This window comes from Peromyscus eremicus, chromosome 9, assembly GCF_949786415.1.
Source record: "Peromyscus eremicus chromosome 9, PerEre_H2_v1, whole genome shotgun sequence".
NCBI classification, from domain to species: domain Eukaryota; kingdom Metazoa; phylum Chordata; class Mammalia; order Rodentia; family Cricetidae; genus Peromyscus; species Peromyscus eremicus.
Window position 1 is genome coordinate 69,062,488 of NC_081425.1, and position 67,307 is coordinate 69,129,794.

The 67,307-nt window shown below is 41.2% G+C and overlaps 2 pseudogenes and 2 gene segments (V, D, J or C); all 4 read right to left on the reverse strand.

The window, feature by feature from the left end:
- Nucleotides 1-4,190: 4,190 nt before the first annotated feature.
- Nucleotides 4,191-12,341, reverse strand: LOC131919002 (T cell receptor alpha variable 9-1-like; annotated as a pseudogene).
- A 6,302-nt stretch (nt 12,342-18,643) lies between these two features.
- On the reverse strand, nt 18,644-19,146 carry LOC131919004 (T cell receptor alpha variable 8-3-like). The segment is given in 2 exon segments: nt 18,644-18,981; nt 19,101-19,146. Coding segments are annotated over 2 exon segments (384 nt in total).
- A 19,861-nt stretch (nt 19,147-39,007) lies between these two features.
- Nucleotides 39,008-39,516, reverse strand: LOC131919005 (T cell receptor alpha variable 9-2-like; annotated as a pseudogene).
- A 3,693-nt stretch (nt 39,517-43,209) lies between these two features.
- Nucleotides 43,210-44,214, reverse strand: LOC131920023 (T cell receptor alpha variable 22-like). The segment is given in 2 exon segments: nt 43,210-43,993; nt 44,163-44,214. Coding segments are annotated over 2 exon segments (576 nt in total).
- Between the last annotated feature and the right edge of the window lie 23,093 nt (nt 44,215-67,307).

Below are 67,307 nucleotides of genomic sequence, written 5' to 3' on the forward strand. Positions count from 1 at the left end.
TCTGACTAAATAGGTCCAGCCACAGATATATTAAAAAGTGAATCCTATATTTTTGGTTGTGAGCCTAGCCTTTAACAGCTGAGCTATCCCTCTGCCTGGGATACAGAGTGAGTTCCAGGAAAGATCCAAAGCTACACAGAGAAACCCTGTCTCGAAAAACAAAACAAACAAACAAAAAAGTGAATCCTAGCAGACTTTCAAAAAAGATTAATAACTAATACTTTTTAAATTATTTTTAAAAATAGAAGTAGAAGGAGGACTTCCAAATTTCTATGAAGACAGTATCATTGTAATATCAAAACTATTTAAAGACACAACAGAAAAAGAAAACTGCCCAATATCTGGGAGAAACATAGATCCAAAAACCTTCACTCAAATACTTGCAAACCTCATGAAGGCTTACATAAAAATGATCATACATAATGCACAGATAGTTCAATATAGTAGTTTGTATATATTTATTATATACAATAATATATAGTTATTGTATATATTTATGCAGTCATTGTATATAGTTAATAATTGTAGCAAATGATATACATGTACTTAAAGACAAAAGTTACATGATCTCAGTACATGCAGAAAGGACCTTGGAAAAATCCAGCATGCTTTCATGACAAAAGTCCTAGAGCGAGTAGGAATAGAGGGAATGTACATTAATATTTAAATGCTATACGTGAAAACCCACAGCTAACATCATCCTAAACAGAGAAAAACCTCAAGTCAATCTCATTAAAATAAGAAATAAGAAAGGGTTGCCCACCATTCCCACTCCTTCCCAATGTAGAACTTGAAGCACTATCTAGATACAAGAGGAGGCAATTAAAGGGCTACAAGTAGAAAATGAAGAAATTAAAGCAATCCAGTTTGTAGAAGATAGGATACTATACATAGGAAATTGCAAATATTCTAGAAATAATTAACAATTCCAGTAAATGGCAATATACAATATCAGTAGTTTTTCTGTACACCAACAGCATATGTGCTAAGAAAGAGAATATGGAAACACTCCCATTCACAGTGGCTATCAAATAGGTCTAATAATAAACCTAACCATGGAGGTGAAAGGTCCCTACTCTATAAACAAAACTTACATGAAGTAAGAGATTGAGGAAGACACTAGAATATGACAATACTTATCATGTTCAGGGATTGGTAGAAACAGTATTATAAAAATGACCATTCTACCAAAAGCAATTCATAGATTCAGTGAAGTCCCAATCAAACTCCCTATAACGTTCATCACAGAAATACAAAGAAAAAAAAACAGTTCTAAAATTTATATGAAACCACAAAAGGGTCAGGATAGCTAAAGCAATCTTCAGCAGAAAGAATAATGCTGGTGATGAAGGCTTACCACTCCAGATTTTATATTGCTAGAAGTTTCTGAATTTCAGGTTTTACATTGAGGTCCTTGATCCATTTTGAGTCAATTCTTTGTGAAGGTGATAGGGTGTGGGTCCAATTTCATTCACAATTATATAAAAACAAGATGTTACCATTACAAAAACAAATACATAGACCAGTGGAACAAAATAGAAGACTGAAACATGGGCACATGTATCTATAACTCTGATAGCTTGCAAAGATGCCAAAAATACACATAGGAGAAAAGACAGCATCTTCTCCAAGTGGTGCTGAGAAAACTGGGTGTCCACATGTACAAGAAGGAAAGTAGACCCATATCTATCACCTAGGAAAAATAAACTCCAAATGGATCAAAGATGTAAATGTGAAATCTCAAACAATAAACCTGCTGGAAGAAAACACAGGCAATCCCAGAAGGTGAAGGGTTAGGAAAGGACTTTCTATGTGGGACCCATTTACCCAGGAATTAATGTCAACAATTGATAAAAGTGACCTCATAAAAACAAAAAGCTTCTGTACAAGCTAAAGAAATAATTGAGAGAAGAACAAACACCGCACAGAAGGGGAAAGAATCTTTCCAACTATACATCTAATAGAGGAATCTATCAAAATATATAAACAACTCAAAACAAATACGCAGTTCAAAACTGGCCATGCACCAAAATAGACAGTTTCCAAAGAAGAAATAAAAACGCCTAAGAACTGTCTGAAGGATTGTCCAACGTCCTTGGCAGTTAGAGAAACACAATTCACATACTGTGTAAGTTTACTCATACAGTTTCAGCATTTTAGGGTTTATATTAAGGTCTTTGATCCATTTTGAGTTAAATTTTTGTGAAAGTGATTAGTACAGGCCCAATTTTAGTCTACTACTATATTGAGATTTCATTCCTCCCCAGCCAGAATAGTCAAAATCAAGAAAACAACTGACATCAAATGTGTTTACAAGGGTATGGGAAAGGAGAACACTCATTCACATTGGTAGGATTGCAAACTGATGCAGCCATTATGGACTTGGCATCCTACTCCACAGGTACTTGTTCAGCCATGTCAATTGTCACTCTATTCACAATAGGTAGGAACTAGAAACAAACTAAATGTCCTTCAACAGATTAATGGATAATGAAAATATGGTGCTTGTACACATTGGAATTCTATTCAAATGAAAAGAAAAATAAAATTGTGAAATTTGCAGGTAAATGGATGGGTCTAAAAGATATTATACTGAGTAATGTAACCAGACTCAGAAAGACAAATGCCATATATAGTTACTTATTTCTAGATCCTTTCTCTGAATCTTCAGATGTGAATATATCATCCGGAGCAACTGCAGATACCAGGAGAGTAAAAAGAAATCATGGGGATCAGTAGAACAAGCTCTTTAGAGGAGAATAGTAGGATGCAGGAGCTATGAAGGAGAGATGGGTAAGGTGGGGTAATCCTCTACCAGATGAGGGGGGGGTAAAGGAAGCATAGTTGGGGAGAGAGGGAGGAGAGATAAACAACACTAAGAATGTTTGAAAAGCCATAGCGAATCATATTATTTTATGTTTACTTAAATTGCATATATAAGTACATGTGTATACATACACACATATGTTTTAAAGAAATTATGACATTTGGTGTGACAATGATTCCCACCAAAAGACAAAACAAACAAATAAACAAACTAGTGTCAGGCATATCTCTTTTTCAGTTGTTGAACAGGAGAGTCCATGAGCCTCATCACCCACACAACAATATAGTCTATTGCCATTGTCCAGATATTGAAGGAGAGACTTTTAGCTTGTGACAATTTTACGTAAAACTAGCCCGCACAAGACCCACTCAATGACTTGAAATTCATGCCTGATACTATAAGCCTAGCCAACTACACATGGCTGATGAAGCCATAACCCTCGATGAGAAACACTAATGTCATTTCCCTAAAACGGTATAATTTCTAATTGTATTCCAAATATGTAACCTTATACCCACAGATAAGTGTAGCTCCCACCCCTTGTGGTAGCTGGAATGAGAATGGCCCCCATAGGTTCATGTTTGAATGGTTTATCTTCAGTTGATAGAACTGTTTGGGAAGGATTAGGAGGTGTGACCTTGTTGGAAGAGGACTGTCACTAAGGGTGGACTTTCAGGTTTCAAAACCCCATGCTATTCTTGCATTCTCATTCTCTCTCTCTCTCTCTCTCTCTCTCTCTCTCTCTCTCTCTCTCTCTCTCTCTCCCTTCCTACCCCCTCCCCTGCCCCCACCTCATGGCTGTTGTCTTAACATGTAAGCACCCTTCCACTGCTCTAGCACCATGCCTACCTGCTTGCTGCCATACTCCCTGTCACTGGTGATCATGGACTCATCTTTGAAACTCTGAGCAAGCCCCCAGTTAAATTTTCTTTCTATAAGTTACCTTGGTCATGGTGGCTCTTCACAGCAGTACAAAAGTAACATATGTGCATATGTCTGTGTGTTTTCAAACACACACACACACACACACACACACACACGCACACATACATATGTATATATATATATGTATATATATATACATATATATATATATATACACAAAATTTTGTCAGGCATTTTAAATAAAGATAATATAATAAACTCTTAAGCAATAAATAACAAAGTCTCACTCTCTGTCCCTATCTCTCTTCATGTATTTGTCTCTGTCTCTATGTTTCTCATCACTTTGAGCCTTTCTCATTTATGATCTGAATATTGTATGTTACTTTCCGTTTCAAACAAACAATGTGACAAGTGCTTAACTACAAGACACAGGATGTGGATGGGGCTCCAGTCCCTCTAGCAAGTTTGAGAACGGGCTTCAGGTACCTGGGAAACAGTGTGTGCTTGCTGCACAGAAGTAAGTGCCAGAGTCTCCAGGCTGTGTGGCTGTGATGTGCAGGGAGAAGTGTTTGGCTTTCTTATCCAACAAAATGGTAAGTCTTTGGTTTTGCTTTCTGTCCATATTCTTAAGAATGTCTATCACAAGGTGAGGGCTCTTCCCAGCTTCTCGCTTGTACCAAGGGAAGTATGATGAACCACTGTCTGTGTAAGTGCAGTTGATGATGGCGTTGTCTCCCTCTCCAACACTCAGAGTGGAAGGCTGCTGCTCTACCTGCTCTCCACGGCTCTCCCCTGCACAGAAAGAAAACCAGAAAGGAGGAGGACAGTCAGGTAGTGCTCTGCTGGATTATTGTTGTCCACAATAATTAGAGGAAACTGTATAAAAGGGATTTTCCATGGATACCTAAAAATATACACCAAGTATTTTCCCTTGACCCCAAATCTTCAACTCACAGTCCATCCACAGGCACAAGAATAGGAGCAAAATGTGAATGGATGTCTTCATAGTTCTCCCTTCCTGGGTTCAGTGTAGAATTGCAAACTCTTGCCAAGCCAGCTTTTTGTATCTCGAGGTTGTCCCCTTTTCTCCAACAGTTAGAGTAGCTTCTTGTGTTATCTACCCAGCCAATAAGAAAACAAATACTTCAGTTCTCACCTTTTCCATCAGAATGCAATGAAAAGACCCTTCCACTTTTCACCAGCTGCGGTCTACTGCCATCTTGTGGCCACATCTCTAACTACTGAATGCTTTGAATGAATGTTTTCTTAGTAACATAGAAGTCCAACAAAGTGACCTTAGACCTTAGACAGAGTTAATATGTAGAGATTTGGGAGTGGTTCCTTACATACTACTGAGTCATTATTAGTAAACTAGAAAGAGGCACATGTTCTTGGTACTATTCAAATGTCACTATGATTCATGAACTATGTTCATGACCCCAAATCTTAAGGTCACAGTCCATCCACAGCCACAAGAATATGAATAAAATGTTAATAGATATCTCCAATGTTCTTTCTGCCGGAGATCAATGTAAACTTGTAATCTCTTATTTGCAGTCCCTTATGAACAAAGGGAATAAAAATTTAAATTCTCAGTCAAATCTCATAATTTTTCTGCACAATGGAGGGTTAAGTAGAAAAGGGGATGAGAGAGTATGGCAGAGGGGAAGGACGCATGGAGGAATGACTAACACTAAGGACTTTTGAAAACTCTGTGTGTGTGTGTGTGTGTGTGTGTGTGTGTGTGTGTGTGTGTGTGTGTAAATGAAGTTATTCTACACAGATAATACTTCTCCCAGAATCCATAGATTGCCAAATAAAAATCCCAGTACAGGTATGGGATACATCTCCTAGAGTTATAGGTCAGTGACAGTCATAGATACCCACAGAACAACGTAACCTATTTGCCATTGCACTTGGCCACCCACCAGAACTTGATGACAAGACCACATTGCTGAAGACACCACATACTTTGGTCACAGGATTAGAGCAATCAAGCCAGTACTATCAGGAAGCTTCCTCCTTACTGACTCCATTTTATAGTATCAGAATGTACAACTCAGGCTACTAGGGGAAAAAAGGCCACAACAGTCTTAACCAGCTGTGAACCCTGAGAGATACAATAATTATGGGCATAGCAAACAATGTGTATGGGCATGAGTGGTATAGAGGTTATGGAAGTGGTAAACTACTTTCTGATTGGATTTCAGGTCTGTTCCAGAGGAGAAAACTGCATGCCTGATGTTATAATTCTGGCCAAGAACCTATGCCTGTGGAGTTTATAAGCCCCAAGGGAAAATCTACTACTATTGTTTTTGCTAAATTGACATTGTATCAAACTTCCCCCTATTTTCACAATATACATAGATTAGAGTAACAGTCAATCCTAATTAGAGAAGTGTTTTTGTGCAGCAAAGAGTGGTTTGAATTAACCACTATTAATATAATATTAGAATCACAACTGGTCAAAGAGCTAAAATTAAGTGTCTGTGAAACACACAGCTATAACTACACTTCCCCAGAAGGCTCAGGAAACATTACTAAGGTTTGTATAGGGTGGTTGTAAGAGCCATAGGTCAGGGATGAAATAGTGTCTTCAGGATATGACAGAACTATTATACTTAGAAGGCCATAGTGGTGTGGTTGCTAGGAACAAGACCTGAATGTGATTAAACCAGTCAATATTGCAACATCAATGGGGGAGGGGTTGATGAGCCCCCAACCCTAGCTGAAGAGCTGTTAGTGGTTGATAGCTTCTATGGGAGAGTCAGTTTTTTTCAGTGGTATGATATCTGGCAAGTTGACGATGCTTTTGTGGGTGCCCCCACTCCCATTTTTGTGTGGGAAGCACAAATTGAACTTAATGAGTAATTTAAAAAACCTACGTGAAGTTGAGAGGAGGTGTGAAGAGAGGACTAGAAAAGAGCTTTTTGGTTTTGTTTGTTTGTTTATTGGTTGGTTGGTTGGTTGGTTGGTTGGTTAGTTGGCTTTTCAAGACAAGGTTTTTCTGTGTAGCCCTGGCTGTCCTGGAACTCACTCTGTAGACCAGAGTGGCCTGGAACTCAGAGAAATCTACTTGCCTCTGCCTCCTGAATGCTGGGGTTAATGGTGCTCATAGAATCCCTCTTCCCTCTCTGCAACTGGACTCCTAGAGCTCAGCCTGGTGATTGGTTGTGGATCTCTGCATCTGCTTCCATCAGTTACTAAATAAAGGCTCTAATGATGACAGTGTATTCACTAATCTGATTACTGGGGTAAGCCAGCTCAGGTGCCCTCTCCACTACTGCTAGTAGTCTAAGCTGCAGTCATCCTTGTGGATTCCTGGGAACTTCTCTAGCACCAGGTTTCTCTCTATCCCCATAATGTCTCCCTCTATCAAGATACCTCTTTCATTGCTCTCCCACATTGTCCCTGTTCCAGCTTGACCATCCCATTCCCTTATGTTTTCATACCCCTTCCTCTACCCTCTATTGTCCCTCCCCCACTCCCAGTTTACTCAGGAGATCTCATCTATTTCCTCTTCCCAAGGTGATCCATGCATCCCTCTTAGGGTCCTCCTTGTTTTTTTTTTTTGTTTTGTTTTGTTTTGTTTTTGTTTGTTTTTTGGGTTTTTTTGTTTGTTTGTTTGTTTTCAAGACAGGGTTTCTCTGTGTAGCTTTGCGCCTTTCCTGGGACTCACTTGGTAGCCCAGGCTGACCTCGAACTCACAGAGATCCACCTGGCTCTGCCTCCCGAGTGCTGGGATTAAAGGCGTGCGCCACCACCGCCCAGCTGGGTCCTCCTTGTTAACTAGCTTCTCTGGTGCTGTGGGTTGTAATCTGATTATCCTTTGCTTTACATCTAGTATCCACTTATGAGTGAATACATGATGGGGAAACCTACAGAGACAACCAAACCAAGCTAGTGGGAACTCATGAACTTTAGAACAACTGCTGTGGAGCCTCCATGGGACTGGACTAGGCCCTCTGCATAAGCAAGACAGTTGTGCAGCTTGGTCTGCTTAAGGGCCCCCCTGGCAGTAGGATCAGGATCTATCCCTGGTACACGAGCTGGCTTTTTGGAGCCCATTACCTATGGTGAGACACCTTGCACAGCCTTGATGTGGGCAGAGGGGCTTAGACCTTCCTCAACTGAATGTACCAGGTTTTGCTGACTCCCCATGGATGACCTTACTTTTTCAGAGGAGGGAATGGAAGGTGGATTGGGGGGAAAGACTGGGAGGGGGAAGTGGTAAGAGAGGAGAGAGGGAAGATCTGTGGTTGGTATGTAAAGTGAATAAAAATTTTCTTAATAAAGAAAAAAAGACATGTGCCACCACCACCTCGCTCAGGTTGGATATTTTTTAAAGAGACTAAACTTTTGAAATGTTTGAGTTTCAAAGACCGTAGAACTTTTAAAGTGTTACTGTCCATTATATTCTTATACTGGCATGAGATCTTGAGGAAAAACTAAAACAGTGTGCAGTTTAATAGTGATGCATTTGTGTCAAGATGATAAGGAGTGAACTTTACTGGTTAGTTTTTGTCAATTTGACACAGCTAGTGTCATCTGGGAAGAGGGAATCTAAGCTGAGGATTTGCCTCCATCAGATTGGCCTGTGGGTGTGGATATGGGACATTTTTAAATTAATGATTGATGTGGAAAGACCTAAGGAACTGTGAGTGGTACCACCCATGGACAGGTGGTGCTGGGCTGTATAGGAAAGCAAGATGAGCAAACCATGAAAAGCCAGCTAGTCTGTAGCACTTCTTCATGTCCTCTGTTCAGTCCCCCACCTCCAGGCTCCTGTCCTGAGTTCCTGCCCTCATATCCTTTCATGATGAAGGTTGCTAGTTGAAATAAACCCTTTCCTCCCCAAGTTGTCTTTGGTCCTGGAGTTTATCACAGCAACATGAAACAAATGAGAACAGTATTGTCCCTGCTCCCCCTGTGTGCAGGGACCATAGCACTCTCCCTCATCTACTACCCCACCACACCTACCATGGCAAAGTCTCAAAGGCTCAATAACTGCGGTGGTGAAGGAGGAATGCAAATTACTCAACTAAAATAGCTCCTGAGAAGCTGAGGTCTGAGAAAAGAGGATAAAAAGGCTAAAATAAAGTAGAATTAATGTTCAGTGTACAGGAAGAGAATTAGGAAATGGGAAAATGAACAAAAATAAAATATTGATAAAAATTGATGATTTAGCTACAGAAAGAAATAAAACTAAAATTAAGAGAATTCCATATCCTCATCTACTAATCATAGAGGAAAAATATTCACATCAAATAAATGCTTTTAAATTTTAACACAGATCTATTTAGCTCCATGGTTTGAATCATGATTTTTGATGAGTTGTTTGTGGCTGCATGTTTCTCATTCCTCTAGAAATGCATTTAGGAGAAGGTAGGGAATCCTCATCATCCAGGGTGTGTATGATTGCTCTGTCACCAGAAATCCTAAGGACAATGGGTCATGAAGGAGGCTACATTCTTCATGCATTTAGTATATATTTAATGTCATGGCTGGTAAACCATGAATTGTATCCTCTCCAAAACGTTTGTGTTGAAGCTAAAACCCTAAGGACCTCAGAATGTGACTATATTCAAAGACAGGGCCTTTAAAATATAATCAAGGCAGATAAGGCCAGCTCTAATCAAATGAGTCTGATGTTCACATAGGAAGTATAGATGAACATCCTCAGAGAAAAAGCATGTTTGGACTTAGGGATAAAAGGTAATCTGCAAGTCAAGAGGGAGGCCTCAGAAGAAACTTATCCTGTGAACTTCCTGATCTTGGACTTATAGCCTGGAGAACTGAATAGCCTGGAGAAATTAATTGCTGTGATTGAAGTCTGCCAGTCAGTGATAGTTTTATATGATAGCCATAGAAAACTTCACATTTTAATTCATGTTATATGAGACCAATTACAAAATCAATTTGGCATCATAATCATACAGAGAGAAAACTTTAACATTTTCACATTTTATTCCTTAGGCCCATTTTGATGCACTTGTTTCCTTGTCTTTGTACTGTGTCTGGAGGTCTAATTATCCTCATAATCTTATTCAGATTTTGGGAATAGAGTCTGGATGGCTCAGCAGTTAAAAACACTGACTGCTTTTCCAGTTGACCCAGGTTCAGTTCCCATCATGCACTTGGCAGCTTACAATCATTTGTAACTATAGTTCTGGGCAATTTGATGCCCTCTGCTGGCCTCCACAGACACCAGGTTGCACACACTGTGCACAGACATATATGAATGCAAAACACCCATACACATAGAATAAAAACAAAGATAGAGTACATATTACTTGTATTAGTTACTTTCCTATTGCTGTGATAAAATGTCACCACCAAGGCAACTTTTAAAAGAAAGAGTTTATTTAGGACCAACAGCTTCAGAGGGTTAGAGCCCATGAGGGTAGAGCAGAGGGGGCAGGCAGCAGGTGGATGAAGCAGCAGCTGAGAGCTTAGATGTTGCTCCACAAGCAAGAGGCAGAAAGAGGGCACACCAGGAATGACACTAGCAGTGTTAAAGCTAAGAAGTTCTGCCAGGCATTGTGGCACATGCCTTTAATACCAAGACTAGGGAGGCAGAGGCAGGGGGATCTCTATGAGTTTCAGGGCAACCTGCTCAACATAATAAGTTCCAGGACAGCCAAGACTACATAGAGGAACCCTCTCTCCAAAAAGCAAACAAACAAACAATAAAATTATATATCATGTTGTTAAAATTTACCCCTATGTTTACTTAAACGTTTTTCACATGGCCTAGGGAGATGGATCAGTGGTTCCGAGAATTACTGTTCTTGCAGAAAACCCGTTTGGTTCCCAGCTGTGAGATGCCTGCAACTTCAGCTCTAGGGTATTTGATGTCCTCTTCTGGCCTCTGCAGACACCTGCACTCACGTGCATGTACACACACACACACACACACACACACACACACACACACACACACTCCAAATTGTATACATTTTTGAAAAATGCTTCATGCTTCATAACTTGGTTGTTACATTTTGAGTCTGGGATACCTCTGGTCTTTTGTAATATACTACAGAAAGAAGGAATACTTTCTTCCATTAACAGGTAAATATCCATCCATTTGTTCCTACTTTTCTTCAAGGACTATGAATCTCTTTGGAATAGTTGTCCACTCTATCTAATTCATAGCCTATATTATATCTCAAGTCCACCACAATCCAAGTTTCTTTCTCCTAACAATGTCACATCCAACTTCCCTGGTGTTTAATTGAGTTTTCTTCATTTGACCTGTTAAAAGAATTGAGAACACTTATCTCTTCATCTTAATTCACTTTTTCCCCAGGACCAAAGCACCCAAGATTCAGCATCTTTTTCCTCCATGAATATCACAGCCACTGACCTATTGCACTGAAAGAAGAAAACACTAGAAACATAAGGAACAGGCTGCAGAATATGATATATTTTTGGCCAAAAGAGTAAAGGAAGCCAAATAAAAGTGTCAGGAACATATTTCCACTGAGAGTTTCTACTCCTAAATTCAGTCAAACGTAAGAATCTTTAGAAATAAGAGTAAACTATCAGACCTTGAGAGGAAGGATAAATAAACCATGTCTTACTGCACTTTACCAGGAAGATATGGAGCATGTGCAGCCTCATAAGCCATGATAATTCCATTAATGACATGAGTTGGATTCGGGGAGGATAAGAATTATAGGGGATGGTGAACACATAGACAGTTTCCTTCAGCAAGATATTTTGTATTTAAGAAATCACAAATTCAGAATAATATGGTGAGTCATTCCTAGAACTCCAGCACTCTGGAGGTGCAGGCAGGAAGAACAGGAGTTCAAAGCCAACCTCAGCTTTATAAGGAAGGAGTTCAAAGCCAGCCTGGGCTACTGGAAATCCCATCTCACAAAACAAAAAGAAAATCACGGTGGTGTGTGACTCCTTTCACACTTTCTGATCAAGCCTAAATTAAGGCATGCTCACTTCCTGTTCTCCTAATGTGTTCTTAGTGTTAATTTGCATGGTTTACACTGCAGCAGTGCCTGGGTGTGTGGTGAGTGTCAACAATAGCAGACCTTCCCCTGGTCTCTAATGAGTGATCTCAGACACACTTAGCATCAGGCCCTGCTTCTCAGAGTTTGTGCTCAGCTCCCCCTGCAGTTTGTGACACTGTGTCACCCAGAACACAGTAGTACACAGCCGAATCTGACTCTTAGACAGAGGCTTTCTGCAAGTGGAAGGAGGTGGATCCTTCATCATATGTAGCTTCAAACCCTCTGCTGCTTTCCTTCTCGTTGGCCTTTGAGACTCTGAAGAGGAGCTGTGGACCTTCTCCAGGATACTGGACATACCAGAACAGGGCTGGGTACTGCTTGGTTTCATAGGAACAGTTCACAGTCAGAGAAGTCCCTTCAGAGAGTGTGACTTGACCTTCTGTCTGTGTCACTGAGTCTCCATTGCTTTCTCCTAAAAAAAGAAATTAATAACAACAATTATTGTGGGCCACCTTGGTGGTTATCTGTATTCTGCCTCGTAGGAAAAATTGTCCTTAGAATTTACATCAATATCATAGAACAAGACAGAAGCTCCACATATCATTCCACTTACCAAACATTAAGAAGAGTACAATTGCTAGTCCAGGGAAAGAGTTCATTTTCTGAGCCACTGGAGTGTGTGAATCTTAATTTCTTAAGTTAGGAAAGGTTCAGGTTATAGTGAAAGGATGAATGTGAGCCAAGAGTTAAACAGGAAATGCCTGTGTGCTAGTAGATGCACCATCCTCCCTCCAACCCCCATTTTAGGCAATTTGCTAAGCTCAGAAGATTGTTGACCTACATTCTCAAAAGTCAGTGATGGAGTGCTACTCTGGGCTCTTTTATCTTACCTGACACCTGGTAGCCTTGGATGGTGCTTCTGTAATCTGAAGAATAGCTGTGATAGGTTTATTGGCACCTTGTATGTTGTCTTACCTGGGAACGCCATTCCATGCCATTTTCTAAGTTTCTTATGTAGCCAGTTTTGGCCATGTAGTAATCCACTGGAAAAAACAAAACACACAAGTAAGGAATGCCAACACATGTTTAATCACTACCAGATGACTTTGGAGAAAAGAGACAAACTTTTCCATTTTATTACCCTACACTTAGACAGATGTCATAAACCTAAAAGATAGCTAACAGATACTTCTTAAATTAATAAAAGAATGCTGTTTGTATAAAAGAATATCTCTATTTGAAACTATAACCATTTGTTTCACATTTGAAACATTTATCGTAAGAAACTCAACTTAATAAACATTTTTCAAGGAAAAATGAAAATTTTATTTTACATACACATTATTGAAAAATTTTAAATATTATAGGTGTTATTCAGTGATAGAGCACATAGTCTGGTATGCATGAGGTTTTGGGGGTCAGTCTCCAATACCTCAAAAATAATAAGAAGAAACCCTGTGGTCGTGGTCATTTGAATGAGAATGGTTCCTATAGGCTCATATGTTTGAATACTTGGTTCCCAGGTGGTAAAACCAGGAAGAGTTGGGAGGTATGGTTTTGCTTGAGGTTGCAAAAGACTCAAGCCATTCCCAGTGTCACTTTCTCTGCCTCGTGGTTGTGTCTCAAGATGTTTGCTCTCGGCAACTGCTCCAGTACCATGGACTCCCTGACATGCTCCCCACCGTTGTGGCCATGGACTCTAGACCTCTGAAACTGTAAGCTCCAAATAAACTCTTTCTTCTGTAAGTTGCCTGGGCCATGGTGTCTCTTCACAGCAATATAAAATTAACTAAAACAGACCCATATAACTCACATTACTAGAGAAATACAGAAATTGAGTAACTTGAATACCTATGGAATTGAGTATAATCCCCCTGCCCCTGCCATGTGATAGGCCTATGCTCACTGAGCAGATTCTGCATTATATGTAGCATCAAATTCATTGTTGTTGCCGGGTGGTGGTGGCGCACACCTTTAATCCCAGCACTCGGGAGGCAGAGGCAGGTGGATCTTTATGAGTTCAAGGCCAGCCTGGTCTACAGAGCGAGATCCAGGAAAAGACGCAAAGCTACACAGAGAAACCCTGTCTCAACAAAAAAGAAAAAAAATTCATTGTTGTTTTGATACTATGTATTTCACAGATTTTTTTTCAACTATGCTTTCTCTATAACTTTACCTGTCACTATTATTTGGATAACGAATAGAGTTTCATAAAGTTATAGTCACATAGGATCATATCCTCCCATAAATAATAGTCACACAGAACTATATTCTACCAGAGTGAGTATTTTTCTAAGGAGACTAAAGATTGATCTAAATCTCACTCTGGAAATAGGCACAAATGGCACGTCTGTGGAGGAGCAGTATGCTTTTAACAATGGAGCCACACTCCAGCCCCCACAGCTTTTGAAGTGTGTATTCACTATGGAATGGCAGTGATTGATAAATGCTGTAAGTCTCTGAAGAGGATCCAAGTTCAGTTCCCAACACCTATGCCAAGTGGCTCACAACCTGCTTTAATGGCAAAGCCAGAAAAATTTAATGTCCCTAGTCCCTGAAGGCACCCACAGTCATTAATACACACACACACACACACACACACACACACACACACAAACAAACACGCACACCCACATGCACTCATACTCACTCAAACGCACACACACTATTAAAAATAGTAATTTTTTTAAAGTTGTGAATTCTGTCATAAAGTTCCATTTTCACACATGACATCTGTCACTAAAGGTCTCCTTTTCCTGTGACAACAGTCCGCTTACTGCTTGGAGTAAGATCTACAACCTCTCCATGTGCTGACATAATCAGAATGCTTCTTAACTGAACATCACTGCATGAAGTAGGCAAATAAAGAGTCTGCATACATCACAGGAGGCTAAGGCTTTCTTTTGGTTCATAGTGGCTCTTGATTTTCTGAATTTCTCCACTGTCAACTAGAAAACTCTGTGTGTCTGAGTACAAAGTGAAACTAACTGTATTGGTTGTTATATTAAGGCAACTCCATGTAGTTAAAAGGGAGGTTTATTTTGTGGGGTGACTTACAAGTAAAGGGATAGGTTACAGGGTCCAGGAAAGGTGTAGCACAGTCCAGCAGTGTTCTCTGGAGAACTCTGCTCTATCTCCTCCTGCGTCCAGGATCCAGGAACCAAGAGAGCTGGCACATCTGGATCTCAGGCCTTAAGGGCTCCTGTCTCGGCCCCGCCTTGTAGGCATGACAGTTACTGGAGTCTCAGTGCGGGTGATACTTCCAGGTCAAAACTGGAACAGCTACCCAAAACAAAATTGCACAATATTTAGGAGGCAGAAAGAAGAGACCAGCCATTATCTTCTGAAGATCATCATTGCACAGGGATGGTAAAAGAGACTGGGTACTGTGTGGTTTCATCTTGCTCTTGTTTTTCTCTAGTCCCATCTAAAAACAAACAAACAACTCCACAGTGTATAAATGACCATCACTGCAATACGCCACAGAAACTAAACATACCATGTAACCGATCACAAAAACAGAAACCAGAAAATCCCGAAATTCATCACAACTCACAGTAACTATGATGCTGCAATCTTTAAGGACTTGTTATTATCACGTTTGTCTCCAATAAAGGATTCTTGCTTTTATCTAGCCATAAATAATTTAATCCTAAGACTCTTTCTATGTATTTGCCTCCTAGGTCCATCTTTATGTTAAAACTTTTCACTGAATTATTCTAGTATCCAACCTTGAAAGTGGCATTTGAGTGCAAATAGTTTAATTAGGAAATATATGCAGAAATGAGGAGGGGTGCTAGGGGACCATAAAGGGAATGAGGACAGAGTGGCTCTTTTACACTGTTGACAGGAATGAAAATTAATAAGAGCATCTTTAGGAGCAATGTGACAACCACAAGTAGTTTTTATTATATTCATTCATTTATTTATTTATATGTATGATTGTGCACACATTACCAGGGCATGTAGGGATCAGAAGTCAATTTGTGGTAGTCTTTTCCCCCCCATCCACCATGTGGATTCTAGAGATTAAAGTTGGGGTGTCAGTGTTGGTGACAAACACCTTTACCCACTCAGCCATCTTGATGGACCTCATGAGGCAAGTTTTTTTTTTTTGTTTTGTTTTTTGTTTTCGAGACAGGGTTTCTCTGTGTAGCTTTGCGCCTTTCCTGGAACTCACTTGGTAGCCCAGGCTGGTCTCGAACTCACAGAGATCCGCCTGGCTCTGCCTGAGGCAAGTTTTAAAAGTGCAAATTCTATAGGAGAGCAAACCTCCAAGGGTGTAAGTCTATGCTCTGCACATATAAACAGAGAAATAGATAGTGTTGGGGACCGACTCCAGACAGCTGTGTCCTTACTTTATCAAGCCTTACAAAAGCAGGAAGTTCCTGGCCTAACTGTGGGCTGTACAACTTCCTGGAGTATGTGCTAATTAGCCAGCTGCAGGGGCCTGGGACCAAAGCGACCTCACTCTCCCTTAGGAATTTTCCATCCTTCTCTCCATGCTTCCCCTGTTCCTCCTCCCTGCCTGAAGCCCTGTTTATAAGCCTCAACACCCAGTCAATAAACGAGACCTTGACGCAACTCAGACTGACTTTGTCTTCCTTTACGCGCCTGGTCTCCTTTCTCTCTCACCCCCATTGATCTTTCAGGAGGTGCCTCCTCGGGTCTCATCAAATAACCTGGCTCGCGGGACCGGGCAAGATAGAATTATATTACTGGTAAGGTCTTTGTAATGAAAGCATGGAAATGCTTCCTTGAACCGAGGATTAAAAAATCTTTTCTCTGTCATGAAAAAAATTATGTTAATTTTCTAAATTTCTCTTAGAAACCTGGTCAAGATAAAGGTCAGTGGCAACACTCTAAACATTGCTATGGTATTATGATTCTTATTTATAAGGTGTATCTGGACCGTAAAGGAATTGTGGACACTCAAAAATCATATCTCTGTGATTGTTGTAACTGTAACAATAAGTATTGGATCCGGTTTGGAGCATGCTCCTTCTAAGTCCAAGTGGCCTGTTGGTATTGGCCCTTCTTGGCTGAACACTTGACTTGCGACGAGATGTGGCAAAGGCTGACACAGGAAGCCTGAGCTGTGCAGAGGGCTGAAGCACCACCTTGGAAACATGACCTATTGACCTTTGTGAACTCAGCTTCTGACTGAGACTTCCATTACTTCTGCTGGCGCTCCCCTGCTCAAATACCCGTCAAAAGTGACATTTTGCATATTCCTGATTGAGATAGTACACAACAGCTAAACACAAAGAAATAGATTATTACAAATATTCCATGTCTCCAAATTGTTTTAGTAAATACAGCAAACTCCACAACCATGCATACAATGTTTTATTTTTGACATATATTAAAAAAACACAGAGATACCCTATATTAACATACACACAAATATTAGAAATGCAAATTTAGTAAACAAAGCTCATAATCTTTGTTTACAGGGAACTAAAGGGAATAACATTGAGGAGAAAGGCAAGAACAATGACAATTTTATTAGTAAATATTTTACATTTTAATTGAAATTTTACATTTGAGTGTAACAATATTAATTTAGAGAAATATACTTAAAGGCTGTTGTAATTTGTTCAAATAGCAAATACAACTGTCTAAAGCTTTGAGGTTTTCCACTTTCTCACTTGTGCATTTATGTAACATTGTTACACTTACAGAAGAAGAAATGATACTTCATTGCTCACACATGATCGTGGGCCTCAGTTGTACAAACAGCATTCCTGTGAGGTTCCAGCTCTTCTTGCTCCACCCAGTATCAGTGAGTTCCAGAAAGGAAATGCATTGCTGAGCTGAGAGCCTAGTTCCCAAGATAGTCTGTCTCAGATGAGCAGACAATGTGGGAATAAGAGACTGCAGACTTGTCTGTAGCCCCTTGTGACTGCACAAGATTCCTTACCCCAATCCACTCTATAAACTCTAAATATTCCCCTCCCCTCTGTATAGATCCCCATTTCCCTTGAGAGATTGTCTGTCCTTCAATGTCTGAAACAGTTTCATCTGTTGAGGTCAGACTCTGGTCCCTTTCCTTCCTTCTGTCTCTATTCTGTGCTCCAAAATCTAACAAAGATCCATGGGCTGGATTAAGGATGGCATCCTAGCTCTCTTTCTGGTTTCCATCACAAGACAGCCTAACAATGATCACTTAAACGGAACCTAACAATTCCAAGTCACAGTCCACCATAGCATGGAAGTCACAGCAGTAGAAGCTAGAGTCAACTTGTCACATCACATCTGCAGTCAGGAACAAAGAGCATAGAATGTATCCTTCCGTACCCTGTTCTACTCACTCTCTCCACTTGACTCAGTGTGCAAGGCTAAACTCTGGAAATGGTGCTGGCCATGTTCAGGCCGTGTCTTCCCACAGTGATTATTGTAATCTGACACAGACCTGCTCCCAAGCCAACCTAACCCAGATGAGTCCTTATTGAGATTCTCTTCATGGTCATTCTGCACTGAGTCAAGTTGACTAAGCTAAGCGTCACAAATGGAGAGTGTATCTGAGGCTCTTGAGGCATTGAGTGCAAGCTATTACACTTCCTTAACACTGCCCTTCTGTCTGAAGTAGAAAGAAGTCAACACTTCTCCCTCTAGTGCACACTATGCAGGCGTCCACTGCGGTCATTGTTTATGTGGAACTGAGCTCTATCTTCAAGTATCCTGAAGATAACTGGTCAGTAGAAAACATTCAGGAAGTCCACAAAACAACCAGTAAGGGAGCAACCATATCTCAGGCATCATTTTAAACTTTTTACCCTGATATGTCACCTTTCAGGGGATCAATGACTAGATGTCTATACACCTCAGATAGGGCACCAGTGACAGACCAAAGTAATGATTCCAGAGAAGTCTGACTTAGAGAACTGAGAAGTTTATTTGAGTTACTTACAGGAGCATGGATGACTAAAGTCAGGCAGCTACAGTCCTCCCCAGCATCTCACAGGTTTGTGTTCAGTTCCCCCTGCAGCCTCAGACACTGTGCACTCAAAGCACAGAAGTACACAGCGAAATCGCTCAGGTGCACAGAGGTCTTCTTCAGGTGGAAGGAAGATTTACTCTTCTGAAACTCAGCCTCAAAGCCATTCACTCCATGAACCACAGGATCTCCTGAAAAGTACCTGAGGAGAACCTGAAGTCCTTGGCCACGATGCTGCACGTACCAGTAGAGGTAAGGAGCTCCACCGTAGGAATAGTTGCATCTGAGCGCCACCGGGTCTCCTTCAAAGACAGTAACATGGGCATCAGGCTGGGTAACTGACTGTGCTTGGACATCTCCTGCAAAATCAATGATAAATCAGTAAATGTGATGCAGACTTCATGGGGAAAATATTCTTACTAAAATTCATGTGGAAAAAAACTGAATCGTGTGCACCTACAAACAATATTTTACTCACCTGGGAAAAAATGTATCCCCAGGAATAAGATAAGGACTAGAAGCATGGCTGAGCACTGGAAACACTTCTGGTGTCTTTCTGGAAGAGCTTGGCACATGCAGGAAAGCAGCTGCAGTTCCCAGTTCTTGAAGACAAAGGGCACAAAGTTGTCTAGACACCTTCCTTGTTTAGATAAAATTCTAAAACAAACAAACAAAACCCTGCAGGAGTGGTCCTGGTCCTGGAAACTTCCTGGCCTCTGACTGTCTTCACTCATCAGATGTTCTAACAACTCTACAAGATGCAGGGAGGGACTGAGTTGAAAGTGGGGATCAACAGCAGAAATGGAGGCAGCTAGTCTGTGCAACGTTGCCCTCTGGCGGCCAGTGCAGGATAAAGACTCTGAAGCAAATTCATGTGTTCTTTCTGTCTACAGCACACCTTGTGTTTCTAAGCTAATCTGTGCTATGTTGAGTCCTAACCTAATGGAAAATAGACCATGCAAAATTAAGGGCAATTTTATTTTGAAAAAAAAAATGGATCATATATTAAAACTATTAAATTTGGAGACCATTACCACTTGAGTACAAAAGCATAAGCTGCAAGCAGCCCTGCTGCCTGAAACAGTCAAAACCCAGAGACTGAATCTCTAACATATGTTTTGTTGACTCCTGGAAGCCCGAGAAAATTCTGCCTTCCCGGCATTTCCTCATTAGCATTTTTGTAGAGAGCCAGAACAAAGGAAATCAATTGAAGTTCAGCCTTATCCTTCTGGCCAGATACTCTTGGGTCTGAGACATCCTTCCTATCTTCCTCTCCCACTCTCTCCCTCCCTCTCCCCCATTTCTTCCTCTCCTCTCTACCTCCACCCCACCCTTTGTTTAACTCAGAACAAAGAAATCATTAGCAGTGTGTTTGCCTGCAGATTCCTTCTTACAGAAAACATCCACACAGGCTCTTACAATTCAGATGCAGTGCCCTCTCACTGTACTCCTAGGACAACCATTACCTATGCAGACACATTCAGATCAGATGCCCTTGGCTGACCTTTATTAGCCTTTGCTAGCAGTGAGCATCCAATCAAGGGAAGTTCTGGTAGGATATAAAGATAGTGACTTTGGTGAAAAGAAACAAAAAAAAAAAAAAAAAAAAAAAGACACATAAAATAGTAGTCTAAAATGTGAACACTTGCCTTTAAAAAAATGAAACAAGCTTATCTATTTTAAGAAGACTTGTGAAGATTCAGTGACTTTAGATAAGCAGTAATGATAATGTAATATGGAGAAAAGACAGCAAAACCCCAATATCATTCGATCTGGATAGTCCTGGGATGATACAGCATCAAAGAAACAATAGACTGGAGCATCTGCAGATGAAAGTAGACTGATTAATGAAGGTACTTAAAGCACACACACACACACACACACACACACACACACACACACACACACACTGAAAGGTTTAAGGTTTAAGAAGAGTAAAAGAAAATTTACATGAAACATGGACTCTTTGGGGGGAACAGCAATGAAGCACAGTCCAGAGAAACCGAAACCATGAGAACACCTTGACCTAGACACGTTAGTATCCAGCAGTTTTAAGTGGGTGGATGTTGGGTAGTCTAATGAGAGTAGAGTTGATTGTGGCCAATAGCATGCCGTTCTTCTGAAAGTTTCTTACTTGGGAAATTGCTATATTGCTGTGTTGCATTGGAACATTGGGAGGTACTGTAAATAGAATAAACACCAGAATAAAGAGAATTAAAAAACACTACTGTGTAATCATCCTTAAATGACACATTTTCTCCATCAACACTTGTCTCCACTCCTCATAATAGTTCTACAATGTGGTGAGGGACAGAGCAGTAGACACAATTTCGCTTAGCAGGAAAAAATGCCCCCCACCTGCATATCAATGCCAGGCTTTGTTTCCAAAGCACAGGACTAACTCCAGCTCTGTGTGTGCATTGTTCATTTCAAGTTCAAACAAAACAGGAAATCAACAGCTGAAAGAAGAACCTGTCTCCCTGAATCTTTTCTGGCATGATTGCTACACCAGGAATTTTACTTCAGTAGATGGATGCTTCTATAATGCTAGGCTTTGTCATAATTTAACACATGAACACTGCAGGTTAACAATGGAGCCGGTACGAAAATATGTGGGCCAGACACAAGATGGCAGTGCTCCCATGAATCACTTCTTCCCCTTCCACAGGGAGCATGCTAGAGACTGATTCTCAATCCAGAAAAACAGATTTAGACGTTTTCACAGTGTAGTGACCCTTGACTGAACAGATACTGGATGACACTATAAGTCCTATCAAGAACCTGTGGCTAGCCCAGCAGTGGTGGCGCACGCCTTTAATCCTAGCACTCTGGAGGCAGAGCCAGGCAGATCTCTGTGAGTTCAAGGCCAGCCTGGGCTACAGAGTGAGATCCAGGAAAGGCGCAAAGCTACACAGAGAAACCCTGTCTCAAAAACAACAACAACAACAAAAAAAGAACCTGTGACTGAAAGCTCATAGACCCTACAGATAAACCCATTATTTTGCTAAATGAACACAGTATCAAATGACATTTTAAACATGAATCTCATAAATATGCAAGAAAAAATAATAAGTGAGGTCACACAATCTCAGAAGCTAATATATATACATATATATATATATATATATATATATATATATATATATATATATATATATAGCTGTCCCTCATATCCTTATCTTAGCCTGTTATGTATCTGTATATATGAACAAATGTGCAGACCTCATCAGAGAAGGTTCTTTATGCAATGAAGGGCCCCTGATGAAGAAACTCAAGATTGGACAAAGTTCAGAGAAAAACTATCTGTGGAATGCTCAGTCATATATGGTACATCTATAATGCACATACACAACACACACACACACACACACACACACACACACACACACACACACACACACACACACGAGGCTAGGGGCCCATCTTGAGGAAGGACTAGAAAGACTGTAAAAACAAAAACGGTGACTTTTGGACTAGACGTGACCAATGCACTCGTGAACTCACAGCAAATGTGTTTGCCTACACAAGACCTGCACAATATCAAGCTGTCGTCATTCCAGCATGGATGGGAGAGCCCATGACTCCCACCACTAGCTAAGGAACTATTGACAGTTGATGACTGTGAGGGGAAGGAGAATCTGTTTTCTTGCTGGGAATCGCACTGGTGGATTTCTCCTGCTCCAGAGCATAGTCCCACATCCACTCATAAATGGGCAGCAGTAATTGGACTTAGCAGTTACTTAAAAGGACATGAATTTGGGAGGGTTAGGTGAATATGGGAGGAGTGGGTAGGGATACTCAAATTAGATGGTGACTGAGTAACTTATTGCCTCACACATGGTAACTTCAAAAAAAACCACCAGCTTCCTAATTAATGATACCTTTCTTTCCTCCAGTGTTGGGCATGAGATTCTTTTCTTTGTCCATCTGTCTATATGGGTTTACTGATGGAAGCTTCCAGTAAACGTAACTGTCACTTCCCTGGAGTCTGTCACATGTTTCTTCACTCTGTTGGACTGCAACACATGGGATACTGGGAAAGTGCACATGAAACAGACATTGAGGTTTCAGTCTCCTTTCCCTATCGAGTCATGATATTAGGTGCTTTATTGCAAGCTTGTGATTTCTTGAGAATAACCTTGAAAATGGCTCCAATTTTACATTTATTGTTTATCATTCTTATTGATTTTATGAAGTTTTTATAAATTCTGAATTTAAGTCTTTTTTCATAAGTATCAGTCACAGAGATGGATACACTGGTACATCTTTATAATGCCAGTTAGTTAAGTAGAATGAAGCAGAAAGACCATGGATACTAAAGTTTCAGCCTTGCATAAGCAACATAGAAAAACCTTTTTTCCCTAGAAAGAAAGGAAGAAAGAACGAACAAGGGAAAGAAGAGATGAAGGAAGTAGAGGATGGTGCCTTAGGACTACAATTCCAGAGTTCAGGAGGCTGAGGAAGATGATCATGAGTTCCAAGCTCTAGCACAGACTACACAGCATGACACTGTCCCAAAACAAGCAAAAACAATAATTAACAAAGGAAAAGAGGGAGCAGAGAAAGATGGTGGAGAAGGGGAAATACCCAATGGAAATACAACTTCTCAGTCTGCGATGGGCTATCCACCTTTAAATTGATTTTTTTCCCTCTCAACTAAGGTATAGTTAAGTTACCCAGCTGACCATGAATCACAGTCCTTACACCCCAGCCTTCCAATTATCTAGGACTGTATGCACCTGCTCTACTCAACTGACTTTTAGCAAGGGCAACTAAAAGTATGTTGAATGCTCATAGGAAGATAAACTTGAAATTCTACTGAATTTTCATTAAGAATAGTCTTTGTTGTTGGCCTCCATTGGTTCCAGTGAGAAGGCAGGCAGTATTTTTAAACTTGTTTCTCAGGTCACAGTATGGAACCATTCTCTGGCTATTAGCAGGATATTTTTGTTGCAGTTGTTCACTTAAGGTCTTCAAATACATCTTTGTCTCCATTTGCCTGCTTCTATTCTGCCAAAGCCCTAATTTTGAACTTGCTAAGCTGCTGATTCAACCTCATGTTGTTCATATAACATTTCTCCTTACTGAGGCTCTTCATAATAGAAAATCAAGTATCTAGTGAATAAAGATGCTTACAATGAACAAAGAGATTGTTGAACAGGTAACAGACAGTTGTTGAAGCAGCTAACCTCATGAGAGTATTGTGAAAACAATGACTACAATAGTGTTATGGATTGTGTGGCTTCCTGTCTCAATAAGCAAACAAAACAGTGATGTATTTTACTATGAAGTGCCCCCAGGGACTGTATATTGTAGGTTTAATCCCTCATACAATGGTCAGGGGTGGGAAGTGATAGGATCATGGGGCTCTGCCTTGACAAACGGATTCATGCACTAAGAGTTCATAATCTGATGACACTATTGAAGTAGTGGGAACTTTCAGAGGTGGGGCCTCACTGGAAGGTGACTGGGTCTATACCTGTCTGAGCCCCTTTCTCTGTCACTCTCCACGTTTTGAGTTGACCAGCCTCTGACACATTTCCCTGATCCATGATGTTCTGTTCTGCCTCTGACCCAAAAGAATGAATCCAGCTAACTATGGACTGAAACATAAGACAGCATGAGCCAAAATCTATGTGTCTTCCTTCTAGCCAGTTTTTTTTTATTTGTCATAGTGACAAAAACTTGACCTAATAATTATGGAATTTCTTTCTCACTTTCATATGTCCACACTTACGCATATTTAATCATGGCTCACTCACCTCATTTGCCTGTATATACCAGAACAAGATATGCTGATGACAGTCTTCACTCTCATTATATCTCAGTAAACTACAGGATACCAATGGAAGAGTGGGTTTTGGTAGAAGAGGTGTGAACTCTCTCATAGCTGGGGAGATGAACTTTTTATTTTCCTCAGGGTAGAGGATTAGCATGCTTGTTGTTGACTGAAGAATGGTTGTACAAAGTTAGCAGGAAGTGTAATTCCTCTATTGTCTTTATTTGAATGTTACGATTGTAAAAGGAAGTGATGCCAAGTTGACAATGGATGCCTTGGCCAGCTTTGTGTCATCTCTGCTTCAGTATCTGGAGGTGTGATCCCCAGAACTGACCTCTCTGTATTCCTCTGCCTCTGGGAATAAAAGAAATCATGTAAGACTAGCAAGATAGGTCTGCTACAGCAGCCATCTCTGGGGTGCTGTGGGGGTTCAGGATTCCAGACACTAAGATAGCCACTTGCTGCCACTAAGCTGCCAGCTCATCTTATTCTTAACAGCTCCTCCACCTTCCACTTTCCACTTTTTCTACCTTGGGCTAAGTGTGTGGGTACATGGTCTCAAGTCACATTACTGCTTCTGAAGGTAAACCCCCAAATGATTTTGAAGAAGTTGAGGGCCATACAGTTTTACTTTGCTCTTATAATTATCCTTCTTGGTGTCACCATAATTCCCAAGTCATAGTTCATCTGTGTACATGTATGTGTACCAGCATCATCCAATCTTTCTTCCTGTACGTTAGCTTAGCTGACTTTCAGGAAGTTCAGGCTCAATCTATATGCAAGGACAACTGCTTTGCAGAGACCCCATCCATAAGCTCTGGCTACACATACCTAATCATTCCAGATTATTTTATTCTATATCACTCATGATTCTGTGTCTCTGATTATACCTAAAGCAGACATAAGGGGTAAGAACTAAGTAAGTGATATTTATTCCTAGTCACTACATTAAAATTTGTGCTCTGAACATCTGTAATTGAAACTAACACTTTAAATTATGGTGGTGCAAGCTCTTCACCTTTAGGTAAATTTACATATCTTCTCTATCTTCTGTTTTTTGAGTCAAATACTCAAGACAGAAAGTTTGAATAAAGTTTCTCCTAACTCCTGTTTACAAAAGAAATGGAAGGATGCTTTACTTCTGAACAAATCCTCTGGTCCAGACAAGAGCTAAAGCAGACATAATTACCCACTTGTCTGTAACCTGCAGGGGTGCATCTGAATGGGGCTCTTGCAGCAGGCACTATCTCATAGGGACCTGAACCAAAGTTCAGCTTTTACTATCACTCCTGTGTTCCAGGAGAGCACAGAAATACTTTGCTGAGTCTTCCAGCTGAACGGAAGGGTGGAGCTGATAGAATTGGCTAATTTCTGGGGGAAAAAAAAGATAGAATATAAAAACCATTCTTTGTGCCCCAACCAGAAGAACTCTGATAAATAAGGAAAATCATCTCTCTACTGAGAGGTTGCTTATTCCAATAAAATGTAGAAAGTGCTCTCCCTTGACTCCTATGAACAATCCAAGGTGGCTGCTTCTCATTTCTGTCTGGATACCAATGGATGGACTTGAGTCACTTTCTGGACACAATGGATCCTGTGGTAACAATCAGAACACAGTTGATTCTGTAAGACAGCAGAAAAAAATACTGTGACACTTGGGATAAGAAGGTCCCAGAGACAAATGCAAGTGAAGTAAGTTCGCTTCTTTTCTGCAATCATTTTCTCCTAGATCCATGTGAAGCTCTGCATGCTGGGAGCAAGGCTCCCTGCTTACTATTCTTAACTATATAGGAATTATCCATAGCAGAGAAGGCCATACCAAACACACACAGCAGGCAGTGGGGAGGCATGTGACACATATCACATATCGCACATGAATGTGTCTGCTGTGCCTAGGCTCTGGGTTCCACATAGTGGAATACATACTCCCTAGGTTGTTTGAATTTTTTACTTTTCTTTTTCTTTTTGAGATTATAATTAAAATATTTCCCTTTTCCCTTTCCTCCCTCAAAACCCTCCCATATGACCCTCCCTACTCTCTTTCATGGTATCTCATTTTATTAATTGCTAATATATATATATATATATATATATATATATATATATATATATATATATAACATGTTTATATGTATATGTGCATACATATATATTCCTAAATATAACCTTCTCAGTCTGTATAATGTTACTTGTATGTCTGTTATCTGGGCTGACTTTTTAGTATTTGTTAGGTCTGTAGGAAAAACTCCAAGCACCCCAAAAGGACAAGCTCATTGACTAAGTCCAAGCTGACAAACTGGCTTCAGCTCAGGATTACTGGCAGACACTTTCCTCAGTCCTCAGGAGCCTGTGAGAAGGGTTTCTATCAGCCAGGAAGAACCATTCCTATTTCCCCTTCCTCTAGCTGATGAGGCATCTGGCTCCCTGTTGACATGTAACTCTGGTGCAAACCAAAGCCAATGCTAATCTCCAGATTCCCGGGGTCCCTATTGACATGTAATATCAAAGTCCACTCTAGCCTCCTGGCTTTTCTCACCTCCCCTATACCTTAAACTTCCAGGTGTTCCAGTTCACTGAATTCCCTCCCCAAACACTGCTACTACAGGTTTTTCTTTATAACCCAGGATGCTTTCCATCTCCTGCTTCTCTCTCTGCTCCTAAGAGATAGCCCCAGCCCTTGCCAATCTGCCCCTCTCCTCTATGCTCCAGAGTAGTAACCATGGCTGCTTTGGACTTCCACAGAGACCTCTGGCTATTCTCACTCTCATATCTATAATAAAAATCTTTTTCCCCATCCGTAAATTGGTCAGTTCAGTGGTTTCTCTGTGCCCATGCTCACAGCACTGGAAAACCAATTGGTGTGCTCTTCCCTGGGGAAGACTGGTTTTGGTTTTTGTCTTTTGCTACCACACAATCGGAAAATGAAGGTTCTTGGGTTCCTAGACCACAAGGCTTTTCTGTGCTGGCTAGGGAAGTGTGGCCAACCACACACTTCTGCTCCACCTGCTCCCCTTCCCCTGGCTTAGACAGCAATAAATATGAGCCTAAGAAAAGCCACTAGTGCTGAGGCTGGAGCCACGGGTGCCACAGACAGAATAACATGGCACACTTTGTTAAGATTTGTTTTGTTCTATTTCCCTTTTCAAGGAGATCCATGCATCCCTGCCTTGAGCCCTTCTTGTTACTTAGTCTCTCTGGGTCTTTGGATTGCAGCATGGTTATCCTTTACTTTACAGTGAATATCCACTTATAAGTAAATACATACCATATTTGTCTTTCTGGGTCTGGGTCACCTCACTTGGGATGATATTATTCTAGTTTGATCCATTTACCTGCATTTCCTGTGTTTTTGTTTTGTTTGTTTGTTATTTGTTTTTAATGGCTAAGTAATGCTCCATTGTGTAAATGTATCATATTTTCTTTATTCATTTTTCTGTTGAGGGACATCTAGATTGTTTCCAGTTTCTGGCTGTTATAAATAAAGCCATTATGGCCGAGGGAGTATGGGAATGGGAACAGGAAGGGTCAGGTAGAGGTGGAATGGAGGGAAAGAGTACAGGGAGGAGAGATGCCTAGAAATGAAGGGCACTTGGGAGGGAATGTGAAAACCTATTGCAGTTAAAAACTCCCAGGATTCTATGAAGATGACCCTAGTAAGGATGATACTCCTAGTAATGGAGGATACAATACGAGCCTGATCCAGTCATCTGCTATAATCAGGCAACTTCCAGTAGTGGGACTGGGACACCAACCCAGCCACAAAACCTCCAATGTATCCAGGCCTGCAAGATGTGCTGGGGCAACGGAGGCACAGAACTGGGGAGAGCGGCCAACCAATGACTGGTCTAAAGTGAGGTGATGCCATGACAGGGAGTCCAGGCCCAACACTACCTGGATAACCAGGAACTGGAGGCTGAATAGCCCAGAGACCTAGAATAAATAGTTTAAACAAACCAATAGAATGGTTCCTAATGATATTCTTCTATACTCATAGATCAGTGCCTAGCCCAACTGTCATCAGAGAGTCTTCCTCCAGCAGCTGATGGGACCAGATACAGAGACTCACAGGCAAACACTAGGCAGACAGAGAGCCCAAATTGGAGATTCCCCATCCTGTGCTGGTCTCGTGCTCCGGGAATGCCACAGAAGAGGGGGAGGAAGAAATCTAGGAACCAGAAGGGTAGAGGCCAGCAGGAGAACATGGCCCACAGAATCAATTATGCAGCTCTCATAGGGGTTCACAGAGACTGAAGTGGCAATCACAGAGCATGCATGAGTCTCTGCTAGGTCCTCTATATATGTTGTGGTTGTTAGCTTGGTGTTTCTGGGGGCTCCTAACAGTGGGAGTGGTGGTGTCTCTGATTCTTTCCCCTACTCTTGGGATCCTTTTCCTCTTACTGAGTGAGTCATGCAGTAAACTTTTTTTTGTCTAAATATCATTACTTCCAAGTGTTCACTGCAAAGAGTCATTGGTTTGGTTCGAGGCCCCTGGTCTCTGCTATACTATCTGCACTGAGCCCTCACTGGGACTCTCCCTGGACATCCTATTACTGCCCTGAGTCATGGAGATCCTGTAACCCTGTATCTGCAGGACTGCCTCCCACCACCTGTGCTCCAGCACATCACAGATGGGATGGATGTTGGGGTGGGACAAACCATAACCCTGGTTCTGAGCCTGGGTAATTGCAGGGTTGGTCAGCCAGCCAGCTAGCTCTCTCCCATCCTTACCCTTTGGGTGTCCTCTCCAGCATTTCCCTTGCTAGTTTACCCCTCACAGTGGGTCAACACTCCTACATATGGACTATCAGGGCCAGCTCTACTGTGTTGCCTGGGCAAGGTTCTGGGACCAATCTCCTGAGTGCTGCCTCTGGTGAGGGGCAGGGACAACTCTCCCACTCTTTTTACCTCAGGGCCAGTTCTCCCACCTGTCACAAATGGTTAGCGACAGGGGAGAGGGGGGAGGAATCTCTCCCCTGCCCACACCACCATATGGCAGATGAGGGGCGGGGGCAGATCTCCCACTCACATGTTCTTGCGGTTGGTTCACCTGCACCCCTGTTAATAGGGTCAGCTCTGCTGTGCTGTCCAAGTGATGTTCAGGGTCCACTTTCCTGAGTGCTGCAACTGGTAAGGGGAAGAGTCAGCCCCCTTGCCCACCACAGGCAGCAGGGTTGGGGGAGGGCATCTTTCCCTCACTCATGCCATCACATGGCATTCAAGAGGGGCACTACCTGATCTCCCATTCTAATGACCTCAGAGTCAGCTCACCCATACCCCTGCAAACAGGATCAGCTCTATTGTGCTACCCAGATGAAGTGTAAGACCCTCTCTCCTGAGATCTTCAGCTGTGAGGGGCAGGATCAGTTCTCCCTAGTGTAACAGCCAGTGGAGCGGGGGGGGGGGGGGGGGGGGGGGGTGCAGAGCCAACTCTGTACAGCCCTATCCTCTCAGCCTTTGGTGATATCAGAGGCCATAGACATCAAAAGAGACCATGGTTGCAACAGAGCCACGAACCCAGACATGGGGCCCCAGCAGCAGCCCAGGCCCAGACATCATCATGGCACTTCCGTTCACACTCCTCACCTCTCTTGCCTCTTCAGATATGCCTCTGTCCACAGGACATGAACCATTCTGTCTCTTTCTCTCTCATCCCATACATTTGCTCACTATTATAGTGCCTGTCTGCCTGCGTTTTCTCCTCAGAGCTGGGGCAGACTGCACCAAGCCTGCATGTGGGTCTCCTTGTCCCATTCAGTTCTTCATGGCACTAGGCAGGACCATGCTTCCTCATCACAAAGTGATTAAAATAGTGCCCAACTGCCCTGCACTGCTCCTGGTTGGTGCAGAGGTGTTGCGGAGTCCTCTCCCGTGCCTGGAGCTAGAAATGTTAGGCTGCATTTGGTTGAGTCCCGCCCTCCCCAGCCACATGGCTCGGGGCCGAGCTATTGCTCAGGATTTCATTCTTTATGCCTAAGTACTACCCTTCTGCGTATATACAATATTTTCTTCCTGTGTTCATGTGCTAAGTGGACGACTGACACAATTAACGAATTGCAGCATGCTGGTTGAGTGAAGGAAGCCAAACATGGAAGGGTTTACACTGTGGCTTTGTATTATTCCAGCCTCCTGAAGAATCTCAAGAGAAAATGATAGAACTCTAAATTGCTGTCACTCAAGTGAAGGGTGGGGAGCTGTTAAAGGAGCTCATGGAAATCTGGAGCAGAGGGAATTTCCAACGCATGACACAACTGTATTACGTGGATATAAACATGCATACATTTTCATTGAGCTCTGTGCCTATCTTTTCTGTACTTGTGTTCTAATGTACTTAAAATTAAGAGAGGGAAAGAAAAAAAACAGACTTTAAAATCATTAGATAAGTAACAGCATCATTACCATCCTGATAATAAAAAGTTACTCCTCCTCGGGGAGGCATGGATAAAGTGTGCAGCCCAGGGCCAACAGCACAGCACGGCCTTGTCTTATAAACATATGTGCCTTTTAATAAAAAATAAGTTTTAGAAGGAAGAAAGGAAAGTGCCAAAATATAAAGAAAAAATGGGCTCTGAAAGCATCCCCTGGCATTATTAAATTAATGGACACTGATCTTACCATGGCTATTTCTTGAACTGATGTTGGCGAAGGCAAGATTGACTTAAGAAAATAAAGGTACTAACTACACAAAATTCTTTCTAATAATTTGAAGATGACACAGAGATGAAACTCGTGGCCATCTTGGTCTAAAAAAGGACTATGTTAGAAAACATACAGGTTTCCCTTATAACCATGTGGCTAGATTACAATGAACAACAAAAAATAATGTTTCAGAAAAGTGTGCGTCCCTGTGCAGTCTCCTTCATGACACCCAATACTAGAATCCTGCTGCTCCCTGTCCCAGCTGTACTTTTGAGATTCATGTAAGGGAAGCTCTGTAGGCCTATGTCCATGAACAGGCAACTGTCTGGGTCAGATAATGAGATTGACAGGCATCGCTGTCCTCTGGCTACATCACAGGTATTTTTGGTCCATGATGCTGCTTGGAAGAAGATCCTGAATATGGAGTAATTACTGGTTTGCAGAGACAAATGACAGGGAGGCTTCTGCCCTTGTTCTAAAGCCCAGGGCTTGGATGCAGATGCCTGAGAGGGCACAGAGGTCTTCAGGCTTAGAAGTAGTGCTGTGTGGAGAGCGTTCCTTCTTTGATATTGTAGTTTAAGTCTTTCTGTTTTCATCCATAGCAAAATATATAACAGGATATAAGCTGAAAGGAATCCATCATGGTCGTTCCCCAAGATCTTGCCTAAACCAGTGTAATTCTGTATAACTACAGTGGCGGTCAGTACCACATCCTTCCTGGAATGTCAGGGTGGCAGGACTCCAATTCCTATATCTTTTCCTCACAAGACTGATGAAGAAAAGAAAGTTAAAAAACCACAAATGTGAGGGAATTCTCTTTCATTGCCAATAGACTCTTACTGAGCAATGATGTAAGCACCATTCTACCCACTATTGGGGTCGAGGAAACAGCTCTGAGGGTTTGTGTCAGGGCTGCAGGTGCCTGCTGCACACTGTGCATCTGTAGCACAGAAGTAAACAGCAGTGTCTGCAGCCTGGGCAGCAGTGATGGACAGGGAACTGCTCTGCGTGGAGGTGTCGAGGGTCGCTCTTAGTCTTCCACTGTGTTTCTCTCTCTCGTTTGAACGCATTAAGATTAGCATGGCAGGGCCTCTGCCTGACTGCTGTCTGTACCACTGTAGAGCAATTATTGATGTTTTGTAACTGCAGTTCACGGTGACATTTTCACCCTCCTGGATGCTCAAGGCCCAAGCATTCTCTTCTCCTACTTGGCTGTTAACCCCTACGTAAACACAGACCAGAGAACAGGAATCAGTTCGTTACATTTGCAAGCTGCATTTCCAGATTAATAAGAAGGCTTCATCTCACATGGATGTACACAATGAACTTTGTTGTCCCTGTTACCCTCACCAGAAACCCAAACTCACTAGTCAGTTGCAGCCATAGTGTCACCAACCACACTCCCAAGAGTCTGTCCATTCTTCCCTTTGAAGAGCAGATCACAAGAGATGCAGCTCCAGCCTGATCACAGGTTGATTGTTTTCTGAGCATGTGCCTTGAAGAGTCTCAGAAGCAAGTTCAAGCACCTCCCTCCCTACGCCCTCCCTTTGTCTCTCCCCAACCATCTCACCTCCACCCTCCTCTCCCCTATCACTCTGATTTCAAACCAAGGGAGTGTTGGGAAGGGGAGACATCTGGTGGTGGCCCCATCATCTTGCTAAGAGAGCATGGCCTGCAATGGTGAGGAGTATGCACAGCTGAAACTACAAGGCTGTTCTACTCTCTGTGCTTATTAAACTATTGTTAGATTTCTTCAGCAGCATAGGGAGACAGAAGGAAAAAAAAAAGAGAGAGAGACTAGAGCCTGACCTCTACAGGGAAGGACAGACACTGCCCTGTAGGAAGCAGGGTGTCTGTATGGAGAAAGGATGACAGTGACTCTGTAAGGGTGGGGGAGCAGTGTTTGCATCCAAAGAGGCTAGAGCAGCTCTGAGGTCTCTTTCCCTGTGCTTCCTAAGATGCAGCCAAGGGGCCCCATGGCAGTTCCAGGTGCTAGGGCCACTGTCCACCATGCAGCTGCAGGATAATAGGGTAACTCCAATTCCACATTCTTTTCTTCTCTGGTTATTTCTATTACTTTTGTTCTTCATCCTTTGCTCATCTTGGTATTTTATTGGTTTACTAAGATAATGGTTGAGTAATTTGTCTATTATTTCCAGAGATCTCCCTATTATTCTGGCTTTCTTACGTGGCAATATTCCTTTAGAATCCTCTGTAATGCCGACTTGGATATCACAGATTGTTTCTGCTATACTTATGATAGATCTTTATAGCCTTTAATTTTGAAGGATGGTGTTCTAGATACACTCATCTTGGTTGATAGCTGTTGTTTCCTTTCAGGGCATGAACCTGTCATTACGATCTTTTGGCCTTTAGTGTTTCTTGCCTATGTGAGAAACTCAGTCTTTCTCTCTTGTGACCACCAGTTTATTTTCTTTTTTCTATAAACTTGGAATTTTGACAATCAAGGCAAGAAGAAAGCTTCTGATCTATACCTTCATTTTAGTTTCCTGTTTCCCCGGATTAACATCTTAGCATCTTGAGAGCTACTGTGAAGATAAACCAGAGACTCTAAACCACAACTAAAGCAAGAACATGGGCAGAACTATGCACAGGATGAATAGTAATTGATAGAGACTGCTAACACTTCCTCCTAAGAATAGAGCCATGGAATCAGTGTGGCAGTTCCTCAGGAAGATGGGATCAATCTTCCTATGATCCAGCTGTACCCCTCATGGGCATATACCCAAAGAATGTTCCATCCTACTAGAGAGACATTGCTCAACCATGTTCATTGCTGCTCTATTCATAATGATCAGATATCACAGGCAACCCAGAAGAATGGATAAAGAAAATGTGATACATTTATACAATGGAGTAACTACACTTGTCTGTGAGTAAAAGGATAAGATTTAGAACGTAGTAAGAAATTATGCTCACCTAGCAAAGTGGTGGTAATAAATTATTTTCTAAGATCCAAGACCTTACCAGCCCCAGGAATTATGCTAGGTTTCCAGTATCAGGTGTGATTTCCCTCGTGAGTGGACCTTAACTCAAATAGACAGCAACCTGTGAGGGCCACTTATTGTACCCTTATGGATATTTTGACCACTGGTAATTGTCATTGTTCATGGGTGTGACAACTGGTTAGGTCAGTTTATTGTTCCATCCCTTGTACCTTGGCAGTTTGCATTGTATTTTCCGAAACTATGGAAGACAGACCACATGAAAGAGCTTTTCAGGTAAGATCCAGGTGGAATCATCCAAGTCATGTGTCCTAAGTGTGGGCTGTGTTCAGCAAAAGGGGCCTCAGCCCTGAGAGGCAATCAATGGCTACATCAATAATCTATATTGTTTTGGGAGTCACTTAGCCTAATTACCCTGATCAGTCATTCAAAAACAGGTTCTTCACACCTGATACTGTTGTTTTTGTTAGTCTATGGTTCTTGTGGAGAGCATTTTCGACCCAAATGGTCTAACTTCCTTTAAGATATAGATATATTTATATATAAAGGAATATATAACTTACTCTTTCATTAAGACTTATATTATCATATTAAGATAGATATTATCTTATTACTATATATCTTAAAATAGTATGTATTCCTTTAATATGTATGTATCTTAAAATATATGTATCTATCATAAATATATAACACATGTACAATATAAAAATTATAAAATATCTGCATATATATAATTTTAGGTTATATTTATAAAATATAACTACTTGAGCCATTATCAAACAACCCTGATGTTCAGCATTTCTAGTTCTTTGTTGAATTAAGTTTTCATATCCTGAATAATCCACATTATTTCATTAAGTCATTTATTTGTGTTTTCTTGGATCAATCAGAATTTCATTTCTGTCCACTACTTGTTATTTAGGGAGTTTTTCAGTAATTCACAAATTCTTTTACCATCTTCATAGTTATTTGTGATTCAAGTTCTCCAGTTTCTTCTAACTCACTCTCATTGGGAACCAATAGAACATGTTAGGTTTTTGGAGAAGGGACATATTGTTTTGGATTTTATTATTATTCTCTTTTTCCTATGAGACATTCCATCTAGAGTTAGGCTGTTGATTTTGTCTTTGATATGAGTGAGACTTTAACCCACTGATCCTGAATCCTGATCTGAAGCTGCAAGGTGATGGATTGGAGGGGTTAAGAAGGGACAAAGCCACACATGAGCTGGGTCAGTCTTGCTGAGTGAGACCATGTGGACTGAGACCTTGCAGACGTGGTTCCTTGTTCATGGGTGTGACAACTTATGTGGGTCTTGTGTGGGGTCTGACTCTCTTATAGTGAGTCCAACCCAATGGGCTGGGGCCCTGATGGAAAAGGTCCTGTGGTATGAGCAGAAAGACACACCAGGAACTTTGAATTAAAATTGAAAGAGTTAGCATTCCCAAAAGTGCTTGACCTCTTTATGAAGGTTAGAAATATATTTATTTATGGACATTAATTACTATTTTTGTTGACACATGTAAACAAGTCTGGATGTACTTCAATAGTAAGTACTCCTGTGAAATTAGTGCTGCACACCCAGATGACTAGTAAGTGTAGGAAGAACATTACAGTCACAGCAGAGAGTGAAGGGAAGATAGTTTTTACCAGTTCATTGACCACTACAGTAACCTTAACCATATGTTTTTGAAATAAAAATCTCTTAAGTGAGGTTTCCTATCATTTAAAGAGACACAATTTCATGGCAACTTTCCTGGTCCTCTAGCTCTTTCAATCTTTCCAATCTCTCTTCCTTGCTGCTCCCTGAGCCTTCAGTGAAGAAGTTACGCTGTAAATATATCAATTGAAGCTGGGCACCTCTCTTGCTCTCTGTATCTAAACAAGACCTGAAGAAGTACAGCACCAATAAATTGCTAACATGGAAATGGGAAACCTCATGAGACACTACCCACTGAGAAACAACTACAGCAGCTAAGAAGTGCTGGGAGTGGGAAATAGTCCTCCACAAGAAGGAACCCCCTAATTCGTTACCAAGGCCAAATGACCAGCCCTGAAATAATATACCTATATGTAACAGTAAAAAGATTGATCAGATTATATTAATATATTTAGGCAGGTGTGTGCCTGCAGCATGCGCATGTGTGTGAGTGCATGTGTGGATACATGTGTGCATGTGTGTATCTAGCACGAATCTTAAAGGTCTTATTAATAAAAACAAAACTGGAGCCAGGTATTGGGCTGAATGCTGAACGATCAGAGAAACTTAACCAACCACAGCTACCTCACCTTGCCAATTCCTCAGCTGTTCCTGCTTCCTCAGACTGGAAGCCTCTGAGTCCTCATCTGAATGGATCTCAGCTGAACTGCTACTAAAAGCCTAAAAGCTTAACTAACTCTAGTTCCTGGTTTTCATGCCTTATATACCTTTCTGCTTTCTGCCATCACTTCCTGAGATTAAAGGCGTGAGTCACCATGCGTGGCTGTTTCCAATGTGTCTTTGAACTCACACAGATCCAGATGGATCTTTGCATCCCAAGTGATAGGATTAAAGGCATGTGTGCCACCATTTTCTGGACTCTATGTCTTTCTAGTGGCTGTTCTGTTCTCTGACCCCAGATAAGTTTATTAGGATGCACAATATATTGGGGGACACAATATATCACCACATATGTGTCTGTCTGTCTGTCTGTCTGTCTGTGTTTCAGTGTATCCGTGTTTGTCTATTTGTGTAATAATGACAGATAAAAGAAGACCATGATTTTAAGGGAGCAAAGGGATATCCATACAGGGGTTTGAGGAAGGAAAAGGAAGGGAAAAGTGGTGTGATTATATTTAGTTTTAAAAGAAAATAAATACAATATAAAAAAATCAAATATCCTATAAAATGTCTCCCAAGGTCTTACTTTAATTCTCTAGGACCTTTCTAGCTTGCTTTGGTTTGAAGTAAAATTTAAAATGTTCTCATCATTTCCTGACTTTAGAGCTCTTTTATGTTTGCACCTCTTTTAATTATACCTGCTTTTACTTTTTGAGGTTTCTCCATTGATATACTTGCATTAGGGCTTGACTCAGCCCTTCTGTTTACAGCTGCTAAGGAGAGTTTAGTTATGTGAGGGAACCCCAGGACTCTGAAGAGATGTAATTATTAGACAGATGTCCATGAGCCCAGGAAAGTTAAATGTAAGTGTGGATGGAAAGTTTCTAGAGCATCGTAGTATATCATGGAACCAAACAGAGAGCACACAGTAGGTCAGAGGGGAATAAGGAGAAGAGGAAAAGGACAAAGAGTCAAGTGACATTTGCTTGTTTACCTCCTGACTCATGTAATTAGTAGATAATTCTGAACTGATTACAGTGGACTATTCACAAGTCTATATGCTAAGAATAAAGCTGCTATGAATTGAAGACCTTGACATCTTAGAATTTTTATTATAATTGGTGAAATTGACAGTGAACCCACAGACACACAAATGAACTGCATAGTTCAATTTTATGAGTCTCAACATCAGAGTGATAATTGGAGTGCTATAATAGAGTAAGTAGAATAAGGGAGAGCCATGATGGAGCAAGGGGTATGATAGAGTAAGTGGGAGCTATGGCAGTTTAGGAGAAGGGCTGTGGTAGAGATGGAGGAGGGCTGTGTTAATGGAACAAAAGAGTTATGATATTTTAAAATAAGGGTTATAATGCAGATAGAAGTGGGATATGATGGAGTATGTGGTGGGCTATGACAGAGTAGGAAGGGCTGTGATAGAGTAACAGGAGGACTATGATAGAGTAACATGAGGACTGAGATAAAGTAACAGGAGGATTATGATAGAGTAACAGGAGGACTATGATGGAGTAACAAGAGGACTATGATAGAGTAACAGGAGGACTATGATAGAGTGACAAGAGGACTATGATAGAGTAACAGGAGGACTATGATAGAGTAACAGGAGGACTATGATAGAGTAACAGGAGGACTATGACAGAGCAAGGGGCATGCAACTTTACATGGGAAGACCAGCAGAATCTGTGGGTTTCCTCGCAGAAGTGACACCTGAGCTAAGACTTGAAGATGGTCAAGAGTCTGGTTTAACAAGTTTTGGACAGAGAGTGTTTCCTATTCAGAAAGCCTAAGACCACATGTGGGAAGTTCAGCAAATCAAAAGAGACCAGCATTGCTGCTGCAGAGAATTGAGATCTTTCCCCACAAAAAGCTGATGTTGACAGTTCAGGCCTGTATAAATCCTGTGCGACATTGTGTATCATAGCATGAACTTTGTGTTGTATTCTAGAAAAAACATAAAGCCATTTAAACACTTTGGGAGAGTGTAGATGACATCTGGTTTATGGTGTGTGTATTTTATGTGATAGGATATTAAGTTGTATGCTTGCCCTCCCCCAAGCACTGAAACTACTTCTGAGGCTCTTTAGAGAGCCAGCTGCCCTGTAACCACTCAGAGTTCACAAAAGTTCCACCCATGATTCTCAAACTCTTGTGTCTGGGCATCAGCCTGATCTTATTTACAGAAAGGAGAACTTTCCCTGTGCAATGGAAGTCCCATTCCTCTCTGCGCTTCTGCTCCTTCCTTCTTTCTCTTCCTTCTCTGCAGGAATCCTAGGACTGGGGACACTGGGCTCTCCTGTCATCCTTCCCACCTTACTTTCAGAAATATTATGCAGAAGTCCTGTTTCCCGGCATGTCCTCTCCCCTGCAAATATAAAATACAGTGAGCTCTACCAGAGAGCTGTGGAAGAAAATGTGGAGGACAGACTTCATCTCCTACAACAAGCAGACAACTTCCTTAGTCACAGGCTTTACTGGGGGAATCTCATGCTCTGATAAGATTTTTTTGTATCAGATTTTGCTTTGGTCCCAATCAAGAGTTGAGTGTGGAAGACTCTACTTCTTGTTCTTCTGCTGTGGCTATTCCTATGATTTTTGTGCCAACTAAAGAAATGGAGAGGCACATAGCACAGAGAATCAAAAGAGTTCCCAGAGGCAGGTGCTCAGCATCAGGCCCCTGTGCTGAGTTTATGCTCAGCTCCCACAGTGGTTTCTGCCACTGTGTCACTCAGAGCACAATAGTAAACAGCTGAGTCAGACTCTTTGACCATGGCTTTCTGCAAGTGGAACGAGGTGGATCCTTTATCATATGTAGCTTCAAAACCTTGGCTGCTTCCCTTGTTGTTGGCTGTTGTGACTTTCAAAAGCAGCTCTGGACCTTCTCCAGGGTACTGGACATACCAGAAAAGACTCGGGTAACCTGTGGCTGAATAAGTGCAGTTTATAAATAGGACATCGTCTTCTGAGAGAGTCACTTGAGCTTGTTTCTGAGTCACCTAATCTCCATGGGTCTTCTCTGGTGGAAGAAGAGGATAATTGTCTCACATTAAGGACACAGCTCTTAGATGATTAAATATTTTTGACATCATAGAAGAAAGAGTGCAAACTTTAAGTCACTTCACTTACCAAGCATGAACAGCAGCATCACAGTCACTAAAGCTGGAGAAATGTTCATCTTTAGTGTCATCAAGTAATGTTCTTGACTCTTCACATGAAAAAAGGATGAAATGACATCAAATGATGAACCTAGGAAGCTTATAATTCACAAAGATAATGATCTTGTGTCAAGAAACTCCTCCCCCTGGTGGATAGAGACTAAACTAGGGTCTCTTGCATACCTCCCAGAAGTCAAAAATGTGCTCTCATTTTGAAATCATTCATAAGGCACATGTCAAATTTTAAGTGCCCCTTATAAATAGAAAGAATATAAGCAATGGCCATTAAAATATTCAATGTTGTCATTCTTAGGATTCAACCTGACTTGAAAGTTTTATAGTAGAGCAACTGATGAGTTCTCTGTTTTGGTTTTTACCAAAAGATAAATTAAAGGCAGTTTCTATTCGCTGATTTGAATTTGTATTAAGATATTATATGAGCCTAAACTGATGGCTCAGCACTTGGAAGCACTTGTTGCTCTGACAGAAGCCCCAGGTTTGGTTCTCACAACATACATAGTAGTTCTCAACCATCTGTAACTCCAGTTCTGGGAAACTGACTCTCTCTTCTGACCTCCATGGGCACCAGGCACACACAGGGTAACTAAACACAAATGCAGGCAAAACACCCATAAGCATAAAATAAAATAAATCTTTACATTTTCTTACAGTTATTATAAAATGGAATAATTACGTACTGGCCCAAGGAATGTGTAATCATTAAAATCTGCTCTTTTTACCTTTTAGAAATTTGAAATAATGATTTATGTTGCCCATTTACTTAGAAGATCATTGGTGTCTTGAAACAATGTTTGAACATAAACGTACAGGACAACCACAACAAAGGAAGCAGTTGTGACTGGCATGCAGGACTCACATGTTGTGTTATGCTCTACATCAAAAATAGGCGATGACCATTTCTTAACTCTTCTGTAAAAGTGTTTTTGACCAGTGGTGCATGCTTTTAGGAATCACAAAGCTGACTATCATTTGGAATTAGGGTGACATTTGTGACCCTTCCTTGCAGACCTGACAAGGGCATTTCAAGCAGCCAACTCACATAAGTGTCTTCTGAAAAGCTCCTTATTTCATCTATTAAAACTTTTACTCATGAAAATGGGTTTCATAGCTGCCGTGTTTCTCTGGTAGCTCACTTTATCTTTTAATTTGGTTTTAGTAATATTTTATCATTGACACAATTTGTCATCTCACAAAGCTATTTTTTCTCACCTTTGTCCACATCTGTTTCCTAATTCTTGTTGTTTTTAAATTATAAATATAACCTGTAAATGCCAGCCTTTGGCTCAGAAATTTTGTCTCTTACTGTTCAACGTAATGAAGCTTGAGCCCATCTGGACTATCCTCACTTACAACTTCTGAAGTTGCTTCAGAATATGTGGTTCATACCATTTCCCTATATAAGATGTAGAATTATTTCTTAAAGCAATATTTTCTTTCCTCTTTCCTTTTTTATTTTTACAATTTCACAGCCTTAGACTTTTGCACAGACTGACACACTGCATATGTACCTCCTCCTACAAATGTGTTACATTTATTTGTGCTGCATTTGTTTAATTATGTAAAGTTGTGTTGCTGTTTCATCTTGCATGCCTAAGATACCTGATTGGTCTAAAAAAAAAAAACGTGAATGGCAAATAGCTAGGCAGGAGAGAGATAAGGAGTGCTGGAAGGCAGATGGAAAAAGGAGAGGGACAAATCTAGGTTTGTGAGAAAGAGAAGAATGAAGAGAAAGAGGAAGAAAGAGAGGGACATGCCCAGGGCCAGAAGCCAGGCAGCTGTCAGCCAGCCAACCATGGAGACACAGGAAAGTAAGATATACAGAAGGAAGGGGGGGAAGGTAAAAAACCCCTGACGCAAAATGTACATAAAGAGAAACAGGTTAATTTATAAGAACTAGCAAGAAACAAGCCTAAGCTAAGTCTGAGCATTCATAATTAATAATAAGTCTCCTTATCATGATTTGGGGGCTGGAGGTCCAAGAAAGCCTGCTACAATTGGGTGCCTAGTCACAACTGATACATGTACAGCACAAGCCCTACAGAGAGCATTGCAGAAAGGCTGGTCCAGGTTAGAATACATTGACATAGCATCAAGTCAGAGTGTAATAGAACCATTTCTGTATTACCTCTTGGCTTTCACTGACTTTTGGAGGAGCTGATAAGCTCTATCTCATTGAATAAAGTTAAAACTTGCTATGAAATCTAGGCTGGCCTTAAGCTTATGATTCTCCTGCTTCAAAGTCCAATACAAACACTTTTGTATGTATGCTTTTGTTGTAGTTGTTATGCTTTAGCAAGTTTTGTCTCTGGAGGAAGGTTGTTTTGCCCTGGTTTTTTTTTTTGGGGGGGGGGGATTTGAGGATTATTTGAAAGAACAAAGTATTGGGCAAGTAGGGAAATGGGGAGGATCTGGGAGGACTTAAGGTATGGAAAAGAATATAATCAAAACATATTGTATAAAAAGTCAAAAAGTGATGAAATTGTAATAAAAAATACTGACATTACTCTGTTAGTGTATCTTGGGTTTTGGTGCAATGATGTATTATATCCTGTGACTTTTCTGACTTTACCTTGTATAATTTCACTCACTAGTGTTTAAAATATCATTCTTTTAGCAACTTCCTTTTCAAAGTGTATAATTGGATGATGTCAGGTACTCCTCAGAAACGTAAAACTCCAAACGAACATTTGACAGTTTCTGAATTTGGAAATGACAAAGCTGACACTTGAGCTCTTGTGGCAATAGCAGCAGACACATCTAATGAACAGATGAAGAAACAGGCTTTATTAAATCTAGGTTTGATGATTGTAGTGGAGCAATGTTTCTGAAATGGTTTAAGTACTCATACAATTTAATTTTGTGTAAGTCTTCTTTTATTATAAACATAGACTTATATATTAATGATTTAATACTTTCTCAGACATTTTTTTGTAAGTTGAGGAGATCTGATAAGGTGAAAATGACTTCATTATTTGTGTCTTAGTTACTGTTTATTGGTATAAAGAGACACCATGACCAAGCAACTTATAAAAGAAATTTCGTTTGGGGCTTGCTTAAAGTTTCAGAGGGTAAGTCCATTATCATCATGGTTGGGAGCATGGCAGCAGGCTGGCATGGTCCTGAAGAAATAGCTGAGAGATTTTCAATCCTGATCAGTAGACAGCAGGCAGAGAAAAAGACACTGGGCCAGGTGTGAGCTTTTTAACCTCAAAGCCCACTTCCAGTGACACACCTCCAACAACACTTCCTCCAACAAGACCACACCTCCTAATGCTTTCCAATAGTTCATCAGCTGGGGACAAAGCATGCAAATATATGAGCCTATGGGGGAATTTTTCACTCAAACCAATATAATTCAGATGTAATTGAAACTCCTTATTGATGCATTTTATCACTGAATCTTCAATTATAAGGAAAATTAGTTTATATGAACTCAAAGCAGTTGGAATAGCACACGCAAACCTACACAAGCTCAAGCTACACAAAATTCCAGCATGAGTACAAAGTCCCATCCTTAACTAAGAAGATATTGGCATCTGATAGCAACTAGGAGAGGGAGAATCTTTTTTCTTTAAGGGTATATCCCCAGTAGGTCGACCACATTCCTGGGAAGGCCACACATCCAAGACACCACAAACTGTACTTAAAAGTTTTTTTTTTTTTTTTTTTCAGAAACAAAGAAAGAAAAGCTGGAAAGTAAAGAGGAGGGGTGGGACTGGTAGAAACTGGTGGAGAACTGAATATGATCGAAGTGCATTGTATGAAATTCTCAAAAAAGCTGGTAAAAGTCCCATTCTTCCGATAATGGAAAGATATGCAATTGACTGAAACATTGAGTAATATCTTTTCTGTTTGCTGAAGAGCACGTCTGTTTGATGACTTTGTAGAGCAATAAAGAGCAGTGAACACTGTGCAGTGGATCTACTTGACAGTACTGTGAACCTTGTCATCTTTGTCAGTTGTCCCAGTACTCTTCATGAGAACTTCTTCCTGAAAATGGGTATCTGTGAGGAAAGGGCGCACTGATAGGAAACAGCAATCCTGAACTCTCTAGTGTTAGCAGAGATGACAGAGACACAGCATAAATTGGAAACCCCACAGCTGTGCAAAGCCTCCTTCCGAGTCTCCCTGGGGCAGGGCTGTAGCTGCACACCCAGCTGCAGTTTGGGGCCAGGCTGCAGGCTAGCTGGGAGCACTGTGCATCAGCAGCACAGAGGTAGGTGCCTGAGTCCTCCAGCTGGGCATCCCTGATGTGCAGGGTGCTATAGCGCTCCTTGGAGTCAAATGTTGACTTTAACCTCCCATTCTCCTTTGTTCCTGGAGCCATGAAGAACAGCCTGAGGAGGCTGCCGCCGGGATTCTGTCGGAACCACTGCACATTTGTCATGGTTATAGAAAAATTGCATCTCAGAGAAGAGCCGGCTCCCTCCTGGAGACTGAGAGCTGAAGGATTCTGCTCCACCTGCATCCCTCTGACCCCTGCTCAGAGAAAAGAAAACAAACCATATGACAGAGAGTCCTTTCTTAGTTTCCACCCTTTCAGATATGCCGGGAGACAGCCACGAGGAACTTTGGGTCAGCTGTGTTCTGTTCCTCCCATGGGCAGCTCCAGAACACCCCTAACCCATCTGGGAGAGCCACAACTCACAGTAAACCTTAACCCACAGCAGCCCCAGCACAGATCCCAGGCTCCTCTCCATGGATCCTGTCAAACTGCTGAGACTCCTTCACCCCAGTTCCAGACAGTGTCTAGCTTATTTCCAACCATGAGCAGGCTCTCCCTCATTCACCAGGCACCAATAAAATCTGAGCTCTTTCATCTTGATGGAAATCCACACCCACAGCAGCCCATTGAAGCCTCACAATAACTGCTCCCTAGCTGTGGATGAAAACCCTGCAGGGAACAGAAAGCTATGTCACCTACAGCTTGAAAACTAAAGAGGGTTTATTCGTTTGTTTGTTTGTTGTAACAGTTAAAGTAAGAGACATTTGAGGGAAAATGTGAGAAAGAAGGGACGATATATCAGGATAGAACCGAGGTCTCCGTACATCACAGAACAGAAGGACAGAGAGAGTAAGCTATTTCTTAAATTCAATAATTTGACAGAATTTGAGAAATTGGTTGTATGAAAATTCTTATAAAAGAAAACTCTTGGAAGGAATGCAATGTATGCTAAGGAATAAATACAGGTTCTTGAAATCAGCAGATTACCAACTGCTAAGAAATGTTTCCAATGAAACTTTCATTTGTTAAAACAATCAGGTTATGAACAAAACATTCACCCTGATTCATTTTCCACCTCTGTCCTTCTCCAGTCCCTTCCCTGCACCCTGCAGACCCACACAGCGCTGCTCAAGTTCAATAGTATTCTCTGTGTTTTCTTCTTCTGTTTTTGTGCCTTATTATTTTCCTCCCTTCGACTAATTATTCGTGTTCCTGCTAGTCTGAGAGGAGATAATGAAAAGTTTGGCTATCACAGGTATTGGAATAGTTTCTGGGTCCATGAACTCTGGAGATTTTCATCATAAAATTTTAAAACTTGAAGTCACGGAGTTAGATGTTTTCTATTGAGCTTCAGAGGTCGTGTTGACCAGTAAAATTCTATTTCCTTACCTCACCTCAAAAAATCATCCTCACAGTGGATTTCCAGGCTTCTCTAGTTTTATTGTTCCACAGATAGCACAGCTAACAACCAGGAGTAAACTTTGCCATCTGTGACTGACAGCCTCACATGTTTTCTGGTCTCTTTAACCACCCAACCCTTCAGGCACTTCAGAAAGTCATTTCCGGGAAGCCTGCAGTGCCCCCTAGTGGACCAACACCATCAACAAAGGTAACTTCAGGCCATAACTCCATATGGCACACAAAAGCAACCCCCTTCACTCCTTTAGTTCCTGATGGAGGAAATGCAAGATGGTCAGAAGACATGACAGTCTAGATGGAGTGGGGGGTAAAGGTGAATCGCTTTGAAAGTGATACATCATGGAGATTAAACATCTAAATAAGCTATTATTTCTTATCATGTGCTATTTATTAGATTTATATAATTTAGTTCAAAATAAATCTATAAGCATTGACAAAAATTTTACTGAAAGTGGATAATAAGAACATATAAAAGTGGAGGAGACATTGATTTTCTCTCTAATGAATAAGACTAAAATACAGGGATCTGAATAAAAGAAACAACGTCAGGGAAGAGTGTAAACTGAGAGTTTTGTGATCCCAGGAACAGAAGAAATGTCCACATGCAGATTGTCAGACTCTGAAGAAGGCAGGCATGATGATAGGATAGTAAACATAAGTGACCCCCAAAATTCTACCAGGGAAATCCTACAGCTGATAAACACCTTTAGCAAAGTATATGGATACAAGATTAACTCAAAATAATCAGTAGCCCTCCTATATACAAAAGACAGATGGGATGAGAAAGAAATCAGGAAAACAACACCCTACACAATAGCCACAAATAATATAAAATATCTTGAGGTAACTCTAAACAAACAAGTGAAAGACCTGTATGACAAGACTTCAAGCTTTTGAAGAAAGAAATTGAGGAAGATAACAGAAGATGGAAAGTTCTCCCATGCTCATAGATTGGTAGGATTAACATAGTAAAAATGGCCAGCTTGCCAAAAGCAATCTACAGATTCAATGCAGTTTCCATCAAAATTCCAACACAATTCTTTACAGGTCTTAAAGGAACAAGACTCAACTTCATACGGAAAAATGAAAAAAAAAATAAAACCAAAACAAACAAACAAAAAAACAAGGATAGCTAAAACAATCCTGTACAGTAAAAGAACTTCTGGAGGTATCACCATTCCTGATTTCAATCTCTACTATAGAGCAATAGTAATAAAAACAGCATGGTATTGGCGTTAAAAAAGAAAGGTGATCAGGTGAATCAAAACAAAGACTCAGACATAAATCAACACACCTATGGACACCTAATTTTTTTATAAAGGAGTCAGAAATATATGATGGAAAAAAGAAAGCATCATCAACAAATGGTGCTGGTCTACATGGATGTCGACATTTAGAGGAATGCAAATAGAACCATATCTATCACCCTGACCAAAATTCAAGTCCCAATGGATCAAAGACCTCAACATAAAACCAGATACACTGAACCAAATATAGAAGAGAAAGTGGGATATAGCTTTGAACCATTGGCACAGGAGACAACTTTCTGAACAGAACATCAATAGCACAGGGACTAAGATCAGCAATTAATAAATGAGACCACATGAACTGAAAAACTTCTGTAATGCAAAGGATACTGTCAATAGGACAAAATGGAAATGATCAGAATGGAAAAAGATTTCCAACAACTCCACATATGACAGAGGGCTAATTTCCTAGACCTCAACAAACCTAATAATCCAATTTTTAAAAATAGAATACAGATGTAAATAGAGAATTCTCAACAGAGAAACCTCAAATGTCTGAGAAACAAATTAAAGAAATGTTCAACATCCTTAGCCATCAGGGAAATGCAAAACAAAATGACTTTGGGATTCTATCTTACACCTGTCAGAATGGCTAAGATAAAAAACAGGAGTGACAGTTCATGCTGTTGAGGATCTGAAGCAAGGGGAACACTCCTTCATTGCTGGTGGGAGTGCAAACTTATACAGACACTTTGGAAATCAATATGGTAGTTTCTCAGAAAATTTGGAATTCATCTACCTCAATATCCAACTGTACCCCTCCTGGGCATATACCCAAAGGACTCTCCATCTTACCGAAAGGACGCTTGCTCAACTATGTTCACTGGAGCTTTATTAGTAATATTCAGAAACTGGAAACAACCTAGATGTCCCTCAATCAAATAATAGATTTAAAAACGTGATACATTTATGAATAAAGTGTTACTCGGCTGTTAAAAAAATAAGAAGGACCATTCTTGGGCTGTGCTTATAAAGTGAGCTTTCAACTCCCCATGGGTGAAGTAGTAAAAAGATTCTAATGAAGCAGAGAGAAATCTTTAGCTTTGGAAGGAGCAGGTGCTGAATAGCTTCCCCTGTGTCAGAGGAGAGACTCCTAGAAAGGAAATATCAGCTTCTGTTCAGTTCATGGAGAACTAATTAGCAAGGAGGCAGAGGCTGTGACCCATGACATCAGCAGGCCCTTTGCTGGACATTCTATTGTATCCTGGAGAGCTCTTGGAATCCCCAGTGATGTCACTAGTGTTGTAGCAACACCACTGAGCTTAGGACATTCCTTCAGTACCTATAAGGTTCACCTATAGGCATGTTGTCAAGACTGAGGTGTCTACTTGGGAGAGAGAATGGACAGCGTGGAAAGACCAGAGTGAGAAAGAAAGAAGCTGGCCCTAGGTCTCACTGGAAAACATGGAGAAATAAATGGTCCTGGGGAAGACACAGTGAGTTCATGGAAGGGACTAGGGAGCTTTCTGGATATGATGCCCTTGAGCTTTCCAAGACTAGGGCTCAGGAGCAGGGAGCACCTAGGAAGCAATAGGCCTATCATGCTTCTCTGGGTTCCTAAAGGGCTAACCTACATCATGGATTAATGATGGTCAGTTTAATAGAGTCATGAATTGACAAGGCTGTAGCCTTTATGCTGGGGACATTCTGCTTTCACTCTGAGTGGGAAAGGAAACACAGTGGAATTAATGAGATTTCAATGCTATCACTGCACTTTGCCCCCACTGGAGTCCTTTAGGTTGTGTGCCAGTAATCATAGGAAAGGAGAGTGCCCTGGCAAAGCCTGAGGTTGTCATGCTTTAAATCACAGCCACTACCAGTGCTGAGGCACCAAGTGACTTCCAGTGACCCCTAAGATTTCTGACTTCTCAGCTCTGGGTGGCATACAGGTCTCCAGTTCAGCCTGAGAGCTACTAGATCCAGTGGGCCTGGGTAGAGACTGCCTTTCCCGCCAGTTCTTGGTGTCCTGGGCAGTTCTGCCATCTTGCAGCTTCCAGTCTTGAGTAGACTTGATGACCATAGATGTGGGATTAATCTGACAGGCTGAGGATTGGGGTGACAAATTTGAGGCTCCAAGAGAATATTTTCTCCAGTTACCTCAACATAGGATGACTAAGTTGTGTGCTCCCCTAGGAATTTTCAGCCCCTAAGGGATGAATAATAGTATTGTGTGTCTCAGTTGAAACACCTGTTACGCAGAATCTAAACTCAATTGTTCATTCAGCATGATGTCCTCTTCATTGTTTTCTGCTCATTTTATGATTTATGTATTCTTTGTGTGATGTATGCATGTGTGTGTGTAGATGTGTACATTGGTGTGTGTGTGCACAGGCCAGATACTGACATCTGGTCTTGTCCTCTGTCCCTCTTTCCCTTATTCCCTTTAGCCCAGGTCTCCCAGAGAACCTGAAATTGTCTGTTTTGGTTAATTTGGCTGGACAGCACTGGATCTCCTGTGTTCTCCAAAGTTAATCTTCTGTCTTGTCTTGTCTCTTCTAATTGTTACAAGTTTCAATAGCTCAGAAAGAGGAAGGATGTAATAGCTCTCTCTTTATTTTACACTTATTTATTGTTTTGGAATTAATATGTTTTGTAATAAATAACAAAAATCAAACAATACAGCTATTTTGAAATGAAAAGCAGATTTCTTTCCTTTCACTGCACAGAGCTAACACCATAGGAAATGTCTTGTTTGTCTCATTGGCTTCACATGATGGAATCCCACAGTGCATCTCCTTGCTGACATTGTGTTGCTGACATTGTGTTGCTGACCATATCATGTGCATGGCTGTGTCTTAGAACATTTCCCTTTCATAGTTTTGCAGAGTGCTGCGTTCCTGAAAAGCACTGCAGGTGATGTCATTGGCCTCCTTCTGACTGACATGTAACTGAATTCATATTTTATGCACTGTAATTGTTGAAAACTTCCTGGGTGTTGGCCATGGGTCACTTTCTTTCACTTGAGCTGTCAAGGTCTTCTGTGGAGAACAAGGTAGGTTGAGTGAAGAGATTATGATGGATTAACTTGGAACCTGTGGGTATAGTGGGTCTCAGGATGGATAAAGTTCGTGGAAGCATAAATAAGTGAAAGCCAGGCTAGCAGAGCCCAGCTGAATCTAACCTTGTAGAGAGCAGGGAGGACCCACTACCTCCCCCTGCAGAAGAAGAGGTTCTAAAAGGCAGCAGTCTTCTCCCTGGCCATTCTGGGTTCAGAAATGTGTGTGTGTGTGTGTGTGTGTGTGTGTGTGTGTGTGTGTGTGTTTGTGTGTGTGTCTGTGTTGTGTGGTGCATTTCTGTTCATCCCTGTGTGTGTGTGTGTCTGTCTGTGTTATGTGGTGCATTTCTGTTCATCACTCTGTGTGTGTGTGTGTGTGTGTGTCTGTGTCTGTGTGTCTGTGTGTCTGTGTTGTGTGGTACATTTCTGTTCATCCCTGTGTGTGTGTATACCTCCATGTGTGTTGTGTGTCTACTGACAGCTGTTTGCACAGTAGTGTCTCTTTGTGTGTGTATATATCCCCATGTGTAACTGAGTGTAGTTGTTTGTGCTCACGTTTCCTGTATGTGTAAGGGTAAGTGCTTGTATGAGTGTTTGTGAATATGGGTGCTTATATGTGAAAGTATGTGATTGTGTGCCCTGATGTGTTCACTTTTCTGTGTGTGTGTGTGTGTGTATTTCTGAATATTTGTATGTTCATTTACTCAGGAAGCATCATTAATGATGATGGTGTCCAATTGTGTTGAGAAAGTACTGTGCTCGCTCACTTGCATCTATCAAATATTGTATGCTGCTGCTTATCTTTCTGCATGTCCACCTAGCTCTCTAGAACAAAAGGACACAAACTTACTGTAATTCAATGGTTTCCAGGTATTTGTACAAGGAAAAATATTTATCTGCAAGAAAAGGCTTTGGAGCAAACCAAAGAATGTGGTACAGGAAGGTGAGGAGGAGGTCACTGGGGCAAATTGAGGTGTCTGAGAGGCAGGATAGGCTGACTGAGGGTTTGTGTCCCTTGTCTGCTCTGGGTGAATGGTGACTGCACACTCAATGGTCAGGTGGCTGACTGTGTCTTCTCTGTGCCCCGTTTTGTCCTCATCCACAATGCCTACTAACATTTTCTTTGCACCTTTGCCTAACCTTGGCTCAGTTAACCTTGTTCTTGGAGCTTGGACTGGATTTTATTCCTTCAGAGATTCTGATTTGCAATGTGCTTCCAGCTACATCTAAGTCCAGCAGAAGTCCCATAGCCATGTTGTGGTGTGAGAATGGGCTGTCTCAATGCACCCCACTTAGGCTAAGGATAGTTGAGAGCACTCACCATGTGCTCTACCTGTAGCAATCAGTAACTGCTTTTATTCAAAGTTGTTCACTCTGAGTTACAATTAACCTCATGGAGGGTTGGGGGATGTGAGAACCCTCAGAGATTGATGGTGGTGTAAAAAGATGTAGCGCAGTGAGAAGCCACACACAATTCTTCAGAAAGTTAAACTGCAGTCCCTAGGTGACCCAGTGATTCCAGAATATGAAGTACGTGTCCACAGAGAAGCTAGTGACATCAGAGTTGTATTAGTATTCCTCAGAATAGCCTCAAAGAAGAAACTATCTAGCTGTCCATCATTGGATAAGTGAAAAAGTACTATGTGGTTGAGTCTTTCCATGGAATATTGTTCAGCATGAAATAATACATGCAATCATTTGGCCATAACTTAGTCACACTTTTGTTATGCAAACACATCCCTGAGACAGCCACCTTACAGGGAGGAATTGTTGATTTTTGAGTCCTGGTTATGGAGATTTTCCTTACCTCATTGCTTTGGGTCCTAAGTGAGGCAGCCTGTGTTAAAGGGAGCTCCTTTTGGAGGAAGTTGCTCACCTTGGGGGCACCTGGGAAGCAGTGTACAAGACTAGTGGGCTGGTCCACCACCATTCCATCATCCTGTGCTGGGGAACATTCTTATACTGCACAGCCTGGGGAACTTCCTAAGCAGGGTTGGCTCATGGGCCAGGACCCCAGAGGTCCACCTGTGTGGGCATTAGGTTTACAGTACAGCACTCCAATGACTGAGCTGTCTATCTCTCATGCACACTGTGTTCTTCTCTCATCCAACAAAAGTTAACCTTCTTCTCAATAGTATCTCTGGTGATTGCTCATGGATTAGCATTAACTGATAAACTGAATATATTACTGCATTACAATGTGCTTGTATATGCACATACATGTACTTGTGTGTGTTTAGGAGTTTATGTGTGTGCATCTGAGTGAGCAACCCACCATGAGAACATAATCTTCTAATGAACAGGAGCAAGAAAGCCTGGACGAAAGACTAAAAGACCCACTGGAGCAGAAGGAGCTAGTCACCCAGCACAGGGACTTGGCAGAAAAGCTGCCACATCACTGCAGTGTCTCTGAGATGAGGTAGGAGGAGGAGGAGGAGTTAGCTGAGAGGAGCAGTTAGAACCATGTAGGTCACCTGTACCTGGATCTCTGTCCTTTTCAAGATTCTTCCCATCTGAATGGCTCTCAGTCATAGCCAGGGAAAGAACGCCTCAGGGTATTGTGCTGGCCCAGTTAACAAGAACTTCTCCAGGAAACACTATGTTTGATCCTTAGTGTTTCTGGGGAGTGTGTACCCCTTATTCGCTTCTGAGATCTCTGGTATCTTCTCAGTAGCTTGTCCCCTGTGTCTCCCCACAAATCACCTATAGTATTCCTAAACCTAGCAGGAGGAGGGTTAGTTGTGGAGGACAGTGTGTTCTGCCACTTTATTTTCCTTCCAGAACATCACCTTTACAGGGAAGTTTCTACCTTTGGGCAGATCTGCATGCAGCACACTCCTCATTGCAGGCTCTCTGCAGTGTGCATCGTTTTCCTGTGGAAAGATTTTTCTGGTTACAAGAAGTTTTAAGGGTTGAGGAGTTGGACTCAGACAGGTTTCTGTGCTGTAGGAATAATTAGAACCTTCAGTGATTTTATTTTATAGGCTCCCCTAGAGGGTCTACATTCAGTTTCCCAGGTTGCTCACATTCACCTGGTGTCTATTCAAGGCTATGCATATCTGTCCTCAACTGTCACTCAGACATTGCTACACTGTTATTTTTTTTCCAAAATAATGTATCTGGAGAAATGTGCTGTATTTTCTTGTCCAGCATAGTATAGTTCTCAATTCATATTCTAGCAGATTTTAAAAGCTGAGAAAAAAAATCCAGGCCCAGGTGCGCTCTGACCTTTCTCCATTGGGGAATGCAGGGAATGACTTCAGCTGAAGGATCAGGCTGGATTTTCCAGCTGTATAGAGCTGGTTCAGGCTCAAAGGCTGACCTAGCAGGTCCCCATCAGGCCTGTTTCTACCTGTCCCCTTCCTCTAGGTCAGAAAATCTCCAGTCTCAGTTGGAACAGGCCACAACCCAGGATGACAGCCTCCTGCAGACAGCTGCTGCAGCAGGAACACAAAGTATCACAGCAAAGTGAGCCACACTGCATTCCATCCCCAGCAACCATGGCATTGATGGCAGGACTGAGGCTCTGGACCTTGGCTTCCAGTGTGAATAGGCCCTGATTTTTTCTGGTCTGTGCCCCAGCCAGGCTGCTTCTCGGTCTGATGGCCTTTCCTCCTCACATAGCAGGTCTTGAGAGAACTGAAGAGCTCAAAGAAGCCACAGACACCTTGGACTCATGACATTCTCCACCCTCGGATCAATGACTCTTCCTCAGAATGAACTCACCAGTAAGGCAGATACCAGCTGACCTCCAGGTGATCCAGCCCCAATCAGGTCCAAGGGTCTGTTGACTCAGTACTCCTGAAGAAAAGAAAGCATCAAAAATGAGCTTGAAATACAGAAAACTTGAAACAAGAATTACTGAGAATCCTGACATTCAACCTTTCAGGGTACAACAACATAGAGGGTAGAGATGTTGATGAGCAAGACTTTATCTGACAGTTGAATGTCGACAGTTTTGGCAAGCTGACTGAGTCCTTAGCCCTCCCTATATGGTGGGAAATCTGTCACAGAAGACTGTGTTGATGTCAAGATGTTCCAGACAGACCACACCCAAAAGCATCATATTTCATTCTCCAGTTCAGTGTTAAAGCTGACCCCATGTCATTCAAAGTATTGCTGAAGATAATGCGCTACGGAGATTGTGACTGTTCCTTATTCCTAGTCTTGATCATTTTCTCCTCCATATGTAAAATGAATGGGTATTCTTCAGTTTCACAGGTTGGACTGAAGTGACTGGTCCTAGAAAGGATGTATAGATGACATCTAAGTCTTTATTTTTTTATGTTTTTGGTCACTCAGATGCTTCCCACAGATTTGTTGGGTCTCTAGAACGCATACAACTGTATGTTAGCTAAAAGAATCAAACAGTGGCCAAGACATTGATAATTTATAAAAGCTTCCCCACAGGGCCACAAAGAATGCTCTCCAAACATGTCTCATCCTTAGTTTTGGTGAGGGCTTGACCCGCAAAGCCCCAAGGAGGCCTGGCTATACAAGCTTTGAAAAGGCTTTTTATACACGGTGACTGCATTCCTACCATGTTTCCAAGGCCAGCCACAGGTTGTAGGTCTGTGCTGCTACATCTGCAGCAAGTGAATGCTTCTTAGCTTTTTTTTTTTGGTTTGGTTTTTGGTTGCATTTGGTTTGCTTTGGTTTTTGTTTGTTTTCTTTGCTATGGTTTGAGGTTTTGCAATTTACTTGTTCTTTCTTTTGTTCTTATTGTTTTGGTGTTTTGCTAAGGCTATCCACTGTTTATATTGACTCCTATATTTATGCTTCTGTTGATTAAAATGGCTGTATTTTTATTAATAAAAAGTGATTTACAATTCTTCTCTCTTAGACCAAATTTCTTTGGTCAGGTGTGGTGTCTCACTCCAGTAGCCCTAGAACCCCTGTCAGACCAGAAGTCTTATGTACCCTCCTTGGGCTACATAGTGAGTTCCCAGCCAGTCAGGGCTACACAGGGCTTTGGATATGGATGGTGTTGCCAAGTACATGGGTATCCATTGCATGATGGAAAAATATCCATACTGTATTCTTGTGGTATTATATTTAGCTATCCCTAAAATATAGCATTCTGTATACGCATTTCATGAAATAATCATGTGCACCAAATTAATGAGAAACACAGTAGTATTGCTCTAAAGCCTCTCAGGAAATGAAAACATTTACTAAGTGAGTGTGAAAGAAATCCATGGCCTGCTTGCCACTTGGGGCTGTGATGATGTCCCTACCTAGGCTACTGCCAAGGGCCATGTACTCTCCATGGCCCTGACAGAGCTGTGGGGGTCTGTGTTGATATACATGACTCCACTTACCAGTGAGGGCCTTGAAGCTACATGCAGTCTGGACCACCATCTGTGACTCTGTTGGTGTTAAAGGGATATGCCCCACAGGGACCATGTGTGTCTTAGAAGCCTATGCTGCTACCTAGGACCATAATGACATCTGGGCAGGGACTCTTGCTGAGGGTCATGTCTGGGTCCATGACCCTGCTGCAGGGAGGGTCTACATTTATGTCTCAGTCTCCTGTTGCCATCAAGACAGTGCACATGCCTGGAATCTAGGCCACCATCCAGGGACATGATGCTACTAGGTCAATGCAGATCTGAGGGACCTGCAGTGCCAACCAGGGCCATGACACATCCAGGCCTGGGCTGCAGCCTAGGACTATGTCTGGGTCCATGTTACAAACACAGCCAGGATATGTACTCATGTCCATGACCTGTGTTGCCATCAAGGGTCACACAGAAGAAGGTAGGGGTCTGGGCCACCACCTAGGACCAAGTTAGTGTCCAAGGGCTGTGCTTCTGCTGGGGCTATATAGATCTGAGTGACGAGTGCTGTCACCAAGGTCCCTGGTGCCCTTTGGGTCTAGGTTTCTGTCAAAGGCCATGTCTGGATCAGTTACCCTGCCACAACCTCAGTCTATGTTGATGTCAGTGGCTCCTATTACCACGGAAACGGTATAGGTTAAGACAGAGTTAACCTTACCATTCATAGGCTGCAGCACTAGGGAGAACTGGACCCACCCCTTACCAACTGCAGCACTGAGGGAGTAGGTCCTGCACCAGAACTGAGCAGCACAGTAGAGCTGACTCTGTTAGTGATACAGGTGAGCTAGCCTTAAGGATGTAAGAGCAGAAGAGCTGAGTTCACTCCCTTCTTCTGTGTTATGTTGGCAAGAGTGGGAGAAATATGCCCACCCCACCTGAGCACATACTACCTGCAGTTGGTGGAGGAGTTGGCCTCTGGGGCATAACAAGAGAAGATCTGGTTCAGCCTCTCACCAAGTGCAGCAATTGGGATTGTCAGCCTGGCACCTCACTTGGGCAAAACAGTAGAGCTGGCCCTTGTGGTCCGGGTGTGGGTAAATCAGATTCGAGGGTATGAGAGCAGGAAAATTGGCCTCTCTCCATTCTGCCTGCTGTACTGGGTGAACTAACTGGGGCAGTACTGGAGAGCTTGCCTGGGTGCTGAGATAAAGAAAGGTAGTGGGATAACCAAACAGCTACCACCCAGGCCCAGAAACAGGGCTATGAGTTAACATCCTCTTCATCTATGAACTGCTGGAGCATGTAAAGGGCCCAGATCTGCAGATCCAAAGCTACAGGATCTCCATGATACAAGCATCAATAGGATACCCAGGAATGTATAAGTGAAGGTCTGTTATCTATAGTGTAGAAAGCCAGAGGCATAGAAGTCTTACAAATAAAGATGTACAGACTAAAGGGTATACTCTGTGACTCACTGGGCCACACTACAGCATCCTGGCCAAGGTATTTGTTTGTTTTTAATTTTGTGAAATGAGTATTCTACTGAAAGCAAACCAAAGACTCAATAATATCACTATCAAAATTCCAATACTAAAATTTACAGGGATATAAAAACATTAATAACATGTGGAATCACAAAATTCCCAGAACAATCAAAGCTAATCCTAAGTAAAAATAGTAAGGCAGGAGATTTCACAATTTCTGATATCAAGTTATATGACAATATATTGGGAGCAAAATAACATTTTACTCTAATGAAAGAGACACATAGACCAATGGAATTGTACTTGAGGACTCATAACGCAATATAACTACAGCACATGCAATGGTGAAAAGATACCTTCAGTAAATGGTGCTGGAAAAAATAGACATTTCTATGTTGTAGCATAAAACTATACCTTTGCAAACACGAGCAAAATTAATTAAAAATTAATAAAACAGCTTAATGCAAGACATTAAACACTAATACTGTTAGAGAAGGAAAAAAAGACAACTTTAGAATATACCAGAAATTTTTATTGTGATTGTATCACATTGACATGCTGCTTTTTGGTAGAATAGCCAGTTTTTATAAGGTTAATTCTTATGAACCATGAACAAAATTTCAAGACTTTTTTTCACAGACCTGGAAAGAGAAACAAGCTAAAAATGTATATGGAGTTACAAAAGAGCAAAGAATGCCAAAGCACACCTAAATAACAAGAATACTGGGGGAGGTATCATCATCATGGATTTCAGAATATACTATAAACCCATAATTAAAACAGCACGATAATGACATAAAAGTAGACACAGTCTCAGTGGAGATCCCAGGATTAATGGAGTCACGGTGAGAAGCAGGAGAGGCCATTAATGAAAGTGCAGCATCAATAGCAGTGGAGACTCAAACATATTGAAGATGCTAGGACTATGGGACAGTCACCAGTAGAGTGGAATGAACTTAAGCCTACAAGAGAAGCTATATGCTCTATGGATGGCAAACCTATGGAAGTGGAGATGTCCAAGCCTGTTAGAGCCAAGAAAATTGTGAGTGAGTTCCGAACATCAGACAATGAACTATTTACTTGGATTGGATTTTAACTTTGATCTGATTGGAACTGTTACCTGGTTCTTCACCTCTTGGAGTTAAAAAAAAGGAGGTTTTTTAAAAAAATATGTTTCAATTGTATGAGAATCCATAATTGAGAGAATTTTGATATTTTAAGGGACTTTTAACTTTTTAAGTCTGAATATTTTTTAAAGAGAATGGAAATTTTAAAGTATTGAGATGTCTTATATTGTGATATTAACATGAGATCCTAGGAATGAACAAGATAGGAAAGGTTATAGTTCAATAGTGACATGTTTATATGTCAAATTGACAAGTGTCCAACTGTGATATTTATATTTGGCAACTTGACACAACTATAGTCACTTGGGAAGAAGAAACCTCAACTGAGTAATCTTCTTAGTCATACAGGCATGTAGGCATATCTGTGGATCATTTTCATGATTAGTAATTTATGTGAGCCAGCTCAGTCCACTGTAGGTAGTGCCTCCCTTGGACAGGTAGTCATGGGTTATATAAGAAAGCAAGCTGAGTGGGCCAGTGAATCAAGGCAATACGTAGAATTTTTTCCATGATCTCTTCTTTAATCCCAAACTTCAGATTCATCTTGGGTTCGTTCCTATCTTGGATTCTCTCAGTGATGGATTATAAGTGGCAAGATGGAATAAACCTTTTCATCCCTAATTTGGTCTTTGATGTAGTATTTTATCAAAGCAACAGGGACACAAACTAGGACAGTGTTCATATTTATACATATAGACCTTTGATGAAGTCAACCTTGGTAAGAGAAGCCTCTTTCTGTAGCAGACAGTATTCAATGCAGAAATACTTGTCTGGTCAAAGAATTGAGAATAAGAAACTGTGAGTTTAACCCTAAATAGAACATCTTTATCAATACCCCTTAAACCCTATCAAGACTCAGGAAGCATTAAAAAGAGGAGGTGGAAAGAATATAAGAGCCAGAAGACGAGAAGATCTGCTGTGGAATTCTATGTTCTGGACATGAATGGGTGCCATACCTATGAACTCATAGCATATGTGGTTAATTACATGAAACTTACTTACTTGAGACAAAGCCAGCCAAATTTCTGACATAGATGGAGATGTACTCTGTAGGCCCCACTCTGTAAAGAGGACTATTGTTAATTGATAGCTGGTAGATGAGGACAAATAACTCCTCTTTAAGGTGCAGACATTTGTAGGTTTCCCATGATTCAGTGGATGGCCCACACCCATACACATACAACATTTATTTTATTGGACTTGGTATCTTAGTTTCCTTGCTGTTGCTTTGGCTAATATTTTGACAAAAACTAATTTGAGAGAGGAAAAGCTTCATTTTGACTTATGGTGCCAGATCACAGTCCATCATTGAGGGAATGAGTGCATAAACTTGATACCAGGCCTGCTTTCTATTCTGTACAGCATTACTTCCAGCAAGGGAATGCACATTACCACCAAAGAGATACAGCAAGGACAAAAGAGAATATGGCTTACTATCTGGATTACAGATCAACTTATACTCATCAGCTTTCTTATACAGTTTAGGACCACCTGCCTAGGATGTTCTGTCCCATACTGGACTGGACCTCCCTATACCTATTAACAGTCATGAAAATCTCCAAAGACAAATCTGTGTACTTCCCCTTCCCCCACAGTTCAGAAATCCACAAAGGGTCAAAATACAAAGAATATGTGATGATATGTTACCAAATCCAACTTATACATCTGCAATGCAACCCCTACTCCTAAAAATCAAGAGAATCACAGAAGAGGTGGCAGAAAGACTTTAAGAGCCAGAGGACAAAATGCCTGTGTCTACAGTTTCCCATAAGCATTCCAAAGAAAATGGCCCCATGAATCTCAAAAATAGGGGTTTCATGAACAAAACCTGCATCATAATAACACCAGTTGGCACGGCAACATGGATGGGGAAAGTCTACATGGTTCTACTCCTAGATCAAGACATACAGATTGTCAAAGCTGATGACAGAAGTAGAATAGTTTATTAGTTTTCCCCAGATACAAGCTCTCACAGAGGTTTACCAATCATACTTTTTCACACCTCAACACATGTACATATGGACAAAACAAATGGATTCAGTAGGCTGCATATACCTCAGATGATACAATTTCTCTTTGTGTAAATAACTTTGTTTACTTTTTTGGCACAGGCTACTAAGCATTGGCAGCCATCACTTCATTTATCCATCATAAAGAACTTTGCAGTAGACATTACCAACAATCACATTAGGAATGAAGAAATCAAGCATGAAAATTATAAATCAGTCTCCCAAATTCCCCTCAACTAAAAAATTATAAAGCAGTCTTCCAAAATCCCTTCAACAAATAAGTGGCAAGTTATTTGTTCAGAACTTCAACCCAAATCTTTGTCTCTGGAATGTCACTATGCTGTACAAGGAGGGAAGCTTCAAGAACTTTGGCGTGTCCAGTAAGCACTAAACAGGAAAACACATAGAAATCACACAGCACAGTAGCTCCAGTACCTCAGACACTTGCTGGGTCTGCTTACCGTGTCCTCCATTGAAGACCAGCAAGCACTCACTGAGGTTGCAGTCTCTGCCCACAAGACAAAGCCCACGGGGAGTCTTCTGAGATCTACTTGGCAGTGCATCCTAAGGACAGCTTTCCCAGCTTCTCCCAGGTGTCTGTGCTCCATCACATATCTTGGTGCCCATCGGAAAACCTTGTATTACCTTGGAAGGGGGGACGCAGAGTGGAAGATGACAAGCGATCACTGTGCCATGTTTCCTACGGTGGCTTCTTTTCCATCACTGACTTGTTCTTACCTCCTAGGACATTTCCAAAATACAAAAAGTGGTAGCATATAAACACAATTTTCACTTAGTAAAGAAAAACACCATACCTTGGGCAACAAGGCTAAGCCTCATATCTTAAGCACTTTCCTGCTCTCCAACCTAGAGCACCCAGGAATCATCTTTGGCACTCCTACATGAATCACAGTCACATATGACAGCAGTGCATCAAACACCACAACCTTCTTTCTCAATCCTCCTGCCATGATTATCACAGGGTTGTAACTTCAGATCAGAAAAGAGAGCTGCTGCCACCACTACGTGTTCTCACAATTTAACTCACAAGCACTAGAGGGCAGCCAGGAGCTCAGCTCAAATACCAAAATTCTTCAGCTCTCTGGTGACAGAGGTTCAGTAAAAACTACTTCCTTTTGAGATTCAAAAAGACAAATATTGCATGTTTTTCTCATATACAGGCCCTAGACATTAATGTTTATACATACATAGATATGTGGAAGAATACCACTGGTCATAGAATTTGAAAAGGACATGGGAAAGAAGAAAAGAGAGCCTAACAGAGGGCAGAAAAAAAGAAAAGAAACAGAAATTTATACAGAAATAGAATAAACATGACATGAAACCAGAAGGGGCATGAAAGGGAAAGCCAAGAGGCCAGTAGGAGGGGACAAGGGAAGCAGATGTAGCAGTGATGCTGGTGGCCATCTAGGGTTTTACAGAGTACATTCCCAGGAACAGACAAAGGACTGGGTGTCAGGGTAAGACAGAAGATGAGCCTCAGAGCAGGAGGAAATAAAGCTTTATCCTTTAGGGACGGGGGATATTCTAAGGCTGAGAGTTCATTAAACCGATTCTGAGCTGAGTCTTTGGTAGCTCTCTGGGTCCTCCTCTTTCCTCTGTTGGTCCTGTTCAGCAACACTCTTACTTTCCAACCACTACCTTTCATACGTCTTCGAGGAACCAGAAACTTCCATCTCAGGGAGCTGTTATTCTTTCCCATCCACAAATATGACTCTAACTCTTCTAGAATTTCATTACATTTGGTACTACATTTTAAGACAGATAAAATGATTTAAGTTATAAATAAAAATTTTGAAAATAAATATTTCCCTATTCTACATTTGGAATAGGCTGGAGCCTGATATTCAAGGAGGAAAAAGGAAAGTCTTCACAGGCTGTTTCATTTGAGTCAAGACTTATAGGAAGTGCAGAGAGAGTTGATGGGACAACACTATGGGCAGGCAAGGCAAAGGCTCAGAGTAGAGAATTTGAATTTTACATGTGTTAAGAAGATTTCATTGTTTGCATTTAATGAGTTCTTTAAGTGTCTGTTGCTTTACCTTGCATTCCTGGGAGGGATTCTCCTGCCAAAATAAATGTTATAGCCTTGCAGAATCCCTTAGATCTGAAGTTTCTTTGCTAGGTTTTTAGTTTGGGAAAACTTACTAAAGTCATGGTGAGCCATTGAGGTCTCAGATTATTACTGATTAGGGACCCATGTGAGAAGTTATGTCATTAAAAGTTTATTTTGTTGAACCAGAGCTCCAAAGCTCCTTGCACCCATATGCCCAATGCTTACCTTCTATGGCTATGTAGTAGCTTTCTTCACCTCTTTGACTTGCTTTGGTCTGAATTCCACTTTTTCAAATGAGACTTGCTGTACCACATCTACTGATTTCACTTACTTGGCCTGCTGATCCCTGACTGTCAGATTTTGATATTCTTGTTTATGAGAGGTGTTTGATGTAGATACAAATAGTATTTTTCTTGATCCAGCCAGTTAGCCTGTTGCTTTTAATTGGTGAGTTAAAGCCATTTATACTTTTTGTATTAGTTACAATTTGTGTAATATATTAACATCATTCAAACCCAGTCCCTGAACTTTATGTAGTTGAACATGCCTGCCATGATTGTCATGAGTCACCTGTGGTCATGTTGCAGTGGTGGCATATCACATTTGCTAGTGGTTTCTGGGATTAATGTCAAAGCAGCGCTGGTGTCTACTCTTTTGTACAGTCAGTGAGAAAATTCCAGTATGTGTCTGTTTCTTAATTCTACCCTCCCCCCAACATATAAAAGACAGACCCAATTGGTACCTATACACAATCACTATACAGTAATGCTTGTTGTTAAAAGGTCTGTATGGAACTTTAATCAGTAAATATCTCTACTTTCTATATTACAATGGCTTATGCATATAACCTCCTGCTGCTGGTGTAGTTCTGCATCTTTAAAGAATTAGAGTGGATTAACCAGACCACAATACCTTAATTTAATAGTAATCATGGCCTTTTAACTTGATTATTGATAGTAACTTGCTGTTGTCATGATTTTGTAGGTTGATGATTTGGTTGTGTGGCTGATTGCTGTTCTTTCCTTCCCATTTCATATTAGGGGTTTGTTGGTTGTCTGTGTTGGACATGATCGACTTCTTCCTGTCTTCTTTTATTACTCCCTCTCATGAATTGTTTTGTTTTGTGCTTTTGCTGAATTTTTTATTTCTCTACTGAAATGAAGAGGTCACTTGCTCTGTACAGCAATGTACAGCTATCTTAGTTGATAGCTATTTACTTTCAGGCCTTAAAGTATCATGGCCTATCTTCTTGGCTTTTAGAGTGATCTAGTCTTTTCTGATGTTTCTGATTTGAATGTGGATTGATGTTTTCCCCTTGTAATTCTTTGGAGGCCTTTGTTTCTTTTTTATTTAGAGACAAATTTTTGCTGTGTGGCCCTGGCTGTCCTGAAACTAACTCAGTACACCAGAGGAGCCAAAATTCAGGGATCCCCATGTCTCTGCCTCAAGAGTGTAGGAATTAACGGCAAGCACTACCACAGTTTTGGGTGTTTTTTGTTCTTGTGTTTTTTTGTTTGTTTGTTTCATTGGTTGCTTGGTTGTTTGGTTGGTTTTTTTAAGACAGGGTTTCTCTGTGTAGCCCTGGCTGTTCTGGAACTCAATCTGTAGACCAGGCTGGCCTCAAACTCAGAGATCCACCTGGTCTTGCCTCATGAGTGCTGATATTAAACACATGCACAGCCCAGTTTTCCTTATACTTTTGATCATTTCCTTACTTTTCCATGAACAGTTTTTCTCTGGTCATGTCTGTTTAGGAAAAATGCTCTTTAGTTTGGATATCTATTTCTTTCACTCAGTTTGTTGGATCTTCTGTTATCCTTTGATTGAATAAACTGTCTATGTTTTCAAACTTTTTCTCAGCTCCTTCTTCTGCCTCAGGGATATTTGGGATTGGCTCTTGGATGTGTCCTACAGTTCCTGGAAGGTTTGGATATGTTCCCTTCTATATAGTTTATGATGGTATTGCTGACTCAACCTTGTCTTTCATCTATGAAACTCATTCTTCTGCCTGGACTTGTTTGTTAATGGTGCTTTCTGAGGTTTGCTGTTTGATTGATTGGTTGATTCCTCCTTTTCTAATAGTTTTGATTGGTTCATTTTCAGAGTCTCAATTTTCTTGCTGAAGCTTTCCTCCATTCTTAAAAATTTCTTCAAGTTCCTGATTATTTTGTTCACTTTGATAACTTCCTTATCTAGTCCCTGAGTTTGAGTCTCTTACATTGTTCTTATGCTTACTTGACTCCCATAGATGGTCACTCATATTCTTTCAAAGAGAACACTAAGTCTTTGTCTTGTATTTTAGCTGTCTCATTCTCTTTGGTGTCCACTACTGTAGAGTTATGAGTTTAGGTGGATGTCATAGTGGGTGGTTTTCTCATATATTGTGTCTTTATTAATTGTGCTTTGTCATCTGATGGATGTATCTTCTAACTCTCTTCCTCTGTTTTATCCTCTGTCTCATGTGATTTCTCCTGGTGATTTGTCTTTACTTAGATTTATGTTATCTACTGATATTTAGCAGGAAATGTGCCTGAACTACCAGACATAATGACTCAGCGGAAATCCCAGTGCTGAATTATAGTAGAAAACACCAGGGCACTTTTCCAAATTCCCAATAGAGTTCAAAGACAATGTTTGTGTGAAAATGTACTTCTTTTAAGTTAATGTGCAAGTCATGAAGAGAATAAGGAAAGGAAAAGGAGGAAAGAAGGACTGAAATTAAATGAGAAAGAAGCATGTGAGACACAGTTTAGGACAATAGAGAAATTGTTGTAAGATGAGTTCTAAAAGCTTTGACAGCAAGATTAAATTATAAGACAGCAACTTAACAAAATATAAACTTACAAATCCAAATAAATACAATCTTCTGGAAATGACATGGACATTGCATTTGTGAAATCACAAAAGCAATGTCTACAAGCACAAGATTGTACCTTTAAGCATTCTGTCATTGTCAGGATGTTCAACCCTGTCTGAAGAGCTACACTGGGGAAGTCATATTCCTCAGTGGTATAATGCTGATAAGCAGTTGTCTTTCTCCAGGAAGTCCCTGCCCAGGTCCACGGTCATGGAAGAAATCCTACTTGAAGGTAGTGGGTCACAGGAAAAGGATATAAATATAAGACAAAAATAATTGTGGGAAAGAAGAAGGAGTTTGTAGGGAGAGGGAGGGTAGTCAGAAAGGATAATAGGGAAATACAATCAAAGCACATTGTGTGTGTGTGTATGTGTGTGTGTGTGTGTGTGTAAAACTGTGCAAAAATAATACATTAAAACACCCAACATCATAAAGTAAAAGGCATCATGCATACAATCATTGTTTCATCCTTTTCAGGATGAGGTGGTTTCTCCTTCTGCTTGGAATGACTTTGTATCAGTCTCCACAGATAGCGAAGGCAACTAGTCTCATGAATCCAAACAAGTTATCAGTTGGTCCTTCCAGAAGAGGATTTCTGTGATGAAAGACCACTTTTCTGTCAGAAGTTTTTGAGGTGAGGCCCTGTTCTATTTTGGTTTGGGTTTCTGTGATAGAACACATTTCAAAATCAAGCTGGATAAGAAAGAGAATATTTCAGATCATACTTCTGCCTCTTTGTCCATCACTGAGAGAAGCAAGTCAGAATTCAGGGCAGGAATCCAGGGCCAAGCACTGAAACAGAGACCAGGGAAAACGTATTAGGACAGCTGGAGCCCATCAGGCAGACACTTCACTGCTGGCTACAGCTGGTGGTAACTGGCAGGAGCAGCTTGGTACATTTCTGTCCCTTGGCTGGTTCTTTGTGGAGAAAGTACCTGTTGGATACTTTCTGTTGCTTTAGCTCTTGCTCTTCAAGGACCTATTGCAGTTTTACCTTGCCTCTATTTCCTCTTATCTCAGAAACCCAACATCTAATCCCACAGCTTACCCAGAAGCCCTATGGTAGCTTTGTAGTCTCAATTGTAAACTATCTGGAAACAGGGGCTAGAATATTGACTCAGTAGTTAAGAGAACTGGCAGCCTCTGCAGAGGACTCAGATTCAGTTCCCAGCACTCACATGGTAACTCATACACTTCAATAAATCCAACTACAAAAAATCTAGTACCCTCCTCTGGACTCCATGAGCTCCAGACTTGCACAAAGTACAACCACATATATGCAGAAAAAAACAGTTACACATACAATATAAAATAAATAAATAAATCTTTGAAAACATATCTGGAACACATTTCCCAGAATTTCCTTCCCCATGTTGTTCTGTTTGGAAGTTGGACTTGGAAAAAGCAATTACAGAGAAGGTGAGAAACAGATGGGATGTATTTATATACATTTATATTTTTTTATGTACCACAGTTGATAGAGGCCCAGGCACATATGATTTCAATGAGGTTCCAACTCATATTTCTGTTTCTTTCTCTACTCTTCACTTCTAGAGCTTTTCTTTATCTTAGGTCAAGTCTGAGTGTAGCATGTTGGATAATACCATGGTTTCTTCTGAAGTTCCCTCAAAGGAGTGAGACTGAGTAGATGAGGGAGGTTTATCCTTCTAGATTCCAATTGATTTATGAGCCTCACTGTGTTTTCAAAAGTATGATTATAATCAGATCATGCCCTCATGCTGCCGTCCTTACCTATTCTGGTCTAGCTGAACTTCTGTATCTCAGGCTCAGTACCAGATGCAAAGACAGTGATGTAGGGACTCCTCAGAACCAGCAGTTTCCTGGGGTGAACTCCTCCTAATGTGTCTCTGACAACTTCACTCATGGTGGCTCTGCTTCTCTCAGTTTCACAAGGAAATTATGTTCTTTGCTCTTCCAGATGCCTAGTCTGAGCTATGCGCTGTTACCAACTTAAAGAAAAACTAATACTTTAGATTATTGTGGTGTAAGACTCCCAAATACAGAGAATACTACACATGCTCTCTGTGGTCTATTTTTAGCTAAACACTTTCACAACAAAGAATTAAAAGGAAGACACACACCAACTGACTATAAATTTCATAAAATGAGGTTTTACTTAGAAACACACTTTGATGCAGACCACAGAGGAAGGAGCCACAGCTGGGACTGTCTGGTCTGGGATGTGCAGGTGTGCTTCTCATCTGGGCTCCCAGAGAAAGGCTATGCTTATGGAGCTCCAGTTTTTGTTCAGCTTGTGCTATCATTTCAAACACTGTGAGTATATTCACAGAGCGCACAGAAATACTTCACTGAATCTTCTAGCTGTGAGGCTGAAATAATAAGTCTGATGGACTTGGCTGATTTCTGAAAGACAACAGAGTAGCGGCTGCTCTTCTCAGTCGGAGTAGAAAAAGAAAACTTGTGAATAAGGAAAATCATCTCTCCACTAAGAAGCTGCTTGTACCAAGAAAGATAATAGAAGTTCAATCTTGTGTCATATGAACAGTCCAGAGTGACTTCTTTCCCCTCCTGTGTGCTTACGGTTGATTGGACCTGAGTCACTTTCTGGGCCAAATTCGATGCTGGAAAAAAATCAAAAGAAAGAAAAAAGCTCATTCTGTGATAGTGTGAACAAAATACTGTTGGAATTCGCTACCTTGAGACCCAAGACAAACCTAACTGAAGACATATTCTGCTTGCTTCTCTCTAATCCCTGTTCCCTATCAAGTCCATGTGAACTGCTACATGCCTAGGGCAAGGCTTCCTGCTTAATCTACTTAACTATATGTAAGACATCCATACCAGAGATGGCCAAGGCCACCAACACACAGAGCAGGCTGTGAGGAGATATGTGGCACATCTCCTTCTCTATGAATATGTCTCCTCGGCCTTAGATCGGTGTTAAGTGAGTGCATGTGTACTGTGTTTCCTACATCGCCTCAAGCAGGAAGTAGGGTTTTGTATGATCACAGGCCACAAGTTCCTTGTTCAGA